General features: G+C 47.0%; 3 protein-coding genes across 4 annotated transcripts; 2 read left to right on the top strand and 1 right to left on the bottom strand.

Annotated features, from left to right (window-relative positions):
* Nucleotides 1-28,523: 28,523 nt before the first annotated feature.
* LOC141042983 (uncharacterized) lies at nt 28,524-29,315 on the bottom strand. The gene has a single exon (XM_073511898.1). The coding sequence runs from the start codon at nt 29,313-29,315 to the stop codon at nt 28,524-28,526; it is 792 nt and encodes a 263-aa protein (XP_073367999.1).
* An 18,922-nt stretch (nt 29,316-48,237) lies between these two features.
* LOC109735278 (GDSL esterase/lipase At4g10955-like) lies at nt 48,238-50,205 on the top strand. Of its 2 annotated transcripts, XM_020294480.3 has the most exons (3): nt 48,238-48,468; nt 48,766-48,873; nt 49,048-50,205. In XM_020294480.3, the coding sequence occupies exons 2-3, from the start codon at nt 48,803-48,805 to the stop codon at nt 50,021-50,023; spliced, it is 1,047 nt and encodes a 348-aa protein (XP_020150069.1). In that variant the 5' UTR covers nt 48,238-48,468; nt 48,766-48,802; the 3' UTR covers nt 50,024-50,205. The 2 variants fall into 2 exon arrangements, with proteins under 2 accessions (XP_020150069.1, XP_045090373.1); XM_045234438.2 differs by lacking the exon at nt 48,238-48,468 and having other exon boundaries at nt 48,483-48,873.
* A 583-nt stretch (nt 50,206-50,788) lies between these two features.
* LOC109735274 (uncharacterized) lies at nt 50,789-62,576 on the top strand. Its single transcript, XM_020294477.2, has 5 exons — nt 50,789-50,824; nt 50,931-51,077; nt 51,757-51,947; nt 52,047-52,131; nt 62,508-62,576. Exons 1-5 carry the CDS (start codon nt 50,789-50,791, stop codon nt 62,574-62,576), a joined length of 528 nt encoding a protein of 175 aa, XP_020150066.2.
* Nucleotides 62,577-72,089: the final 9,513 nt, after the last annotated feature.

Genomic DNA, 72,089 nt, shown 5'->3' with positions numbered 1-72,089 from the left:
TCAAGACTATTTTCTGGCGCCGTTGCCGGGGAGCATAGCTCTATTCTTTGTGTTACTTGGTATTTATATCTGCTGGTCACTATGAAGAACTTGAAAGACGAGAAAACTAAAATTTATCCCTCAACTACGAGGGGAGGTAAGGAACTGCCATCTAGCTTTGCACTTGATTCACCTTCTGTTTTGAGTAAGCTTGCGACACCTAAACCTGCTTCTGCTATTAATTCTGATATGTCGCATGTTATTGATGATGCCACTTCTGCTATGCATGATACTTATGATGAAACTACCTCTATTCTTGATACTATTGTGCCACTTGGTGAATTTCTTGATGAACAACTTGCTAGGGCTAGAGAGAATGAAATTATTGAACATGATAATATTGATGAAAGTGATGATGAAGATTCTCCCCCCTAGATATGAATTGCCTGTTGTGCCTGAGGGCTATGTTATGGATGAAGAAACTGCTAGAGACTTTCTTGCTTGCAATGATAGAAGTGATCTTAAGAAATTATTAGCTAAGCTGAAACAAAAATCTCTGAATGCTAGAATGAAATATGATCCTGCTTATGCTACTTCACCTATCTTTGTTACTGATAAGGATTATGAATTCTCTGTCGACCCTGATATAATTACTTTGGTTGAATCTGATCCTTTCTATGGCTATGAATCTGAAACTGTTGTGGCACATCTTACTAAATTAAATGATATAGCCACCCTGTTCACTAATGATGAGAAAACTCGCTACTATTATATCCTTAAAATATTCCCGTTCTCATTAAAGGGTGAATCTAAGATATGGTTTAATTCTCTTGATCCTGGTTGTGTGCGTAGTCCCCAGGATATGATTTATTACTTCTCTGCTAAATATTTCCCTGCTCATAAGAAACAAGCTGCTTTAGGGGAAATATAATTTTGTGCAAAATGAAGAAGAGAGTCTCCCACAAGCTTGGGGGAGGCTTCTCCAATTACTTAATGCTTTGCCTGATCATCCTCTTAAGAAAAATAAAATACTTGATATCTTTTATAATGGACTAACCGATGCTTCCAGAGACCACGTGGATAGTTGTGCTGGTTGTGTTTTCAGGGAAAGAACAGTTGATCAAGCTGAATTGCTATTGAATAATATGTTGACTAATGAAAATAATTGGACACTTCCTGAACCAACTCCGAAGAAAAGGGGTGTTCTATTTCTCAGTCTTGAAGATATGCAAGAGGCAAAGAAATCTATGAAAGAAAAAGGTATAAAAGCTGAAGATGTTAAGAATTTACCTCCTGTTGAAGAAATACATGGTCTTAATTTACCGCCTGTTGAAAAAATACATGGTTTTAATCCATCACCTATTGAAGAGATACATGGTCTTGATAACCCGACACAGGTAGTAAAGGTAAATTCTCTCTATAGATTTGATGAAGGTGATATTCCTCGTTATAAGTCTGCTAGCCAATGCTTAGATGAGTTTGATAATTTTATTGTCAAACAAGAAAACTTCAATGCTTATGTTGGTAGACAATTGAAACACAATTCTTATATGATTGAACACTTGAGTGATTATATGTCTAGAGTTAAAGGTGAACTTAAAATCATTAGTAAACATGCTTCTATGGTTACCACTCAAGTAGAACAAGTACTTAAGGCTCAGAATGATTTGCTCAATGAATTGAATAGTAAGAATAATGACTTTGCTGTTAGAGTTGCAGCTAGAGGTGGTAAAGTGACTCAGGAACCTTTGTATCCTGAGGGCCACCCTAAGAGAATTGAGCAGGATTCTCAGAGAAATAATTTAGATGCACCTAGTCCTTCTAAAAAGAAGAAAAAGAAAAATGATAGGACTTTGCATGCTTCTAGTGAACCTATTGTTGACACAGCTAAGAATCCCAATGATATTTCTATTTCTGATGCTGAAACACAATCTGGTAATGAACATGAACCTAGTGATAATGTTAATGATGATGTTCATGTTGATGCTCAACCTAGCAATGACAACGATGTAGAAATTGAACCTGCTGTTGATCTTGATAACCCACGATCAAAGAATCAACGTTATGATAAGAGAGACTTTGTTGCTAGGAAGCATGGTAAAGAAAGAGAGCCATGGGTTCAGAAACCCATGCCTTTTCCTCCTAAACCATCCAAGAAAAAGGATGAGGATTTTGAGCGCTTTGCTGAAATGATTAGACCTATCTTCTTGCGTATGCGTTTAACTGATATGCTCAAAATGAATCCTTATGCTAAGTATATGAAAGATATTGTTACTAATAAGAGAAAGATACCGGAAGCTGAAATTTCCACCATGCTTGCTAATTATACTTTCAAGGGTGGAATACCAAAGAAACTTGGAGATCCAGGAGTACCCACTATACCATGCTCCATTAAAGAAACTATGTTAGAACTAATTTATGTGATCTTGGAGCCGGTGTTAGTGTTATGCCTCTCTCTTTATATCGTAAACTTGATTTGAATAAGTTGACACCTACTGAAATATCTTTGCAAATGGCCGATAAATCAACTGCTATACCTGTCGGTATTTGTGAGGATGTGCCTGTTGTGGTTGCAAACGTTACTATTTTAACGGACTTTGTTATTCTTGATATTCCTGAGGACGATAGTATGTCTATTATTCTTGGAAGACACCTTTTGAATACTGTAGGGGCTGTTATTGATTGCAACAAAGGCAATGTCACTTTTCATGTTAATGGTAATGAGCATACGATACACTTTCCGAGGAAACAACCTCAAGTTCATAGTATAAACTCTATTGGAAAAACTCCATCGATTATTTTTGGAGGTTTTGAATTTCCTCTACCTACTGTCAAGAAGAAATATGATATTCTTATTATTGGGGATGTGCATATCCCCGTTGAGGTAACTTAGTGTTATTCAAAATTTCTCCGGTTTCATGCGATTCAGAATGAGTTTGTTAACAAGACCTGATCAACCTTGTTAGTGGATTCCTTTTGATGAGCATGAGATGGATGAAGTTAGAAAGCACAACCTTCTGTACCCTCCTTTTACTTTCTGTTATTTAGGTTAAATAAAGCAAAAATAGTATTTTCTGTCAGTTTTTTGAATTATCCGTGCAATAAAAAAATACCCCGAAAATAAAAGTTCTCCAAATGCTCCGAAATTGAAATATGATTTTTTCTGGAATATTTGAGAATATCTGGCACTGAGAACACAGTAGGGGGAGCAAACACCTGGCCACGAGGGTCCAGGGCGCGCCCACCCCCTGGGCGCACTCCCCTGCCTCGTGGGCCCACGGTGGCTCCCCTCCACTTATTCCAGCCACCACACACTTCTTCTTCCTCCCAAAAAATCACCAACCAGCTCAAGCACGAGTTCTAGCTCATTTTGCTGCGATTTTTGATCTCCTAGCTCAAAGCACCTCTCACAAAAATGCTTTGGGGGATTGTTCCTTGGTATGTGACTCCTCCAATGGTCCAATTAGTTTTTGTTCTAGTGCTTTATTTATTGCAAATTTGTGCTGCCTAGGTGACCATATTCTTGAGCTTGCATGTCAAATCTATATGGTTCCAAGTAGTTCTAATGCGTGATATAGTCTCTAGGCACTTGTGGGAGTAGTTGCTATCAATTTTGTTGAGTTTGGTTCACTTTTATTTTGAGTTACTAAAATTTTCAGAATTTTTTCAGAGGAAGAAATATGTTTAGGAAAATGTACCAAGGTGGTCCTTCAAGGAAGCAAGGGCCCAGGCTCGCAATGCGCGATGCTGACGATGAACCACCGAGGGAAGCTCAAGTGCGGGCTTGTGAATGGCCTTTAGAGGACCTCATGGATCGAGCGGGAATCAAGGAATAATTTTACACATATGTGCGTAACACTGATCTTGAGAGCTTCGAGGCAGATAAGTGTCGTCAGCATTACTATCTCACTGATTCCTTTGTGAGGAGGTTTGAATTTTCATCATCGCGCAATTCTCAAACTGTCCTGTTTGATCTCTATGAAAATTCTTACACTATGGACTTAGAGGATTTTACCACTGCTTGCAAACTTCCACAATGGGGTAGTCCTAGTGAACCTCGCAAATATGAGTTTAGAGATTTTCTTGCTAGTATAACTGTGGGCGAGTCTAGAGATATAACACAAGCTACCATAGGGAGCATTCATTTTCCTGCTATACATTATTTTGCTCTCTTCATAGGTAGGTGCATAAATGGTAAGGATGAAGCATGTCACATGTGTGTCCCTGATCTCAGTGTTCTCAGGAGTGCTGTATTAGGAGATAAACATTATAATTTGGGAGCCATTGTTGCACGTAGGTTTCATAATAATAGATTTAATGGAGATTTCTTTGGTGGAATTTATGCAACCCGTTTAGCTAATTTTCTTGATATACCCATACATGAGTATGATGTTGAGTTGCCTCCTGCTTATTTAGATTATGAGGCTATGGTTCTTCATCGTTTTGTTGAGAGGAACGATCAGTTCCTCCAGTACCGGCTAATCTTTGACAGACGACGCACCTATCACGTCGCTCTCCCTTCTCCTACTTTCTTTCACTTTCAGGCAAAAGAGAGATATTTTATAACCAGAGAGGAGGCAGACGAGTATAAGAGGAGGACAGAGACAGCCCGCCTCCAAGCTGCAGCCCACGATGCAATAGCCGCTACATCTCAGTACGACCCCAATTACAACTTCGGATATCCGCCAGGCCAGCCATGGCAATAGACCAACTTAGGCCAAAAGCCTAAGCTTGGGGGAGTACGTATTTCTCACCGACATTACATTTATGTTCACACACTCATGCTAGTTGTCGGTGTTCATACTTTTTCACTGTAATATCCATGCTAGTTTATTTTCCTTTTTACGCTTTCTTCTTGTGTGTTTGAAAAACCTTAAGAAAAATAAAAAAAATAGTAGTAGCTTTTAGCTAGTTTACTTTTCTTGCTGTAGTAGTAATAATTAAAAGAAAACCCAAAAAGATTTCCCGTTCTTCTTTTGCTTGTTGGGAGCTTTCCCGTGTAAATAGTTTTATTTCTTTTCTTTTCTTTGGGGGTCGATAGGAGAAGACCATAATGAAAATGTTGAGGTGGCTCTTATATGCATTATTGTTGATTTAACCGAGAGCCCGTATTGCCTTGTCTTCTCCTGTTTATTGAATGCTTGCAGATTCCAGCTTAGTCCAATGCACGTGCACTATTATTATTATTCACATCGTTCGGTCGTGCAAGTGAAAGGCAATTATGACGATATGATGAATTGATTGAGATGAGAGAAGCTGGTATGAACTCGATCTCTCTTGTTTTTGTAAATATGATTAGTTCATCGTTCCTGATTCAGCCTATTATGAACAAACATGTTTGCAATGACAATTAAGAGATTATAGTTGCTTATGCTATTCTTAATTAGCTAGGAGTTTATAATGGTTTATCTTGCGTGCCAACATGCTATTAAAATGGTTGTGATGTGGTATGATGGGGTGGTATCCTCCTTTGAATGATTTAAGTGACTTGACTTGGCACATGTTCACACATGTAGTTGAAACAAAATCAACATAGCCTTCACGATATTTATGTTCATGGCGGATTATATCCTACTCATGCTTGCACTCAATGTTCATTAATTTTAATGCATGTTCATGACTGTTGTCGCTCTCTAGTTGGTCGCTTCCCAGTCTTTTGCTAGCCTTCACTTGTACTAAGCGGGAATACTGCTTGTGCATCCAATCCCTTAAACCCCAAAGTTATCCCATATGAGTCCATCATACCTTCCTATATGTGGTATCTACCTGCCGTTCCAAGTAAATTTGTATGTGCCAAACTCTAAACCTTCAAATGAAATTCTGTTTTGCATGCTCGAATAGCTCATGTATCAACTAGGGCTGTCTGTATCTTCCATGCTAGGCGGGTTATTCTCAAGAGGATTGGACTCCGCTCCTCACTCACGAGAGAATGGCTGGTCACCGGGATGCCCAGTCCCATTGCTTTATGCAAATCAAATCAAAATAATTGCAAACAAAACTCCCCCGGGACTGTTGTTAGTTGGAGGCACTCGTTGTTTCGAGCAAGCCATGGATTGATGCTTGTTGGTGGAGGGGGAGTATAAACTTTACCATTCTGTTTGGGAACCGCCTATAATTAATGTGTGTAGCATGGAAGATATCGCCGTCTCTCGGTTGTTATGTTAACAATGAAAGTATGCCGCTCAAAATATTATTCATCTCTATTGCAAAACCGAGCTCTGGCACCTCTACAAATCCCTGCTTCCCTCTGCGAAGGGCCTATCTATTTACTTTTATGTTGAGTCATCACCCTCTTATTAAAAAGCACCAGTTGGAGAGCACCGCTGTCATTTGCATCCATTACTATTAATTTATATTGAGTATGACTATGACTGGATCTCTTTTACCATGAATTACAATGTCTAGTCAGTCCTTGATCTTTAAAGGTGCTCTGCATTTATGTTTTGCGGTCTCAGAAAGGGCTAGCGAGATACCATCTTGTTATATCATATTATGATTGTTTTGAGAAAGTGTTGTCATCCGAGATTTATTATTATTGCTATCTAGTTGATTATGCCATTGACATGAGTAAACATGAGACCTAAGTGTTATTGTGAATATGGTTAGTCATTGTAACACCCTGGGAATCATGCTACAGTAACCCCCTGTGATTAAGCTAATCATGTTGCTAAACAGGGCTTGATCACATTTGAACCACACCCTTGTCAAACTCCTAGTTCAAACTTCAAATATAATCAAAGTGGAAAATAAAAGTTTTCAAAAATTCAAACAGAAATGTTCAGTGGGTTCTAAATAATACACTGGTAATTATGGTGGAGGAAACACATTTTTATAAAATGTCTAAATACTTTTAAATGAAATAAAACAGAAAAGGAAATAAACAAAAAAGAGAAAACAGAAAACAGAACAAAGAAAAAAAAAGGAACAAAAGCCCCCCCCACTGGACCTGGCCCAACTGGGCCACCCCAGGCCCAGCCGGCCGGCCCAACCCCCCTCACCTTATCCGCCTGCCCCCCCCACCGACAGCCTATTTGTAACACCCTGGGAATCATGCTACAGTAACCCCCTGTGATTAAGCTAATCATGTTGCTAAACAGGGCTTGATCACATTTGAACCACACCCTTGTCAAACTCCTAGTTCAAACTTCAAATATAATCAAAGTGGAAAATAAAAGTTTTCAAAAATTCAAACAGAAATGTTCAGTGGGTTCTAAATAATACACTGGTAATTATGGTGGAGGAAACACATTTTTATAAAATGTCTAAATACTTTTAAATGAAATAAAACAGAAAAGGAAATAAACAAAAAAGAGAAAACAGAAAACAGAACAAAGAAAAAAAAAAGGAACAAAAGCCCCCCCCACTGGACCTGGCCCAACTGGGCCACCCCAGGCCCAGCCGGCCGGCCCAACCCCCCTCACCTTATCCCCTGCCCCCCCCACTGACAGCCTCGCTTCCCCCCCCCGAAATATCTCACCCCCCGGTCTGGATCGAGGAGGAGACCGACGCCGTCGCGCTCGACCCCGCGCCCTCGCCTCGCCGGAGCGCTGCCTCGCCGGCCTGCCTCCTCCTCCTCGCCGGCCTGCGCCTCGACACCGCATCGCCGTCGCCCCCGTCTCCCCCTCGACCCCACTGCCGTGACCCTGCATCCCTCGGTGAGGCCACCGGCCTCCGTCGCCCGCCCCTCTCCTCTCGGTCACCGCCGCCCCGCTCGCGCTCCGGCGCGCCCAGACGCGCCCCGCCGCGCCTGTCCACGCACGCGCGCCCGCACGGCCTTCGCCCGCGCGCGCCCCGACCGCGCGCCCGCGTCGGCCACGCCCCGCCTGCCCCCCCCCTCGTCCTCGCGCACCCCGAGCTCCTCCGCCCGCACCGATGGTCCCCGCGTGCTCCTGGCACTCCCAGGACCCCGTAGAGCCCCACGCCTGGCCTTCCCGTGCCTCCCATCGCCGTGCCCGTGCAACCCCGAACTCCGGCCGCCGCTAAGCTCACCGCCGGTGCCGTTTCCGGCCATCTCCGGACGAACCACTACCACCATCCGGCGCGGATCGTCTTGGCCGTTCGAACGCGACCAAGCGCGCGTGAAACGGACCCCTGTGGCCGAAATCCGGCCACGGCCGAGGCTCGTCGCCGTGTACGGGCTCGCCGGAGTGCCCTCCCGCCGGCGTCCGACGTGGCACACCTGGGGGCCACCCCCTGGGTCACTGCCAGTGGGCCCCCTGGTCACCTGTTGACCAGTTGACCTGGTCAACTGGGCGGCCCCAGCCACTGACGTGCGGGCCCCGCCCCTTAAAATAAATAATTAAAATGATTTTATAATTAAAAGTAATTAGATTAACTAATTAGTCACTGACATGTGGGGCCCATCCCTCTAATTATACTGTTAGTTTAGTTTAACTAAATGTTAGACTAACAGAGGCTGACATGTGGGTCCCACTGGACCCACCTGTCTGGTTTGACTGGTCAGCCGACCAGTTGACCTGCTGACGTCAGCATTACCTCATGCTGACGTCATAATTCATTTTTCTGAATATAAATAATTCCAGAAATTCAAATAAACTTTGAAAATTCATATCTTTTAAACCGTAACTCGGTTGAAAATGTTTTCTATATGAAAGTTGCTCAGAACGACGAGACGAATCCGAATACGCAGTCCGTTCGTCCACCACACCTCCCTAACCTATCGAACTAGCAACTTTCCCCCTCCGGTCCGTCTGTCCGAAAACGTGAAACATCGGGAATACCTCCCGGGTGTTCCCCCCCTTCACCGGTACCACCTACTGTCGCGTTAGGACACCCCTAGCACCGCTCACTGTCATGTCATGCATCGTCATGCTTATGTTTGCTTTGTATTTACTGTTTCTTCCCCCTCTTCTCTCCGGTAGACTACGAGACCGACACTGCTGCTGCCCAGTTCGACTACGGAGTCGACGACCCCTCCTACTTGCCAGAGCAACCAGGCAAGCCCCCCCCCTTGATCACCAGATATCGCCTACTCTATTCTCTATACTGCTTGCATTAGAGTAGTTTAGCATGTTACTGCTTTTCGATATTCTATCCTGATGCATAGCCTATCCTTACTACTACTGTTGATACCTTTACCTGCAATCCTACATGCTTAGTATAGGATGCTAGATTTCCATCAGTGGCCCTACATTCTTGTCCGTCTGCTGTGCTATACTATCGGGCCGTGATCACCTGGGCGGTGATCACGGGTATATACTTATATACTACATACATGACACATGTGATGACTAAAGTCGGGTCGGCTCGTAGGAGTACCCGCAAGTGGATCTTTGTGGCGGAGCGACAGGGCAGGTTGAGACCGCCTAGGTGAGAGGTGGGCCTGGCCCTGGTCGGCGTTCGCGGATACTTAACACGCTTAACGAGATCTTGGTATTTGATCTGAGTCTGGCCATTTGGTCTATACGCACTAACCATCTACGCGGGAGTAGTTATGGGTATCCCGGCGTCGTAGTATCAGCCGAAGCCTTCTTGACGTCAGCGACTGAGTGGCGCGCGCCGGATTGGACTGGAACGCCACTAGGCTAGGTCTGCTTCCGGCCGCGTACGCAACGTGCAGGTGTGCATAGGGCGATGGGCCCAGACCCCTGCGCGCATAGGGTTAGACCGGCGTGCTGACCTCTCTGTTGTGCTTAGGTGGGGCTGCGACGTGTTGATCTTACGAGGCCGGGCATGACCTAGGAAAGTGTGTCCGGCCAATTGGGATCGAGCGTGTTGGGTTATGTGGTGCACCCCTGCAGGGAAGTTTATCTATTCGAATAGCCGTGTCCCTCGGTAAAAGGACGACCCGGAGTTGTACCTTGAGCTTATGACAACTAGAACTGGATACTGAGTAAAATACACCCTTCCAAGTGCCAGATACAACCCGGTGATCGCTCTCTAACAGGGCGACGAGGAGGGGATCGCCGGGTAGGATTATGCTATACGATGCTACTTGGAGGAATTCAATCTATTCTCTTCTACATGCTGCAAGATGGAGATGTCCAGAAGCGTAGTCTTCGACAGGACTAGCTATCCCCCTCTTAATCTGGCAATCTGCAGTTCAGTCCACTGATATGCCCCTTTACACATATACTCATGCATATGTAGTGTAGCTCCTTGCTTGCGAGTACTTTGGATGAGTACTCACGGTTGCTTTTCTCCCTCTTTTCCCCTTTCTATACCGGATTGTCGCAACCAGATGCTGGAGTTCAGGAGCCAGACGCCACCGTCGACGACGACTCCCACGGCACTGGAGGTGCCTACTACTACGTGCAGGCCGCTGACGACGACCAGGAGTAGTTAGGAGGTCCCAGGCAGGAGGCCTTGCCTTTTCGATCGTTGCTACTTTTGTGCTAGCCTTCTTAAGGCAAAACTTGTTTAACTTATGTCTGTACTCAGATATTGTTGCTTCCGCTGACTCGTCTATGATCGAGCACTTGTATTCGAGCCCTCGAGGCCCCTGGCTTGTATTATGATGCTTGTATGACTTATTTATGTTGTAGAGTTGTGTTGTGATATCTTCCCGTGAGTCCCTGATCTTGGTCGTACATATTTGCGTGCATGATTAGTGTACGGTCAAATCGGGGGCGTCACAAGTTGGTATCAGAGCCGACTGCCTGTAGGAACCCCCCTTCCACACTCCTTGGCCGAAGTCGAGTCTAGACATTGCAAAACTTTTACTAACATGGATGTGCGGCTTACGGGCCCACGTCGCCATTGGGTGGTACTAGGATCTTTTACTCCTCGACCTTTACTCTGGGACTCTGAACTCTCTTCTACTCGGGTTAAACGAATTTGCTAACTCTAACACTAGGATCCCGTGACCGCGTTCACCCCTAAGATGGATAAGCCATAGTTGTTTCTTAGAATAGTATTTTGAACAATTCACACACTGTCATTTGACTCCTTTGAAACGTCTTTGCTTTCAGATGGAAACCACGAGGCAGGTTGTTCGCCACACGATGGCCATTGGTGCCTCGGGATCACCTGCGGTGCTAGCTGAGATGATGACCTATCTGGGTTATCGCTGGCACCCTGAGTACACCGTCTACGAGGAGTACCAGGACTTTAACCAGGAGCAGTACCATGCCATCGTCCACCTCTACTCTCGGGAGTACGACTCCACTACTGTGCTGCACACCGCACATGGTGTTGGTGTGACCATCGATATGACTGTCCACGATGCAGCCTATGCTGCTCTGACACGTCTTCGTGGAGAGTATCGGGAGTTGGACACCTCCCCTTTCAGGCACATTGCTACCGCCTCTGATGTTGGTGCAGAGGGATACTATACTGCTGCCTACTCCACTGTCACCCGAGAGCCCTTCTACCATCAGCACCTGGTTCTGCATGCTGATGGGCTGGATCGAGCTAACCGAGCTCTTCGCCACGAGATGTACACCACCCGTCAGCACCTTTACCGTGCTCTGACGCTGCTGCACCCCTTTGTCCGGTCTGGACAGGTACCGCGTTCTGCGATCTACCCAGCCAGGACCGTGATGCCCCACGGTGTCGGTTGGCCAGAGGTGGGAGGCTACTCTCCCGCACTTGGTTCTCTTCTGCCACCTGAGCGTCGGACTCTACACCTGAGTATCCGCGGCCCCCAGTCTGCTGACGTGGAGGACTATCCGTTGCCTCACTACCAGCTGTCGGGCTACGATTACCTCCACAGTACCTCTTGGGACTGAGGTAGGCTTGATTGTAGTATTAGTTGCAGTCACCGCGAGCCTGTGTGCCGCCTATGATGTTTTAGTCTATGTACTGAACTCTGTGTACTGAACTCTATGCATGAACCCTTTTGTAAGCTATACCGACTACTATGTAGTAGCTATCGTGCTCCTTTCATTATGCATGTTTCATCATGGATGATTCTTGTCATTGCCAATTTTCTCAATGCTGAACTACCCCTGTTATATATTAGCAGGATGGTTAGACCAGGTGGTCGTGGTCGTGGTGGCGATGCCCCACCACCACCTGAGTACATGGCTGGTATGATCCAACAGTTTGAACTGAACCGCCAATTCATGGAAAATATGATGGCTCAGTTTCCTCGCCCCAATATGAACCAGCAGCCAGCCCAAGTGACTCTTCAAGATTTCATACGCCTCAACCCAACCATCTACCGCAGCTCAACTCAGCCTCTGGATGCTGATGACTGGCTCCGTGACATCACCTATGAGATGGAGTCTGCTGATGTAGCCCCTGCCAGCTATGTCACCTTTGCTTCCTTCTTCTTGAAGGGACCCGCAGCTCAATGGTGGGACAGCCACAGGCGTACTCTGCCAGCTGGAACAATCATCACATGGCCAGACTTCCAAGCTGCTTTCCGTGCCCGCTTCATTCCTCAAGGAGTCATGGACCGGAAGAAGCGTGAGTTCCGCAACCTCACCCAAGGCAACAAAACTGTCAAAGCTTATCAGCGGGAGTTTCTGGACTTGTCCCGCTATGCTGAAGAAGACATTGCAACTGATGCACGCAGACAGGAGAAGTTCCGTGATGGCCTTCAAGCTGACATCAAGCTTGCACTTCTAGTGCATGACTTTGCTGATTTCGCCACCTTGGTGAACAAGGCCATCAATGTCGAAACTGGTCTGCAGGAATACCAGAGCTCTAACAGGCGCAACCGTGACACGGGCTCATCTTCGGGCCCGCCCTCACAGAAGCGTAAGATATGGATCCCGAACAGCATGTATCGTCCAAATGCTTCTGCCCCAAAGCAGACCTATGCTGCACCTCGCCTGCCTACACCACCGTCCAGGCAGTCAAGGCTTCCAGCTCCACCATCCCAAGCTCCTGTTCCCACTCCGAATAATGGCTTGTGCTTCAGGTGTGGTCAGCCAGGGCACCGTGCTAAAGAATGCAACCAGAACCAGAATCAACTGGCCCTTCCAGCAACTGGCCGTGGTAACAATCAACCCCGCAACAACAATGCTAAGTCTTATGGTCGTGCTCATGCCAACCACGTTGATCTCAACGAAGCTCAAGACCAGCCTGCTACTGTGATGGGTACACTCCTCGTAAATTCAGTACCAGCATCCGTTTTATTTGATACAGGTGCATCGCATTCATTCATGTCAGAAGATTTTGCATACAAGCACGACGTTAAATGTGAGGAGATGAACACCTCTGTATTGGTCAAAACCCCCGTGGGACAGTGTCAAACCTCCTTGGTTGGCATCGATGTCCCCGTGGAAATCGAAGGGCTGGAATTCTATGCCTCTCCCATTATCCTGAAGTCGTCTAACATCGACCTCATTTTGGGTATGGATTGGTTGAAAGCGCATACTGCTTCTATAGTTTGCGCCACTAAAACCGTCCATCTGCTACACCCTTCAGATGAAATAGTTGCTTACCAAGCTAATCTGGTGCAAAATGCCGAGGCAAGGCTCTATGCATTGAATGCATTGAACGCTGCACCACTCGAGGGCATTGAAAATATTCCCGTCGTGCGTGAATTCCTCGACGTCTTCCCTGAAGAGCTTCCAGGGATTCCCCCTGCTAGAGCTGTCGAATTCATCATCGACTTGAAACCAGGCACCACTCCTATAGCCAAGCGACCCTACAAAATGCCGCCGCATGAACTCCTTGAGCTTAAGGAGGAAATCGACAAGTCTCTTCGCAAAGGATTCATTCGCCCAAGTTGCTCTCCTTGGGGAGCACCTTCTCTCTTTGTCAAGAAGAAGGATGGGACAAACCGGTTAGTTCAAGACTACCGTCCTATAAACCAAGCTACCATTCAGAATAAATACCCTCTTCCTCGGATCAATGATCTGTATGATCAACTGGCGGGTTCGTCAGTGTTCTCTAAGCTCGACTTGAGGTTGGGCTACCACCAGATCCGTGTTCGCAAAGAGGATATCCCAAAGACCGCCTTCGTGACTCGCTATGGTTCATACGAGTACACCGTCATGTCTTTCGGTTTAACCAATGCTCCAGCCACCTTCTCTCGTATGATGAACTACATATTCATGGATTACCTCGACAAGTTCGTCGTGGTTTATCTGGATGATATCCTGATATTTTCCAAGAACGAAGAAGAACATGCTGAACATCTTCGTCTTGTGCTGGAAAAGCTACGAGAACATCAACTATATGCCAAGTTCTCTAAATGTGAATTTTGGCTACCCGAAGTAACCTATCTCGGGCATGTCATCTCTAAGGATGGTATTGCCGTCAACCCCGAGCGAGTTCAGGCTATTCTTGATTGGACTCCTCCCAAGAACGTTAAGCAAGTCAGAAGTTTTCTCGGTCTCGCCAGCTATTGCCGTCGATTCGTCGAGAACTTCTCTAAGATCGCCAGGCCTCTGACTAACCTGTTGCATAAGGGCGTCAAGTTCCAATGGACAGACAAATGTCAGGAAAGTTTCCAAGCACTCAAAGACAAGTTGACTTCTGCTCCAGTTCTAGCTCCACCTGATACTAAGAAGGACTTTGTCATTTACTGCGACGCTTCCCGTCAAGGATTAGGCTGTGTCCTAATGCAAGACCGCAAAGTGATTGCTTATGCCTCTCGACAATTGCGCCCTCACGAAGAGAACTACCCAGTTCACGACCTCGAACTTGCTGCTGTCATTCATGCGCTGAAGCAGTGGCGACATTACCTTCTCGGTAATCGTTGCGAGATCTTCACTGACCACCAAAGTCTGAAGTATCTGTTTACTCAGCCAGATCTGAACCTCCGTCAACAGAGATGGATGGAGCTCGTTGCAGACTTTGACTTGGGTATTTCCTATACTCCAGGCAAGGCTAATGTAATGGCTGATGCCTTGAGCCGCAAGTCTTACTGCAACCACCTCCAAGTTCATAAAGTTCAGCCCTCACTTGTTGAAGAATTCAGGAAGCTGAACCTCCATATTGTTCCTCCGGGTGCACTCGCTCCCCCTCCTAAGGAGTTCCGCAAGATGAACCTCCGTGTTGTTCCCCAGGGTTCCCTCAATACCCTGATCGTCGAACCAGATCTCCTGGACTCCATCAAGAGAATACAGGGGTATGACTCTGAAGCCCACAAGATTAAGCGCTACCTCGCAGAAGGAAAGCCCTCATTCTTCACCATTTCTGAAGATGGCACCCTATACTTCAAGGGCCGCCTAGTGGTGCCATGTGCAGAGAAAAACCTGGATATGACACAGGAAGTTATGAAAGAAGCTCATGATACGCCTCTGTGTATCCATCCGGGTAGTACAAAGATGTACCAAGATATCCGTCAGAGATTCTGGTGGACTAATATGAAGCAAGACATTGCTCGTTATGTTGCTGAGTGTGACGTTTGCCGTCGCATCAAAGCAGAACATCAAAGGCCTGCTGGAACTCTGCAACCTATCTCTATTCCTGAATGGAAATGGGACCATGTTGAGATGGACTTCGTCACTGGATTTCCCAAATCGCAGAAAGGTAATGATGCTATTCTTGTCGTCATTGACCGGCTTTCCAAAGTTGCACATTTCCTGGCAGTCAAAGAAACGATCACTGCTAGCCAGTTGGCAACGCTCTATATGTCCAGGATTGTTTCACTCCATGGTATTCCATTGGTTATCAGTTCAGACCGTGGTAGCATATTCACTTCAAGATTCTGGGCAAGTTTCCAAGAAGCAATGGGAACTCATCTGTCATTTAGTACTGCGTTTCATCCTCAATCGCAAGGACAAGTTGAACGCGTCAATCAAATCCTCGAAGACATGCTTCGAGCTTGCGTTATTTCCTTCGGCAAGAAATGGGAGGAATCTCTCCCGTATGCTGAGTTCTCCTATAATAATAGCTATCAAGCTAGTCTGAAGATGGCCCCCTTCGAGGTGTTATATGGACGAAAGTGCCGAACCCCTCTGAACTGGTCAGAAACTGGGGAACGTCCACTCTTCGGTCCGGATATTATCCAAGATGCCGAAGAACAAGTCCGCATTATTCGCGAGAATCTCAAGACTGCTCAGTCACGTCAGAAGAGTCAGTATGACCGTCATCATAAAGACATGGTCTATCAACCTGGCGAAAAGGCTTATCTTCGAGTCACACCTATGAAGGGTGCTCACCGATTCGGGATCAAGGGCAAACTAGCTCCTCGCTATATTGGCCCATTCACTATTCTCGAAAGGCGTGGAAAAGTGGCATACCAACTGGAACTACCGCCGAACCTTTCTCAGGTTCACGATGTGTTCCATGTGTCACAGCTCCGCCGATGCTACAAGGATCCAATCCGAGCTGTGGATCATGAAGTGCTCGAATTGCAGCAAGACCTCTCCTATAAGGAGCATCCGGTCCGCATTCTCGACCAAGCTGAACGCCGCACACGTCAGAAGGCGATCAAGTTTCTCAAAGTCCAGTGGTCGCACCATTCTGAAGATGAGGCCACTTGGGAACGAGAGGATCGTCTGCGCGAAGAATACCCCGCACTGTTTCCTTCTACCTCCTAAATCTCGGGACGAGATTTCTTGTAGTGGAGGAGATTTGTAACACCCTGGGAATCATGCTACAGTAACCCCCTGTGATTAAGCTAATCATGTTGCTAAACAGGGCTTGATCACATTTGAACCACACCCTTGTCAAACTCCTAGTTCAAACTTCAAATATAATCAAAGTGGAAAATAAAAGTTTTCAAAAATTCAAACAGAAATGTTCAGTGGGTTCTAAATAATACACTGGTAATTATGGTGGAGGAAACACATTTTTATAAAATGTCTAAATACTTTTAAATGAAATAAAACAGAAAAGGAAATAAACAAAAAAGAGAAAACAGAAAACAGAACAAAGAAAAAAAGAGGAACAAAAGCCCCCCCCACTGGACCTGGCCCAACTGGGCCACCCCAGGCCCAGCCGGCCGGCCCAACCCCCCTCACCTTATCCCCTGCCCCCCCCACTGACAGCCTCGCTTCCCCCCCCGAAATATCTCACCCCCCGGTCTGGATCGAGGAGGAGACCGACGCCGTCGCGCTCGACCCCGCGCCCTCGCCTCGCCGGAGCGCTGCCTCGCCGGCCTGCCTCCTCCTCCTCGCCGGCCTGCGCCTCGACACCGCATCGCCGTCGCCCCCGTCTCCCCCTCGACCCCACTGCCGTGACCCTGCATCCCTCGGTGAGGCCACCGGCCTCCGTCGCCCGCCCCTCTCCTCTCGGTCACCGCCGCCCCGCTCGCGCTCCGGCGCGCCCAGACGCGCCCCGCCGCGCCTGTCCACGCACGCGCGCCCGCACGGCCTTCGCCCGCGCGCGCCCCGACCGCGCGCCCGCGTCGGCCACGCCCCGCCTGCCCCCCCCTCGTCCTCGCGCACCCCGAGCTCCTCCGCCCGCACCGATGGTCCCCGCGTGCTCCTGGCACTCCCAGGACCCCGTAGAGCCCCACGCCTGGCCTTCCCGTGCCTCCCATCGCCGTGCCCGTGCAACCCCGAACTCCGGCCGCCGCTAAGCTCACCGCCGGTGCCGTTTCCGGCCATCTCCGGACGAACCACTACCACCATCCGGCGCGGATCGTCTTGGCCGTTCGAACGCGACCAAGCGCGCGTGAAACGGACCCCTGTGGCCGAAATCCGACCACGACCGAGGCTCGTCGCCGTGTACGGGCTCGCCGGAGTGCCCTCCCGCCGGCGTCCGACGTGGCACACCTGGGGGCCACCCCCTGGGTCACTGCCAGTGGGCCCCCTGGTCACCTGTTGACCAGTTGACCTGGTCAACTGGGCTGACTGGGCGGCCCCAGCCACTGACGTGCGGGCCCCGCCCCTTAAAATAAATAATTAAAATGATTTTATAATTAAAAGTAATTAGATTAACTAATTAGTCACTGACATGTGGGGCCCATCCCTCTAATTATACTGTTAGTTTAGTTTAACTAAATGTTAGACTAACAGAGGCTGACATGTGGGTCCCACTGGACCCACCTGTCTGGTTTGACTGGTCAGCCGACCAGTTGACCTGCTGACGTCAGCATTACCTCATGCTGACGTCATAATTCATTTTTCTGAATATAAATAATTCCAGAAATTCAAATAAACTTTGAAAATTCATATCTTTTAAACCGTAACTCGGTTGAAAATGTTTTCTATATGAAAGTTGCTCAGAACGACGAGACGAATCCGAATACGCAGTCCGTTCGTCCACCACACCTCCCTAACCTATCGAACTAGCAACTTTCCCCCTCCGGTCCGTCTGTCCGAAAACGTGAAACATCGGGAATACCTCCCGGGTGTTCCCCCCCTTCACCGGTACCACCTACTGTCGCGTTAGGACACCCCTAGCACCGCTCACTGTCATGTCACGCATCGTCATGCTTATGTTTGCTTTGTATTTACTGTTTCTTCCCCCTCTTCTCTCCGGTAGACTACGAGACCGACACTGCTGCTGCCCAGTTCGACTACGGAGTCGACGACCCCTCCTACTTGCCAGAGCAACCAGGCAAGCCCCCCCCCTTGATCACCAGATATCGCCTACTCTATTCTCTATACTGCTTGCATTAGAGTAGTTTAGCATGTTACTGCTTTTCGATATTCTATCCTGATGCATAGCCTATCCTTACTACTACTGTTGATACCTTTACCTGCAATCCTACATGCTTAGTATAGGATGCTAGATTTCCATCAGTGGCCCTACATTCTTGTCCGTCTGCTGTGCTATACTATCGGGCCGTGATCACCTGGGCGGTGATCACGGGTATATACTTATATACTACATACATGACACATGTGATGACTAAAGTCGGGTCGGCTCGTAGGAGTACCCGCAAGTGGATCTTTGTGGCGGAGCGACAGGGCAGGTTGAGACCGCCTAGGTGAGAGGTGGGCCTGGCCCTGGTCGGCGTTCGCGGATACTTAACACGCTTAACGAGATCTTGGTATTTGATCTGAGTCTGGCCATTTGGTCTATACGCACTAACCATCTACGCGGGAGTAGTTATGGGTATCCCGGCGTCGTAGTATCAGCCGAAGCCTTCTTGACGTCAGCGACTGAGTGGCGCGCGCCGGATTGGACTGGAACGCCACTAGGCTAGGTCTGCTTCCGGCCGCGTACGCAACGTGCAGGTGTGCATAGGGCGATGGGCCCAGACCCCTGCGCGCATAGGGTTAGACCGGCGTGCTGACCTCTCTGTTGTGCTTAGGTGGGGCTGCGACGTGTTGATCTTACGAGGCTGGGCATGACCTAGGAAAGTGTGTCCGGCCAATTGGGATCGAGCGTGTTGGGTTATGTGGTGCACCCCTGCAGGGAAGTTTATCTATTCGAATAGCCGTGTCCCTCGGTAAAAGGAAGACCCGGAGTTGTACCTTGAGCTTATGACAACTAGAACTGGATACTGAGTAAAATACACCCTTCCAAGTGCCAGATACAACCCGGTGATCGCTCTCTAACAGGGCGACGAGGAGGGGATCGCCGGGTAGGATTATGCTATACGATGCTACTTGGAGGAATTCAATCTATTCTCTTCTACATGCTGCAAGATGGAGATGTCCAGAAGCGTAGTCTTCGACAGGACTAGCTATCCCCCTCTTAATCTGGCAATCTGCAGTTCAGTCCACTGATATGCCCCTTTACACATATACTCATGCATATGTAGTGTAGCTCCTTGCTTGCGAGTACTTTGGATGAGTACTCACGGTTGCTTTTCTCCCTCTTTTCCCCTTTCTATACCGGATTGTCGCAACCAGATGCTGGAGTTCAGGAGCCAGACGCCACCGTCGACGACGACTCCCACGGCACTGGAGGTGCCTACTACTACGTGCAGGCCGCTGACGACGACCAGGAGTAGTTAGGAGGTCCCAGGCAGGAGGCCTTGCCTTTTCGATCGTTGCTACTTTTGTGCTAGCCTTCTTAAGGCAAAACTTGTTTAACTTATGTCTGTACTCAGATATTGTTGCTTCCGCTGACTCGTCTATGATCGAGCACTTGTATTCGAGCCCTCGAGGCCCCTGGCTTGTATTATGATGCTTGTATGACTTATTTATGTTGTAGAGTTGTGTTGTGATATCTTCCCGTGAGTCCCTGATCTTGGTCGTACACATTTGCGTGCATGATTAGTGTACGGTCAAATCGGGGGCGTCACAGTCATAATATTTGCTGAAAACTTGAACGCTGGCTTTACATATTTACAACAACAAGAGCAAACAGAGTTTGTAAAAGTTTTTCTTTATCACTTTCAGTTTATCAACTGAATTACTTGAGGACAAGCAAAGGTTTAAGCTTGGGGGAGTTGATACGTCTCCGTCGTATCTACTTTTCCAAACACTTTTGCCCTTGTTTTGGACTCTAACTTGCATGATTTGAATGGAACTAACCCGGACTGACGCTGTTTTCAGCAGAATTGCCATGGTGTTATCTTTGTGCAGAAACAAAAGTTCTCGGAATGACCTGAAACTTCACGGAGATTATTTTTGGAAATAATAAAAAATACTGGCGAAAGAATCAAGGCCAGGGGGCCCACACCCTATCCACGAGGGTGGGAGGCGCGCCCCCTGCCTCGTGGGCCCCCTGGTGCTCCACCGACCTCAACTCCAACTCTATATATTCACGTTCGGGGAGAGAAAAATCAGAGAGAAAGATTCATCACATTTTACGATACGGAGCCGCCGCCAAGCCCTAAACTCTCTCGGGAGGGCTGATCCGGAGTCCGTTCGGGGCTCCGGAGAGGGGAATCCGTCACCGTCGTCATCATCAACCATCCTCCATCACCAATTTCATGATGCTCACCGCCGTGCGTGAGTAATTCCATCGTAGGCTTGCTGGACGGTGATGGGTTGGATGAGATTTATCATGTAATTGAGTTAGTTTTGTTAGGGTTTGATCCCTAGTATCCACTATGTTCCGAGATTGATGTTGCTATGACTTTGCTATGCTTAATGCTTGTCACTAGGGCCCGAGTGCCATGATTTCAGATCTGAACCTATTATGTTTTCATGAATATATGTGAGTTCTTGATCCTATCTTGCAAGTCTATAGTCACCTACTATGTGTTATGATCCGGCAACCCCGAAGTGACAATAATCGGGACCACTCCCGGTGATGACCATAGTTTGAGGAGTTCATGTATTCACTATGTGTTAATGCTTTGGTCCGGTACTCTATTAAAAGGAGGCCTTAATATCCCTTAGTTTCCGCTAGGACCCCACTGCCACGGGAGGGTAGGACAAAAGATGTCATGCAAGTTCTTTTCCATAAGCACGTATGACTATATTTGGAATACTTGCCTACATTACATTGATGAATTGGAGCTAGTTCTGTGTCACCCTATGTTATGACTGTTACATGATGAACCGCATCTGGCATAATTCTGCATCACCGATCCAATGCCTACGAGCTTTTCACATATTGTTCTTCGCTTATTTACTTTACCGTTGCCACTGTTACAATCACTACAAAACTATCACTGTTACTTTTATCAACGTTACCGTTACTTCCATACTACTGTGCTACTAAATACTTTGCTGCAGATATTAAGTTATCCAGGTGTGGTTGAATTGACAACTCAACTACTAATACTTGAGAATATTATTTGGCTCCCCTTGTGTCGAATCAATAATTTTGGGTTGAATACTCTACCCTCGAAAACCGTAGCGATCCCCTATACTTGTGGGTTATCATAAGCCAGATTTACACATGCAAAACAGTTAGGTTGACTTGACGAGCCTAGCATGTACAGACATGGCCTCGGAACACGAGAGACCGAAGGGTCGAACATGAGTCGTATAGTAGATACGATTAACATGGAGATGTTCACCGTTGATGACTAGTCCGTCTCACGTGATGATCGGACACGGCCTAGTCGATTCAGATCATGTATCACTTAGATGACTAGAGGGATGTCTATCTGAGTGAGAGTTCATTAATTAATTTGATTAGATGAACTTAATTGTCATGAACTTAGTCTAAATATCTTTACAATATGTCTTGTAGATCAAATGGCCCACGCTAATGTTGCCCTCAACTTCAACGCGTTCCTAGAGAAAACCAAGATGAAAGACGATGGTAGCAACTATACGGACTGGGTCCGTAACTTGAGGATCATCCTCATAGCTGCCAAGAAAGCATATGTCCTTGATGCACCGCTAGGTGAAGCACCTGTTTTCCCAGCAACTCAAGACGTTATGAACGCCTGGCAGTCGCGTAGTGATGATTACACCCTGGTTCAGTGCGGCATGCTTTACAGCTTAGAATCGGGGCTCCAAAAGCGTTTTGAGCAGCACGGAGCATATGAGATGTTCCAAGAGCTGAAATGGTTTTCCAAGCTCATGCCAGAGTCAAGAGATATGAAGTCTCCGACAAGTTCTACAGTTGTAAGATGGAGGAGAATAGTTCTGTCAGCGAGCACATACTCAAAATGTTTGGGTTGCACAACCGCTTGTCTCAGCTGGGAGTTAGTCTCCCGGATGACCCGGTCATTGACAGAATCCTTCAGTCGCTTCCACCTAGCTACAAGAGCTTTGTGATGAATTTCAATATGCAGGGGATGGAGAAAACCATTCCTGAGGTATATTCAATGCTGAAATCAGCGGAGGTGGAGATCAAAAAGGAACATCAAGTGTTGATGGTGAATAAAACCACTAGTTTCAAGAAAGGCAAGGGTAAGAAGAACTTCAAGAAGGATGGCAAGGGAGTTGCCGCGCCCGGTAAGTCAGTTGCCGGGAAGAAGCCAAAGCATGGACCCAAGCCTGAGACTGAGTGCTTTTATTGCAAGGGAAACGGTCACTGGAAGCGGAACTGCCCCAAGTACTTAGCGGATAAGAAGGCCGGCAATACCAAAGGTATATATGATATACATGTTATTGATGTGTACCTTACCAGCACTCGTAGTAGCTCCTGGGTATTTGATACCGGTGCGGTTGCTCATATTTGTAACTCAAAACAGGAGCTGCGGAATAAGCGGAGACTGGCGAAGGATGAGGTGACGATGCGCGTCGGGAATGGTTCCAAGGTCGATGTGATCGCTGTCGGCACGCTACCTCTACATTTACCTACGGGATTAGTTTTAAACCTCAATAATTGTTATTTAGTGCCAGCTTTGAGCATGAACATTGTATCTGGATCTCGCTTAATGCGAGATGGCTACTCATTTAAATCTGAGAATAATGGTTGTTCTATCTATATGAGAGATATGTTTTATGGTCATGCCCCGCTGGTTATTCTTATTGAATCTCGAACGTGATGTTACACATATTCATAGTGTGAATGCCAAAAGATGTAAGGTTGATAATGATAGTCCCACATACTTGTGGCACTGCCGCCTTGGTCACATTGGTGTCAAACGCATGAAGAAACTCCATGCAGATGGACTTTTGGAGTCTCTTGATTATGAATCATTTGACACGTGCGAACCATGCCTCATGGGAAAAATGACCAAGACTCCGTTCTCCGGAACAATGGAGCGAGCAACCAACTTATTGGAAATCATACATACTGATGTGTGCGGTCCAATGAGCGTTGAGGCTCGCGGTGGTTATCGTTATGTTCCCACCCTCACTGATGACTTAAGTAGATATGGGTGTGTCTACTTAATGAAACACAAGTCTGAGACCTTTGAAAAGTTCAAGGAATTTCAGAGTGAGGTTGAGAATCAACGTGACAGGAAAATAAAGTTCTTACGATCAGATCGTGGAGGGGAATATTTGAGTCACGAATTTGGCACACACTTAAGGAAATGTGGAATTGTTTCAAAACTCACGCCGCCTGGAACACCTCAGCGTAATGGTGTGTCCGAACGTCGTAATCGCACTCTATTGGATATGGTGCGATCTATGATGTCTCTTACCGATCTACCGCTATCATTTTTGGGTTATGCTTTAGAGACCGCCGCATTCACTTTAAATAGAGCTCCGTTGAAATCTATTGAGACGACACCGTATGAATTATGGTTTGGAAAGAAACCTAAGCTGTCATTTCTGAAAGTTTGGGGATGTGATTCTTATGTCAAGAAACTTCAACCTGAAAAGCTTGAACCCAAGTCGGAAAAATGCGTCTTCATAGGATACCCTAAGGAAACTATTGGGTATACCTTCTACCTCAGATCTGAAGGAAAGGTCTTTGTTTCCAAGAATGGATCCTTTCTGGAGAAAGAGTTTCTCTCAAAAGAAGTAAGTGGGAGGAAAGTAGAACTTGATGAGGTATTACCTTTTTAACCGGAGAGTAGCGCAGCTCAGGAAGATGTTTCTGTGGTGCCTACACTAACTAGAGAGGAAGTTAATGATGATGATCATGAAACTTTGGATAAAGTTGCTACTGAACTTCGTAGGTCCACAAGGACACGTTCTGCACCAGAGTGATACGGCAACCCTGTCCTGGAAATCATGTTGTTAGACAATGGTGAACCTTTGAACTATGAAGAAGCGATGGCGGGCCCGGATTCCAACAAATGGCTTGAAGCCATGAAATCCGAGATAGGATCCATGTATGAAAATGAAGTATGGACTTTGACAGACTTGCCCGATGATCGGCAAGCCATAGAGAATAAATGGATCTTTAAGAAGAAGACAGACGCGGATGGTAATGTGACCATCTATAAGGCTCGGCTTGTCGCTAAGGGTTATCGACAAGTTCAAGGGGTTGACTACGATGAGACCTTCTCACCCGTAGCGAAGCTGAAGTCCGTCCGAATCATGTTAGCAATTGCCGCATTCTATGATTATGAGATATGGCAAATGGACGTCAAAACGGCATTCCTTAATGGTTTCCTTAAGGAAGAATTGTATATGATGCAGCCGGAAGGTTTTGTCGATCCTAAGAATGCTGACAAGGTATGCAAGCTCCAGCGCTCAATCTATGGGTGGTGCAACCATCTCGGAGTTGGAACATTCGCTTTGATGAGATGATCAAAGCGTTTGGGTTTACCCAGACCTATGGAGAAGCCTGTGTTTACAAGAAAGTGAGTGGGAGCTCTGTAGCATTTCTCATATTATATGTGGATGACATACTATTGATGGGAAATGATATAGAATTCTTGGAAAGCATAAAGGCCTACTTGAATAAGTGTTTTTCAATGAAGGACCTTGGAGAAGCTGCTTACATATTAGGCATCAAGATCTACAGAGATAGATCGAGACGCCTCATTGGTCTTTCACAAAGCACATACCTTGACAAGATATTGAAGAAGTTCAATATGGATTAGTCCAAGAAGGGGTTCTTGCATGTATTGCAAGGTGTGAGATTGAGCACGGCTCAATGCTCGACCACGGCAGAAGATAGAGAAAAGATGAGTGTCATCCCCTATGCCTCGGCCATAGGGTCTATTATGTATGCCATGCTGTGTACCAGACCTGATGTGAACCTTGCCGTAAGTTTGGTAGGAAGGTACCAAAGTAATCCCGGCATGGAACACTAGACAGCGGTCAAGAATATCCTGAAGTACCTAAAAAGGACTAAGGATATGTTTCTCGTTTATGGAGGTGACGAAGAGCTCGTCGTAAAGGGTTACGTCGATGCTAGCTTCGACACAGATCTGGATGACTCCAAGTCGCAAACCGGATATGTGTATATTTTGAATGGTGGGGCAGTCAACTGGTGTACTTGCAAGCAAAGCGTCGTGGCGGAATCTACATGTGAAGCGGAGTATATAGCAGCCTCGGAGGTAGCACAGGAAGCAGTCTGGATGAAGGAGTTCATCACCGACCTAGGAATTATTCCCAATGCGTCGGGCCCAATGACACTCTTCTGTGACAACACTGGAGCTATTGCCCTTGCCAAGGATCCCAGGTTTCACAGGAAGACCAGGCATATCAAGCGTCGCTTCAACTCCATTCGTGAATATATTCAAGATGGAGACATAGATATTTGTAAAGTGCATACGGATCTGAATGTCGCAGATCCGTTGACTAAACCTCTTCCACGAGCAAAACATGATCAACACCAGAACTCTATGGGTGTTCGATTCATCACAATGTAACAAGATTATTGACTCTAGTGCAAGTGGGAGACTGTTGGAAATATGCCCTAGAGGCAATAATAAAGTGGTTATTATTATATTTCCTTGTTCATGATAATTGTCTATTGTTCATGCTATAATTGTGTTATCCGGAAATCGTAATACATGTGTGAATACATAGACCACAACATGTCCCTAGTGAGCCTCTAGTTGACTAGCTCGTTGATCAATAGATGGTTATGGTTTCCTGACCATGGATATTGGATGTCGTTGATAACGGGATCACATCATTAGCAGAATGATGTGATGGACAAGACCCAATCCTAAGCATAGCACAAGATCGTGTAGTTCGTCTGCTAAAGCTTTTTCTAATGTCAAGTATCATTCCTTAGACCATGAGATTGTGCAACTCCCGGATACCGTAGGAATGCTTTGGGTGTGCCAAACGTCACAACGTAACTGGGTGGCTATAAAGGCACACTACGGGTATCTCTGAAAGTGTCTATTGGGTTGGCACGAATCGAGACTGGGATTTGTCACTCCGTGTGACGAAGAGGTATCTCTGGGCCCACTTGGTACGACATCATCATAATGAGCTCAATGTGACCAAGGAGTTGACCACGGGATGATGTGTTACGAACGAGTAAAGAGACTTGCCGGTAACGAGATTGAACAAGGTATAGGGATACCGACGATCGAATCTCGGGCAAGTATCATACCGGTAGACAAAGGGAATTGTGTACGGGATTGATTGAACCCCCGACATCGTGGTTCATCCGATGATATCATCATGGAACATGTGGGAGCCAACATGGGTATCCAGATCCCGCTGTTGGTTATTGGCCGGAGAAGTGTCTCGGTCATGTCTACATGGTTCCCGAACCTGTAGGGTCTACACACTTAAGGTTCGGTGACGCTAGAGTTGTTATGGGAAATAGTATGTGGTTACCGAATGTCGTTCGGAGTCCCGGATGAGATCCCGGACATCACGAGGAGTTCCGGAATGGTCCGGAGGTGAAGAGTTATATATGGGAAGTCATCATACGGTCACCGGGAGTATTCGGGGGTTTGCCGGTATTGTACCGAGACCACCGAAGGGGTTCCGGGGGATCCACCTGCCCCAGAGGGCCCTATGGGCTGTATGTGGAAGGGAACCAGCCCCTAAGTGGGCTAGGTGCCATCCCCCCTAGGGCCCATGCGCCTAGGGTTGGGGGGAACCCTAAGGGGGGCGTCCCCCTTGGCTTGGGGGGCAAGCCCCCTCCCCTTGGCCGCCGCCCCCCTCTAGATCTCATCTAGAGGGGCCGGCCCCCTTCCCCCTTCGCCCTATAAATAGAGGGGAGGAGGGAGGGCAGCGGCACCTCATCCAAGGCGTAGCCCTCCCCCTCTCCAACACCCCCTCCTCCTCCGTTGAGCTTGGCGAAGCCCTGCCGGAGAACTACAAGCTCCACCAGCACTCCGTCGTGCTGCCGGAGCTCTTCCCCAACTTCTCCTTCCCCCTTGCTGGATCAAGAAGGAGGAGATGTCCCCGTGCTGCACGTGTGTTGAATGCGGAGGCGCCGTTGTTCGGCGCTTAGATCAGAATCAACCGCGATCTGAAACGCTGCGAGTACGACTCCTTGAGTTTGGGTACTTGCACACCGCAACCTAACCCCACAAAGAACTCTCACGAAGACCATGGGTTAATACACAAAGCGTAACTGACAATGCTTACCATACCATGGGATCGCTTGATCCCTCTCGGTACATCTTCTACGCTTTGTGTGTTGATCAACTTGATTCACTCTTTGACTTTGTCTTGATTAACCTCTCACAAGACCAATCTTTAGGTAATTCCTTGAATAGCACCTTGGTCGACACAAACTCTCCTTGAAACCAACACATGTATTCCAAGAAAAGCCTATGGACAAAACCTTCAAATATAACTCAAGGCAACCATTAGTCCATAGAGATTGTCATCAATTACCAAAACCAAACATGGGGCCACCGCATGTTCTTTCACCCGTGCTGCACGTGTGTTGAACGCGGAGGCGCCGTTGTTCGACGCTTAGATCGGAATCAACCGCGATCTGAATCGCTGCGAGTACGACTCCTTCATCCGCGTTCTTGTAACACTTCCGCATCGCGATCTTCAAGGGTATGAAGATGCACTCCCCTCTCTCTCGTTGCTAGTCTCTCCATAGATTGATCTTGGTGATGCGTAGAAATTTTTTGATTTCTGCAACGATCCCCAACACTGTTTGCTTTGACTCTCCTTGTTTTCATATAGTGAAGACACTCGTAAGCAGTTATAAAATTATCCGTGATCAGACGTCCAGGCACAAAGGCCGACTGCTCTTCAGAAATTACCTCGGGGAGAATGATCTTCAGCCTGTTTGCTAAGAACTTAGATGCAATCTTGTAGATCACATTGCAAAGGCTTATAGGCCGAAATTGTCCTAGAATTTTCGGACTAGCGATCTTGGGAATAAGAACGATGAACGTACGGTTGATATCCTCCGGTGAGTCCTCTCCATTGAGCAGCCTAATTATCATGTCGGTTACCTCTTCTCCACAAAGCTCCCAATCCTCTGAAAAAAGTGTGCAGGAAAACCATCGGGCCCTGGAGCTTTGGTCGGGAACATTTGAAAGAGTGCTTCTTTTACTTCCTCCTTCGTATACTGGGCGTTTAGCTTAGCATTCATACCTGCATCAACCCTGACTGGTATGTGTGACAGTACTTCTTCAATTCCTATGCAGCCCTCGGATGTGTATAGATTCTTGTATCGTTTATCATCTCAGCCAACTCCCCTGGATCCGGAGCCATAGTACCATCAGGTTTTTGGAGCTGGCTAATTGTGTTCTTGGCTCTCCGACCACTTGCCTTCCTCTGAAAATACTGCGTGTTGCGATCGCCTACAGAGAGCCAGTTTATTCGAGACCGCTGCCTCATCATGATCTCCTCGCGGAAGGACAACTCCATGATCTGATCCTGCACTTTCTTCTCTTCCTCCCCCGGCCCCACTCTATGGGGATCCGCTCGCAACTCTGCTAGTTGGTGGCGCAACTTTCTCAGTTCTTGTCGTACAGACCCGAACGTCACCCGCCCCCAGCGTTTCAGCGATGAACCCACAGAGGACAATTTTGAAGCTAGCTCTGCCACTGTGGTCGCCGGTTGTTTTTGGTTCCATACCTGCTGCACCGTTGCACCGAAAGTACTGTCAGTTTCCCACATACATTCATAACAGAAAGGCTTCTTCAGAGCAACTCTCAAGTTATTTGCTTCCAACTCATTCAAGAGTAGAATGGGGCTGTGGTCGGACTTAGCCGCCGTAAGGTGTTCAACAGTGGCAAAAGGAAACATAGCTGACCAACTAGCCGTAGCTAGGGCACGGTCAAGTCGAACTCTGCAGTACTCCCCCCCAGCAACTCTCTTCTCAAACGTCCAGTCTAGGCCTTTGTAGCCCAGATCAGCTAGTTCACACACGTCCACAACTTCCCTGAATCCTTCTATTTGTGCACTGTCCCTCTCATTTGGTCCCATCTGCTCTTCCTATTGCAGTATCTCGTTAAAGTCTCCCATGCAGACCCACGGTAGATCATTTTCTCCACACAAGATTTTCATGGTATCCCACGTTTTATACCTCATGCTCCTGTTCGCTGCACCATAGAAAACAGATAACCTCCACGCTTCCTTGCCCGGTTCTTTAACCATCGAGTCAATATGATACTGAGAATAAGTTTTTATTTCAAGATCTACATTATTTCTCCAAAATAAACAAAGACCTCCACTTCTACCTCTACTATCAACTCCAAATCTACCAGCAAAACCTAAACTACCCGCCAATCCCTCCACATGATACTTTGCGAGTTGTGTCTCCACTATGCAAAGCACCGCAGGCGCGCAAGCCTCCACTAGATCGCAGAGCTCCTTCACCGTCGCAGGATCGCCAATCCCGCGACAGTTCCAACATAGTATCCTCATTGGATCCGGTGGTCCTGCTCGGAGGAGGCCGCCCCATTAGTTGTTTCCATATCCTCACTCCCCCTACTCCATCCTGTCTCCTCCTCTTCACTTCGGTACATTTCCAGGCGTGCTAGAGACCGCTTGTGATGCGTCCCCTCCTCCCTGTTCCAGCATAAGAACCGCCCTGCCACCCTGCCGGCAAGATTTGGCACAGGCTGGCCTTGAACGTTTACTGTACCATCAGCCAGGATGAGTCTCTTGCGCGCATTTGGATTCTCAGCCGAGTCCATATTCATTGGGACCTGTCTTGGGTCAGCCGTTGCCTCCTCCCTGACGTCGTCCCTTCCCCCTCTTCCCTGCCTACCGCCTCTGGTTCCTCTACCTCCCACTCTTCCACCTCTACCACGCCCATCCATACCTCCTCTTCCTCCTGCTGCATAAGCCGGTGGCTCAGGGGTCCAAAGCAGCCATTCACCCCACTCACAATCATGAGGATCATGGATTCCATCCCCGCATTCCTCCACGGTGTGCCCCATTAAACCACAAAAGTAACAGAAATTTAGGAGCTTGTCATAGTACACTGGGTACTTCTTCCTCCCTTTTAGAGTGATTGGCACAAACCTGACGAGGGGTATATCGACATCCACATAAACCCTAACTCGCAAAGTGCTTGCCGGGTTAATCTTACCCTCATTCAAAATTACTGTGAAGGGTGGTTCTCCAACCTTAGCAGCCATCTTCTCCGCTAATTCTCTCTTAGTTGTTAGGCCGTCCGGCAGCCCTTTTACTCGCGCCCACAGCGGCACCTTATTCAGCTTGTACTCTGCCACATCAGTAAAGCCATCATACTCCTGAATGACCACAGGAGCATAACGAAAGATCCATGGACCCCCCCTCCATGATGCGCTTCCAATCACCGAGGCAATGGCATTGGAATAAGAAGAGATTTGGCCCGTTGACATTGAAAGTCACACCCTGAGCTGCAGCCCAAGTGTTTCTCATTTGCCTCAACAACGCAGCATGGCTAAACGGCTTGGTGGTGTGGACTCGGAAAAGCCCTAGCCACCGCATGTCTCCAATCAGATCTTCTACTTCTCCTGACAGGTCCAGATCATCCTCCTCTTCGCCATGAAGTTGCATCCCCGCAAATTGATCCTCCAGATTCGGTTCTGGGCCATAGAAGTCCCAATCTCCGTCCTCGCCTGCATTGTCCCCTGCTTCATGCCTTCCGCTCCCCCTCCATATGCTCCTAAAGGCACCTGCGTCTCCTCCCCTGCCTCCGATCTTCCATCGTCCCTCATCTGTCCCTTCCCCGCTAGATCGCCTCCTTCATGCTCCTCTCCCTCTCCGTTTGTGACCACCGATGGTGGTAATTCCGCCATGCAAGGAGGCCTCGGCGACGTACTCATGTTGGTGACTCCCGATCGCCAGAGAACTCCGGCCACCAGAGAGGATTCATGTGGACTCCGCCGTCGCCGCCGGAGGAAAAGTGGAAACCTAGATCGCCTCTAGGGGAAAGTCTTTCGTTTTGCCCCCCGTGCGGCGGCTCCTTGTATGTGGCCAGCTCTGCCTGTTTGTGCTGCAGATGGGCCCTGCTCTGGGCGCGGGCGGGCCTGCAGCCATTGTGCAAGGTGGTGACGTGGATTTGGGGGTCCTCGGTGCTGCTCCAGTCCTGGAGGGTCTAGACGTGCATACTCCACTGTCCATGGCCTGCCAGCGTCCTTCTGGTTGCGGCTCCAGCCCGGGTACTATGAAAGTTGCGCCCTTTTCCGGCTTTCTTAGGGCATGAGTTATGGAGGCATCACCTCCCTAGTGCCTCAGCTCTCCAACTATGCAAAAAACAATAAGACCACCGCATGCGAATTTTTCTAGCCAATGGAGGCTGCACCTAGAGGACCCCATATCAACACGCATTTTCTGCCAATCACACTTCTCTCTCTTCTACCTTTCCCCTCTAGCCCCACAGCTTTCTCAATGGACCACGATCTCTCACCTCCAAGAACCCGTCTCTTGCAGAAGCAACACTGACACCTGCGAGGCACCCGCTTTAGCACCAAGCTGGCATCCGAACCTAGCTGGACCATGGGGTAGTAGGTCTGGGGCGACGCGTTGTACATGCCCTAGCTCGCCGGCGTCTTGACGTCTTCGGTCTCATCGGTCCAGATCTGTGTATCTCTGGATCTTGACTCGTCGATGTTGCCGGCTGTCGTCGCATCCTGTGTGTTGGTCCTCTACGCCCGGTCGTTGCCTCCTCAGCCCTGACCGTCAACCCTTGCCTCGCCCCTCCTTTATCAGACAGATTCAATGCTCACGCACCCGGCGGTGCCCGTTGCCAACCCCTCGGCTGCGGGCGTACCTTCCCGTCTGGATGTTGTGGTTCCATCTCGCGACATGTTCCTCGTCTTCGGATCCTGTCCTGACGGTTTTTGAGATTGTTTGGACATAGGCGAGGGCGAAATCTCTGCTCGGCTTGTTGATGCTGGCAGTGACTGACACCTGTGGGTGTCGTGCCCTTCTGGGAGGCGCTGCCACGGCCTTTCATCGTGCCCCTCTTCGAGCACCGGTGGAAACACCAGACCTGATTCCTCAGATCGGACGGCGGTGATGTTACGTCGTCATTTCCCTTCATGAAGGCGTCATCTTGGTTGCTCATGGCGTACCCAGTGATGGTTTTCGAGACTTGGACATTGTTTCGATTTGGGTTGTTTCTCTTGGTCGGGTAGTTTTGCGCCGTGTTGTAGCTTGTGTTTTGGGCCGAGCATCCCACGTCTCTCTCCTCCGAGCATCATGCTTTCACCATCTTTCATTGTGTCATGTGTTGTACCCCGTGTTCTCATTTCAACCTCTACTATCAATGAGAAGATACGCAAACTTTGCGTATTCGTGAAAGAAAAATTATGTGGCCAGCCCCTTTGAAGGAATTAGGAGCTTAATAGTTCATACTACTGTATAACCTACCATCTAAGCTTTAAAGCATTCAAAGTTGTAAATCCTCATGATTTTACAGTAAGGAATATGTTTCAACAAGGAGAAGAAAGGAAAGGAAAACAGTAATAGGAACAGAGATGACAAATTGACAAGGATGAGAGGGGAAAATGGGAGAGCCAAGACGTGTTCTCCATCACCCACGGCCTACATATCACAAATGCCCAAACGACGTGCAAGAGACGGCCAAAGGAGTTGCGGATGAATTTCTTAACTCACTCTAGTTTCTTTCTAAAAACAACTCCTGTTGAAAACAACAAACTTAATTTCCTTTCCTTCTCTACATTAACATTGCAAGTGTCATACTCAATAGTATTTATTAGGACAGTGGTGTCCCCAGCCCACCAGGTTCAAGTCCTGGCGCTCGCATTTATCCTATATTTATTTCAAGATTTCCAGTGATGCGCGTTCGGTGAGAGAAGATGTTCCCGTCGACTACGAGACGCCTCAGGTGGCTTCGTAAAATCTCAAAATGATATGCCGGCTCAGTCTCTTGGAGGTGCTCATAGGGGTAGGGCGTGCGTTTGTGCGTTCATAGAGGTGAGTGTATGAGCGTTTGTGTCTGTACTGCGTTGAAAAAAAAGTAACCACATTTAGATTATTTGGAGTGACACCAAATTTACACAAGGAAGACGTCAAACTTGTTATCGAGGGATGACAGAAAAAACATTAAATCCATTAAGCATCGAGAGAATGGCGGCCAACCAGCTATGCCACGTGGGGCAAGCTGGTTGGCTCTGGGGAGTAAGCTTTTGAAATATATATTGTTTTAGATGGAGGTGAGGAATTTTTTTCGATTTTTCCTTCTTCTATGGTGGTGAGAAACCAACGCTTGCTGGTAGGCTGCCTTGGTAATTTTTTACTTTTTCCTTTTTACTTGTTTTTTAGATGGAAGTGAGGCTTTATTTTCTGAGATATTTTCTTAGATGAAGGCGAAGACACATGTATTTTTTTAATAAAAACATGCGCAAAGATTCCTCCCAAGCGGCGCCATAGGGTAGCGCCCCAACTACTAGTACTATACAATGAGTTATTTCTTAGTGCTATCTCTAGCAATTAGTGTATCTTTTTTATTAAAAGGAACAATAAACCTCCCCTTCTCTGCATCATTAAATGCACACATCTATATTTTATTAAAGTCGACGCAAGGCAACAATGCCAAAGTCATCAACAATCAAAGTACAAGACATAGACAACTGTGACAGAAACATTATAAGATATGAAGAAGACACCTACGACTAAGTCGACTTCTTCTAGAGGAACGCCTTCAAAAAGAGACAATACCCACACACCGCTGTTGCCACGTCTGGTCGAAGATAGCTAGGACAATGATTTGCATCATGAATGACAAGACCAACCAATCAAGGATTTGGACCTCGAGCAACATGGAGACTACGTCTTCAACGATGTAACGTTGCAAGTTCGTCACTGCTTAGTCCGACAAATGAAGGACATAACAAGATATTTCATCATAGGTATGAAAAGCGGTGTTCCAAACACCACCCCACAGACGGACCTTCCGAAAGCTGCACAAGTCAGTACTTCACGTAGAACCACCGTGGTGTCCATTGGAAGAGGCCACATGCCTCTCCTAACATGCAACGCAACCATGCACCAAAGAAGCACATGTCCCGTAGAGCCACTTAGTCGACCGCCTCCTAGAAGGAGTATCCTGCCACCACCGGTGATGACGAGAGAAGGTAGTGGCACTAGCGGATGGGTGGGACGTCTTCCCGCCTATCACTGCCACGACCGTCAAGCAGCCACCAAACTTGTGTCGTGGATCTGGCTGCTTGCACCGAAGTTCGAGTCATCCATGCACATGAAATCCATCTTCTTACGTGTTGAATCACGATGCGCACACGACACGTGACAACCAATGCACAACTGTCGAGCTCACAATCTAGCACATGCTCCCTTTTCAAGCCGGATTGATCCATCTGCAGGGCGGCACCCACCCTCGTCACTACAATCTGCAATGGGGGTCGTCACATTGGCTAGGGAAGTTCTCCTCTACTAGCCAGATTCAGGCAAGGACGCCACAATTGGCCACCACCGGCCACCGTGCTGCCCATGCAGTGCTTCCATCGCTGAAGCCGCCTGGATTCGCCGCCATGGAGTCCCAGCCTCGACATACTCGTTTGTCGTCTAGAGCCGAAGCTATAGTCAAGGTGTACGGAGTCTTACGGTCTAGCCGTTGATCGCCGCATTCACTGAGAATTCAATTTCACCGGGTCCATGTCGGAGACAGCGGGGTAGTCGTTACACCATTCGTGCAGGTCGCTACTTGTGCAATAAGGAATTTCACTACCTTAGGATAGTTAGAGTTACTGTCGCGTTTACATGAGCTTCCATTCAAATCTTGTCACACTTCTCCTTTCGACCTTCCAGCACTGGGTAGGTGTCAGACTCTATACATCGTGTTTCCGCTAAGCAGAGCCGGCATGGCGTGCTTGCCAGAGGACACTCCCCCTCCGAGTGAGGAAATGAACCCACCACCACCACCTGTTGTACAAGCTTTGCCCACCAGCCTCGCCCAATGGAAACAAGGAGAGAGATGAGGAAGGAGATGGGGACGACGTGGCTAGGGTTTCTCCCGAGCCACTAGAGCGAGGCGGGCGGCCGTAGTCTGGGAGATGTTTCTGTTAGTGTATACACATAACATACCTCTCTAATTAAAATTTAGTACGAGCAACTCCAGCAGAGTCACCATATAGGCCCGGTTGGTGTAATAATCGTCATTATGGCAATTTTGGCCGAAAAGTCCACTCTGGGAGAGTTGCCATACGACCCTCAGCCGTCATAATTTTTGGAGGGCGCTCCAAATCCAGCCCATGAGCCTCCATATTTGAAGGTTGAGAGAGGTGATACAGTGTGCCCTCCCAAACAAATATTGGCGCTGAAGGAAATATGCCCTAGAGGCAATAATAAAGTTGTTATTTTATATTTCCTTATTCATGATAAAGGTTTATTACTCATGCTAGAATTGTATCGATCGGAAACTTAAATACATGTGTGAATACATAAACAAATACCATGTCCCTAGTAAGCCTCTACTAGACTAGTTCGTTGATCAAAGATGGTTAAGGTTTCCTAACCATAGACATGTGTTTTCATTTGATAACGGGATCACATCATTAGGATAATGATGTGATGGACAAGAAAAATACGTTAGCCTAGCATTATGATCGTTCAGTTTTATTGCTATTGCTTTCTTCATGTCAAATACATATTTCTTCGACTATGAGATTATGCAACTCCCGGATACCAGAGGAATACCCTGTGCGCTATATCAAACGTCACAACGTAACTGGGTGATCATAAAGATGCTCTACAGGTATCTCCGAAGGTGTTTGTTGAGTTCTCATAGATCGAGATTAGGATTTGTCACTCCGAGTATCGGAGAGATATCTCTGGGCCCTCCCGGTAATACACATCATAATCTTGCGAGCAAAAGACTAAGGAGTTAGTCACGAGGTGATGCATTACGGAACGAGTAAAGAGACTTGCCGGTAACGAGATTGAACTAGGTATGAAGATACCGACGATCGAATCTCGGGCAAGTAACATACCGACAAACAAAGGGAATAACGTATGTTGTCATAATGGTTCGACCGACAAAGATTTTCGTAGAATATGTAGGAGCCAATATGGGCATCTAGATTCCGCTATTGGTTATTGACCGGAGAGGTGCTCGGTCATGTCTACATAGTGCTCGAACCCGTAGGGTCCGCACGCTTAACGTTCGATGACGATATTGTATTATATGAGTTATGTGATTTGGTGACCGAATGTTGATCGGAGTCCCGGATGAGATCACGGACATGACGAGGAGTCTCTAAATGGTCGAGAGGTAAAGATTGATATATAGGACGATAGTGTTCAGACACCGAAAGTGTTCCGGAGGGTACTGGATACATATCGGGTCACCCGAAGGGGTTCCGGGCACCCCCGGCAAAATATATGGGCCTAATGGGCCAAGAGGGGAAACACACCAGCCACCAGGGGCTGGTGCGCCCCACAAATGGGCCGGAGCAAAGGAGAAGGAAAGAGGGGAAGGGAGAAGGAAAGGGGAGGGATTTGGCCTCCCCCTTCCTCCCTCCTCCCTCCTCTTTCCTTCCCCCTCCGGCAGATAAGGAAGGGGGGGGGGTGTTGGAAATATGCCCTAGAGGCAATAATAAAATGGTTATTATTATATTTCCTTGTTCATAATAATTGTCTATTGTTCATGCTATAATTGTATTGACCGGAAACCGTAATACATGTGTGAATACATAGACCACAACATGTCCCTAGTAAGCCTCTAGTTGACTAGCTCGTTGATCAATAGATGGTCATGGTTTCCTGGCCATGGACATTGGATGTCATTGATAACGGGATCACATCATTGGGAGAATGACGTGATGGACAAGACCCAATCCTAATCATAGCACAAGATCGTGTAGTTCGTTTGCTAGAGCTTTTCTAATGTCAAGTATCGTTTCCTTAGACCATGAGATTGTGCAACTCCCAGATACCGTAGGAATGCTTTGGGTGTATCAAACGCCACAACGTAACTGGGTGACTATAAAGGTGCACTACAGGTATCTCCGAAAGTGTCTGTTGGGTTGGCATGAATCGAGACTGGGATTTGTCACTCCGTGTGACGAAGAGGTATCTCTGGGCCCACTCGGTAATGCATCATCATAATGAGCTCAATGTGACTAATGAGTTAGTCACGGGATCATGCGTTACGGAACGAGTAAAGAGACTTGCCGGTAACAAGATTGAACAAGGTATAGGGATACCGACGATCGAATCTCGGGCAAGTAACATACCGATGGACAAAGGGAATTGTATACGGGATTGATTGAATCCCCGACATCGTGGTTCATCCGATGAGATCATCGTGGAACATGTGGGAGCCAATATGGGTATCCAGATCCCGCTATTGGTTATTGGCCGGAGAGGTGTCTCGGTCATGTCTGCATGGTTCCCGAACCCATAGGGTCTACACACTTAAGGTTCGGTGACGCTAGAGTTGTTATGGGAAATAGTATGTGGTTACCGAAGGTTGTTCGGAGTCCCGGATGAGATCCCGGAAGTGACGAGGAACTCCGGAATGGTCCGGAGGTGAAGATCGATATATTGGACAAAGGGTATTGGTGTCCGGAATTGTTCCGGGGGTACCGGGTGACGACCAGCGTGTCCGAAAGGGGTTTCGGAGGCCCCGGCAAGCGTTGGGGGGCCTTATGGGCCAAGGGGAGGGGGCAGATCAGCCCACTAAGGGGCTGTGCGCCCCTCCCACCCCATCTCACGTAACGTGGAGAGGTGGGGGTGCCTCCCCTAGGGCAGCCACCCCTCCCGGCTTGGGGGGCAAGTTTCCTAGGGGTGGGGGCGCCCAAACCCATCTAGGGTTTCCCTGTGGCCGCCGCCCCTCCCCTAGGGAAACCCTAGGGCGCCTCCTCCTCCCCCCTTTCCCCTATATATAGTGAGGGAGAGAGAGGGCAGCCGTACACCTTCCCCTGGCGCAGCCCTCCCCCTCTCCAACTCCTCCTCCTCCGTAGTGCTTAGCGAAGCCCTGCCGGAGAACCACGAGCTCCACCACCACCACGCCATCGTGCTGTCGGAGTTCTCCCTCAACTTCTCCTCTCCCCTTGCTATATCAAGAAGGAGGAGACGTCCCCGGGCTGTACGTGTGTTGAACGCGGAGGTGCCGTCCGTTCGGCACTTGGATCGAATCTTCCGCGATTTGAATCACCGCGAGTACGACTCCATCAATCGCGTTCTTGTAATGCTCCCGCTTAGCGATATTCAAGGGTATGAAGATGCACTCCTTCTCTCCGTTGCTAGCATCTCCTAGATTGATCTTGGTGACACGTAGGAAAATTTTGAATTATTACTACCCCCAACAGGGGGCGCCGGCCATAGGAAGGCCCCAAGTAGGATTCGGCCTACTTGGGCGCCTCCTTGGCTGCCTACCCTCTCCCTCTCACCTATATATATATGTGGGGGGGGGGGGGCGCCCCTAGCACACACAGACAATTGCCTAGCCGTGTGCGGCACCCCCCTCCATCATTTACACCCCCGGTCATATTTTCGTAGTGCTTAGGCGAATCCCTGCGGAGATCACTTCACCATCACCGTCATCATGCCGTTGTGCTGATGGAACTCATCTACTACCTCGACGTCTTGCTGGATCAAGAAGGCGAGGGACGCCACTGAGCTGAACGTGTGCAGAACGCGGAGGTGTCGTACGTTCGGTACTCGATCAGTTGGATCGCAAAGAAAGTTTGACTACATCAACCGCGTTGTGAAACGCTTCCACTTACGGTCTACAGGGTACGTAGACACACTCTCCCCCTTGTTGCTATGCATCTCCATGGATATATCATTGCGTGTGCGTAGATTTTTTTTTCCATGCAACGATTCCCAACTGTGGCATCATGAGCCAGGTCTATGCGTAGATGATATGCACGAGTAGAACACAAAGAGTTGTGGGCGGTGATAGTCATACTGCTTACCACCAACGTCTTATTTTGATTCGTCGGCATTGTGGGATGAAGCGGCCTGGACCAACCTTATATGTCCACGTACATGAGGCCGGTTCCACCGACTGACATGCAACTAGTTTTGCATAAAGGTGGCTAGCGGGTGTCTATTTCTCCTACTTTAGTTGAATCAAATTTGACAGCGGCCGGTCCCTTAAGAAGGTTAAAACAACAAACTTGATAATTCACCATTGTGGTTTTTGCCGTAGGTAAGAACGGTTCTTGCTAGAAACCCATAGCAGCCACGTAAAACTTGCAACAACAAAGTAGATGACGTCTAACTTGTTTTTGCAGGGTATGTTGTGATGTGATATGGTTAAGACATGATGTGATATACGTTATTGTATGAGATGATCATGTTTTATAAGTTATCGGCAACCGACAGGAGCCTTATGGTTGTCTCTTTATTGTATGAAATGCAAACGCCATGTAATTGCTTTACTTTATCGCTATGCATTAGCAATAATTGTAGAAGCGATAGTTGGCAAGACGACCACGATGCAACGATGGAGATCAAGGTGTCGAGCCGGTGACGATGGATATCATGACGATGCTTTGGAGATGGAGATCAAAAGCACGAGATGATGATGGCCATATCATGTCACATATTTTGATTGCATGTGATGTTTATCTTTTATGCATCTTATTTTGCTTAGAACGACGATAGCATTATAAGATGATCCCTTCACTAAATTTCAAGATATAATTGTTCTCCCCGAGTATGCACCGTTGCGAAAGTTTGTCGTTTCGAGACACCACGTAATGATCGGGTGTGATAGACTCTATGTTCACATACAACGGGTGTAAGACAGTTTTGCACATGCAGAATACTTGGATTAAACTTGACGAGCCTAGCATGTACAGACATGGTCTTGGAACACTGGAGACTGAAAGATCAAACATGAGTCATATAGTAGATATGATCAACATAGAGATGTTCACCATTGATGACTACCCCATCTCACATGATGATTGGACATGGGTTAGTTGATTTGGATCACGTATCACTTAGATAACTTGAGGGATGTTTATTTACGTGGGAGTTCATTAGTAATTTGATTAATTTAACTTAATTTATCATGAACTTAGTCCTGATAGTATTTGCAAATCTATGTTGTAGATCAATAGCTCGCGATGTAGCTCCCCTATTTTTTTGATATGTTCCTAGAGAAAAATAAGTTGAAAGATGATAGTAGCAATGATGCAGATTGGGTCCATGATCTGAGGATTATCCTCATTGCTGCACAAAATAATTATGTCCTTGATGCACCGCTAGGTGACAGACCTATTGCAGGAGCAGATGCAGACGTTATGAATGTTTGGCAAGCTCGGTATGATGACTACTTGATAGTTTATTGCGCCATGCTTTAGGGCTTAGAACTGAGACTTCAAAAACGTTTTGAATGCCACAGAGCATATGAGATGTTCCAAGAGCTGAAATTGGTATTTCAGATTCATGCCCATGTCGAGAGGTATAAGACCTCTGACAAGTGCTCTGCCTACAAGATGGAGGAGAATAGCTCAGCCAGTGAGCATATGCTCAGAATGTCTGGGTACTACAATCGCTTGAATCAAGTGGGAGTTAATCTTCCAGATAAGATAGTGATTGAAAAGAGTTCTCTAGTCACTATCACCAAGCTACTAGAACTTTGTGATGAACTATAATGTGCAAGGGATGACGAAAACGATTCACGAGCTCTTCACGATGCTGAAATCGGCGAAGGTAGAAATGAAGAAAGAGCATCAAGTGTTGATGGTTAACAAGACCACTAGTTTCAAGAAAAAGGACAAAGGAAAAAAGAAAGGGAACTTAAAAAAGAATGGGAAACAAGTTGCCACTCCCGTGAAGAAGCCCAAAGCTGGACCTAAGCCTGAAACTGAGTGCTTCCACTTCAAAGGGAATGGTCACTAGAAGCGGAACTGCCCCAAATACTTGGAGGATAAGAAGGATGGCAAAGTGAACGAAAGTATATTTGATATACATGTTGTTGCTGTGTACCTTACTAGTGTTCATAGTAGCCCCTGGGTATTTGATACTAGTTCAGTTGCTAAGATTAGTAACTCGAAATAGGAGTTGCAGAATAAACAAAGACTAGTTAAGAGCAAGGTGACGATGTGTGTTGGAATTCATTCCAAGGTTGATATGATCACTATCACACACTCCCTCTACCTTCGGGATTAGGGTTGAACCTAAATAAATGTTATTTGGTGTTTGCATTGAGCATGAATATGATTAGATCATGTTTATTGCAATATAGTTCTTCATTTAAGTCAGAGAATAATTGTTGTTCTGTTTACATGAATAAAACCTTCTATGATCATACACCCAATGTAAATGGTTTATTAAATCTCAATCGTAGTGATGCACAAATTCATAATAATGATGCCAAAAGATGCAAAGTTGATAATGATAGTGCAACATATTTGTGGCACTGCCGTTTAGGTCATATTGGTGTAAAGCGCATGAAGAAACTCCATGTAGATGGGCTTTTGGAATCACTTGATTATGAATCATTTGATGCTTGCGAACCATGCCTCATGGGAAAGATGACTAAAACTTCGTTTTCTGGAACAATGGAGCGAGCTAATGACTCATTGGAAATAATACATACCGATGTATGCGGTCCGATGAGTGTTGAAGCACGAGGCGGGTATCGTTATTTTCTGACCTTCACAGATGATTTGAGTAGGTATGGGTATATCTACTTAATGAAACACAAATCTGAATCATTTGAAAAGTTCAAAGAATTACAGAGTGAAGTGGAGAATCATCATAACAAGAAAAATAAAGTTTCTACGATCTGATCATGGAGGCGAATATTTGAGTTACGAGTTTGGCCTTCATTTAAAACAATGTGGAATAGTTTCACAACTCATGCCAGCTGGAACACCACAGCGTAATGGTGTGTCCGAACGTCGTAACCGTACTTTATTAGATATGGTGCGATCTATGATCTCTCTTACCGATTTACCACTATCATTTTGGAGTTATGCATTAGAGACAACTGCATTCACGTTAAATAGGGCACCGTCTAAATCCGTTGAGATGACACCGTATGAAGTGTGGTTTGGCAAGAAACCTAAGCTGTCATTTCTTAAAGTTTGGGGATGTGATGCTTATGTCAAAAGGCTTCAGCCATATACGCTCGAACCCAAATCGGAGAAGTGTGTCTTCATAGGATACCCTAAAGAAACTATTGGGTACACCTTCTACCACAGATCCAAAGGCAAGATCTTTGTTGCTAAATAGAGAAGGAGTTTCTCTTGATAAGGTAATTGTACCTTCTCTAGAATTGGAAAGTAGCACATCACAGAAAACCATTCTCGTGATGCCTACACCAACTAGAGAGGAAGCTAATGATGATGATCATAAAAATTCAGATCAAGTTACTACTGAACTTCGTAGGTCGACCAAAGCACGATCCACACCAGAGTGGTATGGTAATCCTGTCTTGGAAGTCATGTTGTTAGACCATGGCGAACCTACGAATTATGAAGAAGCTATGATGAGCCCAGATTCCAACAGATGGCTTGAGGCCATGAAATCTGAGATAAGATCCATGTACGAGAACAAAGTGTGGACTTTGGTGGACTTGCTCGATGATCGGCAAGCCATAGAAAATAAACGGATCTTCAAGAAGAAGACTGAAGCTGATAGTAATGTTACTGTCTACGAAGCCCGACCTGTCGCAAAAGGTTTTCGACAAGTTCAAGGGGTTGACTACGATGAGACTTTCTCACCCGTAGCGATGCTTAAGTCTGTCCAAATCATGTTAGCAATTGCCGCATTTTATGAAATCTGGCAAATGGACGTCAAACCTACATTCGTTAACAGATTTCTTAAAGAACAGTTGTATATGATGCAACCAGAAGGTTTTTGTCGATCCTAAAGGTGCTGACAAAGTGTGCAAGCTCCAGCGATCCATCTATGGACTGGTGCAAGCATCTCAGAGTTGGAATATACGCTTTGATGAGATGATCAAAGCATATAGTTTTATACAGACTTACGGTGAAGCCTGTATTTACATGAAAGTGAGTGGGAGGTCTGTAGCATTTCTGATATAATATGTGGATGACATATTTTTGATTGGAAATGATATAGAATTTCTGGATAGCATAAAAGGATACTTGAATAAGAATTTTTCAATGAAAGACCTCACTTAAGCTACTTACATATTGGGCGTCAAGATCTATAGGGATAGATCGAGACGCTTAATGGGACTTTCCCAAAGCACATACCTCAGCAAAAAGCTTTGAAGAAGTTCAAAATAGATCAGCCAAAGAAAGGGTTCTTGCCTATGTTGCAAGGTGTGAAGTTGAGTAAGACTCAAAGCCCGACCACGACACAAGATAGAGAGAGAATGAAAGTCATTCCCTATTCCTCAGCCATAGGTTCTATAAAGTATGCCATGCTGTGTACCAGACCTGTTGTGTGCCTTGCCATGAGTCTGGCAAGGGGATGCAATAGTGATCTAGGAGTGGATCACTAGACAGCGGCCAAAATTATCCTTAGAGGACTAAGGAAATGTTTCTCGGTTATGGAGGTGATAAAGGGTCATCGTAAAGGGTTACGATCATGCAAGCTTTAACACTAATCTAGACGACTCTGAGTCTCAATCTGGATACATATTTAAAGTGGGAGCAATTAGCTAGAGTAGCACCAAGCAAAGCATTAGACATAGAAATTTGCAAATATACATATGAATCTGAATGTGACAGACTCATTGACTAAACTTCTCTCACAAGCAAAACATGATCACACCTTAGTACTCTTTGGGTGTTAATCACATGACGATGTGAACTAGATTATTGACTCTAGTAAACCCTTTGGGTGTTGGTCACATGGCGATGTGAATTATGGGTTTAATCACATGACGATGTGAACTATTGGTGTTAAATCACATGGCGATGTGAACTAGATTATTGACTCTAGTGTAAGTGGGAGACTAAAGGAAATATGCCCTAGAGGCAATAATAAAGTTGTTATTTTATGTTTCCTTATTCATGATAAAGGTTTATTATTCATGCTAGAATTTTATTGACCGGAAACTTAAATACATGTGTGAATACATAAACAAATACCGTGTCCCTAGTAAGCCTCTACTAGACTAGCTCGTTGATCAAAGATGGTTAAGGTTTCCTAACCATAGACATGTGTTATCATTTGATAACTGGGTCACATCATTAGGAGAATGATGTGATGGACAAGACCCATCCGTTAGCCTAGCATTACGATCGTTCAGTTTTATTGCTATTGCTTTCTTCATGTCAAATACATATTTCTTCGACTATGAGATTATGCAACTCCCGGATACCAGAGGAATACCTTGTGTGCTATCAAACATCACAACGTAACTGGGTGATCATAAAGATGCTCTACAGGTATCTCCGCAGGTGTTTGTTGAGTTGGCATCGATCGAGATTAGGATTTGTCACTCCGAGTATCGGAGAGGTATCTCTGGGCCCTCTCGGTAATACACATCATAAGCTTGCAAGCAAACGACTAAGGAGTTAGTCATGAGGTGATGTATTACGGAACGAGTAAAGAGACTTGCCAGTAACGATATTGAACTAGGTATGAAGATATCGATGATCGAATCTCGGGCAAGTAACATACCGACTGACAAGGGAATAACGTATGTTGTCATAACGGTTCGACCGATAAAGATCTTCGTAGAATATGTAGGAGCCAATATGGGCATCCAGGTTCCGCTATTTGTTATTTACCGGAGAGGTGTCTCGGTCATGTCTACATAGTTCTCGAACCTGTAGGGTCCGCACGCTTAATGTTCGACGATGATATTGTATTATATGAGTTATGTGATTTGGTGACCGAATGTTGTTCAGAGTCCAAGATGATATCACGGACATGACGAGGAGTCTCGAAATGGTCGAGAGGTAAAGATTGATATATAGGACGATAGTATTCAGACACCGAAAGTGTTCCGGAGGGTACCGGGTACATATCGGGGGAAGGGGTTCCGGGTACCCCCGGCAAAAGATATGGGCCTAATGGGCCAAGAGGGGAAACACACCAGCCACCGGCCTGGTGCGCCTCCCATATGGGCCAAACCAAAGGAGAAGGAGAGAGGGGAAGGGAGAAGGAAAGGGGAGGGATTCGGCCTCCCCCTTCCTTCCCTCCTCCCTCCTCTTTCCTTCCCCCTCCGGCAGATAAGGAAGGGGAGCGCCGGCCATAGGAAGGCCCCAAGTAGGATTCGGCCTACTTGGGCGCCTCCTTGGCTGCCTCCCCTCTCCCTCTCACCTATATATATATGTGGGGGTGGGGGGTGGGGCGCCCCTAGCACACACAGACAATTTCCTAGCCGTGTGCGGCGCCCCCCTCCACCGTTTACACCCCCGGTCATATTTCCGTAGTGCTTAGGCGAAGCCCTGTGGAGATCACTTCATCATCACCGTCACCATGCCGTCGTTCTGACGGAACTCATCTACTACCTAAACGTCTTGCTGGATCAAGAAGACGAGGGACATCACCGAGCTGAACGTGTGCATAACGTGGAGGTGCCGTACGTTCGGTACTCGATTGGTTGGATCGCGAAGAAAGTTTGACTACATCAACCGCGTTGTGAAACGCTTCTGCCTACGGTCTATGAAGGTACGTAGACACACTCTCCCCCTCGTTGCTATGCATCTCCATGGATAGATCATTGCGCGTGCGTAGATTTTTTTTTGTTTTCCATGCAACGATTCCCAACAGGCGCCACAAAAATTTCAAGGTGTGCGCTCCCTTGAGCCACCACCACATCCGACTGTTGCCTTAGCTTTATGCCACCTCCAAATATTGGACCGCCGTGATTTGGCCCGTGCCACCTCCATTGAGCCGTTCTCATACCTCCCATGTTTCGCCGCAGTCCCACGCCTTCTTCCTGTCGTCCGACCGTGCCACCCCTTCGGCCACGCGACCTCAAGGTTCTCGATGACTTGCCCGGAGGTACATTTCCCTTCCCATTCCTCGAAAATTTAAATTAGTACGACTCATAGTTTCGTGCAGAGGATCCACTTTATGTGTAGATGGATCCGGTGGTGGAGCTAATGTTTTCTTGATGATTCATCGTTAAATTCGAGCTATGAGTCCAAGAGTGAAATCATGGACGTTGAAGAAGACGAGGTGGTATTTGTTGGTTGCTGAGTGGATAACATCAACCAAAACAAAGAGGAAGCGCCGGGATCACAGGTTGATTGTGCGACATTTCACCCCGAGTAGATTTGCTTGCCATGAGCCTCTAATGCTTGACTACTTTGTGTCGGTTTCCACCTTCCCACGCACGTGTTCCGCCGACACTTCCACATGAACAAACGGTTGTTCCGTTGAATTGCCGATGACATGCACGCCAGTGAACCTCTCTTCTAACAACAGACAGATGTTGTCGGTATCCTGGGTTTTCCCCTTTTAAGAAAGTGATCGCGAGACTTATGAGGTTTGCATATGGCTCTCCTACATATTCATGTGATTCACTCTCTGAGTGGCCGAAGATACAATCATCAAGTGCATGAAAGTGTTGCGGAAATTGTTGTGCAGGTTTATGTATCACAAATATTTGCAAACACCCAATGCCGAGGACACGACCTGGATTCTAGTTATGCATGAAGAAATAGGCCGCCCTAGGATACTAGGGACTGTTGATTGCATGCAGTGGAAGTTAAAGAATTGCCTTGCAGCTTGGCACGGCCAATTCACCGGGCATTGCAATGATTGAACCATAATTTCAGAAAGTGTTGCCTTTGAAATTCTGTTGATCTGGTGGCATTGCTACATTGGGTTGCCTGGATTTCACAGTGACATCAATGTCTTGCAGATCTCATCTGGTTGCAACGCTAGCTATTGATACTTCTCTACTTTGCAACTTCACAATGAATTACCATTAGTATGTCCAAGTGTACTATCTAGCCGGCGGCATCTATCCATCATGGTCAACATTTGTGAAGATAATTTATAATCCTAGAGCAGGAGAAATAAGCATTTTGTCAAGGCGCAAGAAGCTCAATGGAAGACATTGCGAGGGCATTTGGAGTGTCGCGATCAATGTTTTCAATTGTCCCGGGGCCTACTCGTTTCTGGAACGAGGATGTCTTGGCAAATATCATGACATCTCGTGTGATCCTACACAACATGATCATAAAGGATGAGAGGGATATTCTAGGCTCCATTGAGTATGAAGATATTGGCACAATCATCAGGCCTCGTAGGCACACAAGCTGCATTCAAGCATTTCTTGGTAGAAGATTGAAGACCGAGCCTACCATCATCAGCTGTTGAGCATCATTGGTAGCTGCTGGTAGAAAATGTGTTTAAATTACTTTAATTTTTTTCTACTTGAACAATTTATTTGATCGGATTATTTGTTGCATTTGGATTAATGGTTTGTAATAATATGTTGCATTATTCTCATTATTTGATCTAAATTATTGCAAATAGGCTAGAAACAAAATATGACCCAATGGTAGGTGGGTCCTACTTGCAGGGAAAATATGAAGACCACATTATGGCGAGCGTCTGTTTGCGCACACCCTCTGCAACCTCCAAAATATAATGAACCACACTTTATATGCGTTACGTAGGCTGTCAATACGGTGTGTGTGCTAGAGTTGCTCTTAAAGAACATATGAGTTGAGTAAGAGACATCAAGTGTTAAGAGATCATCCCTTCTCTTAGTTAAGAGAATGCATACCCTTTTCTGATTTTTCAATTCTCCAAGTCAGCATTTATCGCCTTTTTTCGGCACTATATCTCCCTGTTTTATAAAGTAAGCATTTAAAGAGGCAATCCAAACTTGCATCCAATCATTTAAAGAGGATGTGCAAATCTGCATTTAAGGAGGCACTCCTAAATTGGCATCCAAGCATTACCCAGCCGGTGTATCATCGAAAGAAGATGCATATCAAGTAATATTGCGCAAATCTGCATCCGGGAAGTGGTGTGCGTCTTGTTATTTAAGCCACTTGTGGTGCGCCCAGCTGTACAAGATGGAAGACTTCGTGCTCCTAACCTCAAAGTCTTCTCTTTCGCCTCTTCAAGCACCATTTCTTAACTCCTCCAGCCCTTGGTCAGCCCGAATAATTTTTTTGCCAATCAGTTAGATGCTCTGGCTTGTTGCCCAAACAAGAGCATGAATCCCATTCAGAGTCCAGAGAGAGCAACGAGGGAGAGGATGCCGCCGCGCCGAGCATGATATGATATTGAAGAAGAAATTTCTCTGGTAATCTTCTGCCTCCCTTTTCCGGATTCATGATTCACACTCTCATATCACGGGTGCAGTGTTGATCATGAGTTCTTGTGGAATGTGGGTTTATGGGATCGAGTGACTTCATTTTGCGTTCTGAATAAATCTGAAAATGTACCTTGGGATGCTTTGCTTATATTTTCCTCTGAACTTGTCCACTGCCCATATTCCAAGAGTATCATGGTTGGAGACCTGAATTGTCTTTGACAGTTATATCTTTGTAAGATTGATGTTGTCTCACGTTTAGTATGCACATTTCATTTTCGTGTACAGAGCAACCTTCTGGCTAATCTGATCCACTGGGGCAAAGATGGGCAAAGTGCCATCACAGAAGGACCTCTTTGAGGTTTCAGGTCCTACCTATTTGACATACGTTAATTGGTAAGTTTTTGACAATTTTCATCGTTGAAATCAACTAGGAATAATAACGGCATCATGATTTTGCTATGGTTTACTATGAGCAAAAGATTCCGGGAACAGAAGAAAAGAGGAGCCTGCATTGGCAAATGCCGCTGATCTGATCACCTTTGCCATTTGATGATTTGCTCCGATCAGGAACTGCCCACACCACCAGCGATCGGCCATGGCGAGCCTCGTGCAAGGCGTGTACGTCCTGGAGCGTGACCGGCAACGGAACCGCCAGGGCCCCGACGCCCGCGCGCCGGCGTGGTGGAAGTTCTTCAACTTCGAGCTGCGGCAGGCGCTCGTGGACGCCGCCGACTCCTCCATCTTCGGCGCGGTGTACGCGTTCCAGCCGCCGTACCACCTCATCGACCCAGCGGCGGCCGCCAGCGCGCCGCACTACGTCGTCGCCTTCCGAGGGACCGTCACCAAGAAGGCCTCGGCGTCCAGGGACCTCGAGCTCGACCTCCTGCTCGTCCGGAGCGGCATCGAGCACACCTCCCGCTTCCGCATCGCGATGCAGACCATCCACGACGTCGTGGTTGCCGCCGGGGCGGGGCACGGCCGCGTCTGGCTGGCCGGCCACTCGCTGGGGTCCGCCATCTCAACCCTCGCCGGAAAGACCATGGCCCGGGCGGGCGTCGTCCTCACCACATTCCTCTTCAACGCGCCGTTCCTGTCGGCGCCGGTGGAGAGGATCCCGCACAAGAAGGTGAAGCAGGGCATCCGCATCGCCAAGAGCTTCGTCACGGCCGGGGTGGTCACCGTCCTGCACAAGAGCGGCGGCAGCAGCGACGAAGCCTTCGCGGCGCTGGCGCGGTGGGTGCCGAACTTGCTGGTGAACCCGGCGGACCCCATCAGCGCGGAGTACGTGGGGTACTTCGACCACCGCAAGAAGATGGAGGACATCGGCGCGGGCGCCGTCGGGAGGCTGGCCACGAGGCACTCGGTCAAGGACCTGCTTCTGGGCATCGGCAAGCCGGAGGGCTGCGAGCCGCTGCACCTGTTCCCTTCGGCCGTCCTGACGGTGAACCGCGGCCCGTCGCCGGACTTCAAGTCGGCCCACGGGATCCACCAGTGGTGGCGGCCGGACTTGGCCCTGGAGTGCAGGGCCTATTCCTACGCTTGATCGGCTGGAATATAAGGCAAACCTCCTTTGGATCCTGGTTCTAGAAACTGAAACTCGAAAATGATTTGTGTTGGCTGGAGAGCCTGAAACTGTCAACGCAGAAGAGAAGACAAGATTTATACTAATTTTGAACTTTTGATTCAAGGCATGCCCAGTAGCATACTTTGAGCAGAGATCATAAACCTTGGGGCTTGGGCATCTCCTGCCTGGATGCATAGTCGACATTTCCTCATGATCCAGCAACATCAGGGGTCCAACAAGTACAACCTCAAAGCAGAGCTCACTGTGCTGACATGACTGAACTTGGAGCCGACGGCGAACCAGTTCAGAAATAGATTCAGACTGCAGAATACTCATCTAACCCCTTTTAATCTGAGATAATTACACGATAGTACCACATTCGGGGCGGTGGTGGCGAATTGGTACAAAGTTTGGTAATTTTTACGTGTAGTACCAAGTTTGGGGCGAACCGTTGCAAATCGAGCTAAGCTTCGTATTTCTACGTATTGACGCTGGAACTGACCGCCCGGGCTCGCGCGTCAGCTGCCACGCTGGCGAATCGGCACCTGCCCGCTCGCTCGATTGGTGCAGTCCGGCTCGAATCGGACCGGCCCGTGCTCCACTCTCTCCCTCGTCGCTCGTGCCTCCCTCCTCGCTCCTCTCTCGCCGCCCTCGTCGCCGCCCGCAGCATTGCCGGACCGGACCGCCGCCGCCCGCCATGGTTTTCGAAGACGAAGCAGTGAGGAGACATCCAGCCTGCCGTGCATGCACTCGACCTCATCCACGGACGGGCTTAACCAGGTGAGTTTCCTTGAGCTAGGGTTAGGGTTTCAGATTTGGGGCTTTTTGATTTGGTTGATTTCGCTGGGTTTTGATTTGGGCATTTTGTTTGTATGAGCTTCTGCAGGTCCCTTTCAGCGTTGAAGATCCAGATTACCAGGGGCTTGAGCTGGATCTGATTTCCCCATGTGAGAAGCACGACATGGCATCTGAGAGGCTTGTTGCCTTTGAAGGAACAGACACAGGCAGGAGGTTTTTAGCATGTGCACAGCCGGTATGAATTGTAGGCTGATAGTGGGATATTGTATTTAGGTTGATATTGTCATATTATTGTTGGTTTGACAGTGGCATATTGAACATCAGTAGAAGGGCTGATTATTAGGGCATATTTAGGTTGGCAGTGGAATCTTTACTGTCATTTTGTTAGGGCTGATTATTCACTTTTGCAATAGCAGTAGCTTGTGTAGTTTAATGATGGTGGTACTGTTATTTTGCAGTGGCATTGTTCTTGCTATCATGTGAAATATTCAGTTTGGGATTTCTACAGGTTTTATGTTGCTGTTGTGGCATTTTTATGTAGTTGAATGACAATGCTACTGTTAATTATGTTGTTGTTACTTTTGCTCCTGTTTGGTAAAATATTGAGTGAACTGTTACTTATATGTTGGGATGCAACTGCTGTTATGTATCTAAATGCTACAAATATTCAGTTGAATGGATAGTATGTACTGCATATGCTTTGGCAGTTCACCAAGTTTGCAGTACGAGCTTGCTTTTGTTTTGTAGATGATTACCAAAATCTAGTTCAAATCTGTAGCTGAGTGGAATTTGGAATAAGTGATGCATTTGTTATTACCAATGTAGAAAGGAAAAATAGTGCTATTGCTCTTCTTCTTTATTTACCTGTGGTATGAACTGACTAGTTTTTTCTTCTCTTTTTGCTATTTTTGCAGGAAGGGGAGAATTGTGGGTTTGTTGAATGGGTTGATCATCAGTGGCCCCCAACAATGCAGAATGCATTGTTGAAGCTGTGGGCAATGGTTGAAGATAGCAAGAGTGCTAGGATGAATGATAATCTTGAAAGTGCTTTAACTATTCACCATCTGACAGAAGAGAAGAACAACCCGGAGGCCAACTATGACAAGTTAGTCCAAGATGTGCATGAGCTTATGAACTTCTAGGAGGAGAGGGTGGTGGATTTCAGATATCTGCAGTCTAACATTACATATCAGTAGCAATGCAGAAGTGAACTGGTGGCTGATATGAAGGCAGAGATGGCAAAGAAAGATGCAGAGTCGAAGAAGCTTAATCAGAAGTATCAACTGCTGGTGAACCTGACAGGAGCTCAAGCACTACAGGAATCAGCTACTTTGTCGTCTGCCATGGCAGACGGCAAAGGCAAGGATGGCGGACGGCAAAAGGCTCCGGCAAAGTAGGCTACGGTAAAGAGCTTCTTTGCCGTCTGCTTTCTGAAGCGGACGGCAAAGGGGCCTTTGCCATCAGCGGCGGACGGCAAAGAAAGCCGACGGCAATGAATTCGCTGTTAGTCCGTTAGGCGTCTAACGGCAGCCTTTGCCGTCCGCCGCTGATGGCAAAGAGAATCAAGCCTTTGCCGTCTACCACTGTAGGCAAACTGACCAAATGGGTCAGCTGCCAGGAAGCACAGGTGGTTGCCACGTGGCTTCTTTGCCGTCCGCGGCAGACGGCAAAGAGCCCGTTGCCGTCGGTGGCAGACGGCAAAGAGCCCGTTGCCGTCGGTGGCAGATGGCAAAGAGCCTGCATTGCCTCTTTTTTCTGTTTTTTCTTATACCCAACCATTTTCACAGCAAATAGATGATACATATATATTTTTCACATGGCAAGTTCACAGCAAACATATGAGATATCCAACACATATAATTTCATCATACATGCATAGTTCCATCAACCATACATAGCAAGTTCCACATACATGCATCCAACCATACATATTACGATAGTGTCATCCTACCATACATGCATAGTTCATCGATACAAAAGAAACATAGTTCATCCAAACAAGCACTCCATCTATAAAAGCACAAATGGAAAAGAAGCACTCCATCCATGCAAGCTTCCGTGAATTAAATCAAATCTGCAAAATGATAAACAAGATGTTAGAAAAAGAAGAAGAAAAAGAAGAAGAAGAAGACTATAAGAAGTAAGCATACTTAAGTAAAATGGAGCTAACCTAGAAGAAAATGAAGAAGAAGAAGACTAGAAGAATACTAGAAGAAGACTAGAAGAATACTAGAAGAAGAAGAAGAAGACTATAATTAAGCTTATTATGTAAACTTGGTCATTTTGTGCTAACATAAGTAATTTTGGAGTTAACCTATAGGAAACTAAGCATATTAGAGATAACTTAGCATATTAGAGCCAACTTAGGTAAAATGGAGCCAACCTAGCTAATTATGCCATCTTTATGTGAACTAAGCATATTAGAGCTAACTTATGTCATTTTGGAGAAGAGAAGAAGAAGACTATAATTAAGCTTATTATGTAAACTTGGTCATGTGCTAACATAAGTAATTTTGGAGCTAACCTATAGGAAACTAAGCATAGTAGAGATAACTTAGCATATTAGAGCCAACTTAGGTAAAATGGAGCCAACCTAGCTAATTATGCCATCTTTGAGTGAACTAAGCATATTAGAGCTAACTTATAGCTAACTTATGTCATTTTGGAGAAGAAGAAGAAGAAGAAGAAAAGGAAGAAGAAGAAGAATATATGACATTTATGAGCTAATTTAGGTGAAATTGATCGTTTGTGAGCTAACCTAGGTGAAATTGATCGTTTATGGGCTAATCTAGGTAAAATGGGTCATTTTAGAGCTAACTTGGGTAAAATGCATCATTTTGGAGCTAACCTAGGTAAGATGGGTCATTTTGAAGCTAACATAGGTAAAATGGGTCATTTTAGAGCTAACATAGGTAAAATGGTTCATTTTGGAGCCAATCTAGGTAAAATGGGTCATTTTAGAGCTAACTTGGGTAAAATTGATCATTTATGAGCTAACTAGGTAAAATGGGTCATTTTAGAGCTAACTTGGGTAAAATGGATTGTTTATGAGCTAACTAAGCTAATTATGCTAAGTCTAGGTCATTGTGGTAAGCATATTGGAGGAAATAAGGCTAAGTCTAGGTCTTTATGCATTTGTTAAGCAAAACACTAGAGAAACTTACCATGATCATGGAGGTGTAGGAGCGGGCAGGCTCGTGCCGGTAGCTGGAGAAGGATCGTGCGATGCTTGTCTGGAGTTACGCTGCACCAAAGATCATTTCCAATGTCTCGTTAGCATGATGACACTCAAATGTTAAGACTAGCAAGTAATGTCCATTCAAATTAAACTCACCGTGGTCCCAGGAGCAATCACTGGCATCGGCGGAGCGCTCTGACCGGTCTTCTCGCACACAGACTGCACATTTGGTTTTGACGACTCAGTCATACTAGTTAGTAATGAGACAAACACTACATGAATGTTTTGGCTAATCTGCAGAAGAAACTTACCACAAGGAGCTCGTACATGGCCCTTGCCTGCATGTCATTCCGTGCCCTCTCCCTCCTCCAACATCTTTGTCGTCCTCTCCTCCAACTCCCGCTGCCTCTCCGCCGCCTCCGCCAGAAGATTCTCCGTTCTATCTCTCACTCTGTATAGCAGCCTGCAACACCACTCCTCGTTACCATTTGTAATCATTGATGGAAGCACACACAATGTAATGGAGAAAGATAGCTGAGTACGTATAACTAACCTTGATGGCGAGTTGGACTAGCCGTTCACGAGGCCTTATCTCAGGAGCGGAGCTCGACTGGCGCGCCTTGATCTCCGGGAGAGTGTTAGGACAACGGATAAGTCCATCTCCAATGGCTATGGAGCCATGGGACCTCCCGCCACCAGATATCATCACCAGCTCTGGATCAATGGGACCCTGGCTCGGGTTAAAGTCCTCCCCTTTCCTCGCCTTCCCCTCATCTCTATAGTTCACGAGCTTGTCGTGGGAGGAGATGTTGGTGAAGTTGTTTGCATCATCGAGGTCAGACGGAGAGAATGCCTTGACTTTCTTGAAAGAGGCAGTGCGGGCCATGGCATACAGGTCGTTCACCTCTGGCACCTTATCCGCCTTATTGTAGCGTGCCTGAAAGAGAGAAACAAAGTAAATTAGCAATTAAAGGGCTCAAGCTAGCATGATGAATGAATTGCATGAATCATGAAGCAAACCACATACCCAGTTCCGCCCGAACTGATATAAGTTGGAGCTGCCTTGATGGTGTGGCACACCTTCCATTTGGGCACGTTTGTCCTTGGCCGCGTTGTGGACGGCTAGCCATTCTTTTGAACACCACTCATTGACCAACACCTCCCAACAATCCATCCGATCCGCACACCATCTCGGAGGCGCCTAAGTTAGCAAATAGAAACTTGAGCGCTACGGCTATGAATTACTAAATGAAGGAAGCAGGTACAAGGCCTTAAGAATTACATTCATGTACTGCTCCTTACTTAGGAACTTATCGCGGCACGCCGGCTTGGGTTTCTTGATACCAGGCAAGGCGTAGTAGTCTCGAACAGCCTGCACCCGAGCCTCGTGCCGTAAGTTCTGTAGTAGGCGCTTGCAGACGTTCTCGATAACATTTGCCGCCTCCTCCTCGTATCCCTCCTCACACCTGTAGAATGTCTGCAATCAAATGAGACAATATTGATTAGTACAATTAATAACTAGCTAGTTGAAGATTTTTAAATGTGTAAAAGAGAAATTACCCAGAACTCTGATCACCACGTCTGCCCTCGTGTCGCACAAGACACCGTCGATAATCTCACCCGACGGGGCCGGGGCAGCCAAGTAGTGCTCCCAGCTCAATCCAAGCTCTGGAAGCCGACCCTCACCAGGCAACGTGACAAACCCCGGGAAGTTTTGCCGGCAAAGCACTCCAAGGACGGAGTTGGGCCGGCGGACACTATGATGGTGGTCCCAACCCCTACAGCATGACAAGGCCAACACATTAGATATTTGAAGAAATGTGAATGCAGAAGGTACAAAAAGATTAAATGCACTTACCTCTCCCCATCAGGGTAAATCAACCACCTCTGCTCGCGGGTCGCCGGCACGGACGGGAGCCGTGTACAACCACGTTGGTAGACGGTGCCCCCCTCCTCCTCAATATCAGTCGGCTCCCCGCCATCATCAGCATGGCCACTCGGCCCCTCAGGCTCATCCGGCCAGGTACCCCATCCAGACGTGTGCTCCTCCGGGGTCTCGTGGGCCGAAGGCCCGTCGACCCAAGGCTCGTGGGCCGAAGGCTCGTGGACCGGAGTCCGTGTAGCCTCCTCCTCGGACGAGTCCACCCTAGCAGTCACGTGCTCGGGTGAAATAGCTGGGGGTGGCGGCGAGGAAGGCGCCCTAGCAGTCACCCTACCTCCTCTCCCGCGACCACGTGCTCCTCTCTTCTTCCCTCCCTTACCTCGTCCCCTGCTGGGCACCGCTGTCGACGAAGAAGGGCCCGGCGGTGTCGCCATACTGTCCAGCAATGCTCGGCGGAGAGTTGCGTGTGGAATGGAAGACCTCCCACCATGCGCCGACGAAGAAGGGGCCTCGGAGCGCTCCCGACCAGCGCCCACCATCTTTCAACACCTGCCATGACAAAGAGTAAACAAAATTAGTACAACAAAAAAAATACCGACATGAATAATAATATATGATGTTTTTCATAACAAAATCAAAAAATATATATGATGTTTAAATATACCCGATCAACACAACTATATATGATGTTTCTCATAACAAAATCGAAAAATATATGATGTCAGGGTGTCGGGGGTCGGGGTCGGGGTGTCGTGCCGGGGTGTCGGGGTGGCGTGTCGGGGTCGGGGTGCCGTGTCGGGGTCGGGGGTGCTGTTTCGGGGTCTGGGTGTCGGGGGTCGGTGTGTCGTGTCGGTGTCGGGGTGCCGTGTCGGGGTGCTATTTCGGGGTCGGGGTGTCGTGTCGGGGTCGGGGTCGGGGTGTGGTGTCAGGGTCGGGGTGTCGGGGTCAGGGGGTCGGGGTGTCGGGGTGTGGTGTCGGGGTCAGGGGGTCGGGGTGTCGGGGTCAGGGGGTCACGGGGTCGGGGTGTTTCCTTCTCTCCTTCTTCTTCTTTCCTTCTCTTCTTCTTCTTCTTCTTCTTCTTCTTCTTCTTCTTCTTCTTCTTCTTCTTCTTCTTCTTCTTTCCTTTCTTCTTTTTCTTTTTTCCTTCTCTTCTTCTTCTTCTTCTTCTTCTTCTTCTTCTTCTTTTATTTCTTCCTTATTTTCCTTTTTCCTCTTCTTCTCATCTTCTCCTCTTTTTCTTCTTCTTCTTCTCCTCCTCCTCTTCTTCTTCTTCTTCTTCTTCTTCTTCTTCCCCCTTCTACATATTCTTCTTTTCTTCTTCTTCTTCTTCTTTTTTCATCTTTTTTCTACTTCTTATAATTATATAACTAATTAACTAAAACCCATGCACTAGTCTAACAATTAAACAGCAAAAAAGAAAAAAAAGAAAAAAACTCACCGGAGATGGCGTTGGCCGGGGCTTCGCAGCGGCAGGGTGGCGGTGGCGACGGGGGCCGCAGGGCTTCAGGGCGGTGGCGGCGGGGCGCTGGGCAGGTGGTGGGGGCGGCGGGGCGCCGCAGCGGTGGGTTGTTCGGGCGGTGGGGCGGCGGGGCCCCGCGGCTGTGGGCCGTTCGGGCGGCGGGGCGACGAGGCAAGGGGGCGACGGGGCGGCGGGGCGACGGGGCAAGGGGGCAGCGGCGGGTGGTGGGGCAAGGGAGGCGGCGGGTGGTCGGGGCGACGGAGCGAGGGGCGATGGGTGGGCGGGTGGCGGGGCAAGGGGCAGTGGCGGGTGCTGGGCGGGGGCGGCGGGTGGGCGGCTGGCGGGGCAAGGGGGCGGCGGCGGGTGGCGGTGGTTGTCGGGGAGGAGACAGAAACAGAGAGATGGAGGGGCGGGGTGGGGCTCGGCCGTTAGTTAGGTTAGCTCTTTGCCGCCCGCCCCACCTTTGCCGTCCACTTTTTTTCTCTTTGCCGTCTACTGGCAGACGGCAAAGAAGGGGGCCCGTTAAGTTTTTTATGATCAGCTCGTTAGCAGGGGCCACCTCTCTCTTTGCCGTCTGTCAGCTGACGGCAAAGAATTGGCTGATGGCAAAGACCTTCTTTGCCATCAGCCAGTTCGTTGCCGTCCGTTTTCCTGAAGCGGACGGCAAAGACCTTCTTTGCCGTCAGCCAGCAGACGGCAAAGAACTGGCAGACGACAAATAAGCTAATTCCAGTAGTGAAGCAACAGTCATCCAGAATTTGAAGTTGAAGAATATGACAGAAAAGCAATTGCTTAGATTATTATGTTATATAGTGACTCAATATTCTCTGCCATGATTGGTAGACTAAAAGTTATGATTTCTCATGCACTAGGTTTTATATTAGATGATTATGTTAGCATTGGAAGACTATTTGATGGTTATGTTAGCACTGGAATATTAGATGGTTATGTTATATAATGCATTGGAAGCCTATGTTTAGGTGGTTCCGTCGACCCCTAGCCACCATAAACCCTAAAGCCTAGGTTTAGGTGGTTCCGTCGACCCCTATCCACCATGAACCATAATGCCTAGGTCTAGGTGGTTCCGTCGACCCCGAGCCACCGTAAACCCTAATGCCTAGGTTTAGGTGGTTCCGTCGACCCCTAGCCACCGTAAACCCTAATGGTTAGGTTTAGGTGGTTCCGTTGACCCCTAGCCACCATAAACCCTAATGGTTAGTTTCAGGTGGTTCCGTCGACCCCGAGCCACCATAAACCCTAATGCCTAGGTTTAGGTGGTTCCGTGGACCCCTAGCCACCATGAACCATAATGCCTAGGTTTAGGTGGTTCCATTGACCCCTAGCCACCATAAACCCTAATGGTTTGTTTTAGGTGGTTCCGTCAACCATAGCCACCATAAACCCTAATGGTTAGGTTTAGGTGGTTCCGTCGACCCCTAGCCACCATGAACCATAATGCCTAGGTTTAGGTGGTTCCGTCGACCCCGAGCCACCGCAAACCCTAATGCCTAGGTTTAGGTGGTTTCATCGACTCCTAGCCATCGTAAACCCTAATGGTTAGGTGATAACCCACAAGTATAGGGGATCAATTGTAGCCTCTTTCGATAAGTAAGAGTGTCGAACCCAACGAGGTGCTAAAGGTAGAACAAATATTCCCTCAAGTTCTATCGACCACCGATACAACTCTACGCACGCTTGACGTTCGCTTTACCTAGAACAAGTATGAAACTAGAAGTACTTTCTAGGTGTGATAGGATATGTTTGCAAGATAGTAAAGATCACGTAAATAAAATCTAGGGGCTGTTTAGATAAAGACACAACTAAGTTAGTTTTAGTAGAGAGATTTTGTCAACAAGAAAGTTATTTATCCCTAGGCAATCGATAACAAGTACCGGTAATCATTCTTGTAATTTTATATGAGGGAGAGGCATGAGCTAACATACTTTCTCTACTTGGATCATATGCACTTATGATTGGAACTTTAGCAAGCATCCACAACTACTAAACATCATTAAGGTTGTGAAACCCAACCATAGCATTAAGTATCAAGTCCTCTTTACTCCCATACGCCATAACCCACTTATCCGCGTTTGGGCTGCTGTCATCCCCCGCAACACTGACAATAAGTAAACCATGAACATATTGCAACACCCTACATCGGGGGCCCCTCACGCTTGCGCAAGAATGGAGGGCACCGTAGGACAGCACCTTAAATAAAATATACAATCATACCAACCAAGATCACGATTAACCCATAGGACAAAACAGATCTAATCAAACATCATAGGATAGCCAAATATCATTGGGAAATAATATATGGAGTTGAGCACCATGTTTAAGTAGAGATTACAACGAGGAGAAGGGGTGTTACACCGCTGCATAGAGGGGGAGAGAGTTGGTGTTGACGGTAGCAAGATTGTTGATGTAGATCGCCGTCCCGATCATTGCCCCGACGGCACTCCAGCGCCACAGGAAGCGAGGGGGAGAGAGCCCCCCTCCTTCTTCTTCTTCTTCCTTGGCCTCCCCCCTAGATGGGAGGAGAGTTCCCCCTCTGGTCCTTGGTTTCCATGGCGGCGGAGGGGCGGGAGCCCCTCCGAGATGGGATCTCCCTCTCTGTTCTCTTCTGTTTCGCGTTCTCTAGATCTGGCCGAAAACCGTTTCTTATATTCTCGGAGATCCGTAACTCCGATTGCGCTGAGATTTTAACATGATTTTTTTCCGGATATGAGCTTCCTTGCGCCCGAAGTAGAGCCCCAACCGACGTACGAGGTGGGACCAACCCACCACGCCACGTCTGGCTCCTCTGGCGCGCCCTAGTGGGTTGTGCCCAGCACGGGCCTCCATTTGCGGTGATTCCAACTCCCAAAAATCACATATATTCCAAAATAATTCTCCGTGAAATTTTATTGCATTTGGACTTCGTTTGATATGGATACCTTGCGATACAAAAACATGCAGAAAACAGGAACTGGCACTTGGTACTGGATTAATAGGTTAGTCCAATAAATCATATAAAAAGTTGCCAAAAGTATGTAAAACTTGTATAATATTGGCATGAAACAATAAAAAATTATAGATACGACGGAGATGTATCAACATCCCCAAGCTTAATTCCTGCTCGTCCTCGAGCAGGTAAATGGTAAAAAAGATAACTTTTGACGTGGAATGCTACCTAGCATAAACTTGATCATATATCTAATCATGGCATGAATATTAAGACATAAGTTATTCAAAGCAATAGTCTATAATTTGATAAAAAGACATCAATACTCAGGCACCCCAACAAACAATCATGTCTTTCAAAATATCAACGCTAAAGAAAGTTATCCCTACAAAATCATATAGTCTTGTCATGCTCTGTGTCGGGGATATACCCCGCGGTATAACCCAGCCGGAATTATAACCCGGTTGGGACTTGGTAAACCGGCAGAGAGTTAAGATAGATGGTTAAGGCAGATGGTAAACCGGCAGACAGTTAAACCAGGTGGTAAACTGGCAGATAGTCATAACCCGGTAGACAGTCATAACCCGGCAGACAGTCATAACCCGGCAGACAGTCATAACCCAGCAGACAGAGTCGCCTAGGGTTAACAAGCCCGAGACGTTAAGAAGCCCAAGATGTTAAGAAGCCCATGAAGAGAAGTCAAAATAGTTTAAGTCTTAATCCGAGTTGGACTCTACATGTAACCCGCCCCTTCAACTTATATAAGGAGGGGCAGGGCACCCCAAGAGGGGGAGGAATAATCTGAGGGTTAGACATAACTAGGAGAGCCGGTTTACGGCGACTCCCTCGTGATGATAATGAGACCTAGCCACAAACAGCATGTAGGGTTGTTACCAGATGATGTTTCCCGGGGCCCGAAGCTGTCTAAACCCTTGTCTTGTGTTGCGTTTCTCGATTCTGCTCAACCCCTCTCAAGCTACCACATAGATGCGTTGGCCTCACGACTAAGTCCTCACACTAGGACATCTGCCGTGACAATTCTACGATAGTTGGCGCCCACCGTGGGGCCCGCGCACGGTGGTGTTGAGTTCTTGGAGGGATCTCTTCAGGGATCGAGAAGCTTGTGGTTGATCAGATGAAGAAGAATTGAAGAAAAGTTAAGGTTGCGTTGCGCGCTGTGGCATACACTTTGATCCGGCGGTTTGAAGCGAGATCAATTTTTGGAGCGCGTTCTTGAGACGATGGATTTGATCCGTACCTACAACTTGCATTCGAATCAGAAGGATTTACCAATTCGTATGTGTGGCAATGCGTGCACATGAGGAAAAAACGCACCAGCACGCTGTTCAAAACTTGGAAGGATTGACTGAAAGCTGCGGTTGTTCCACGCATCAAGGAAACAGGAAGCAATCTACTCCACGCATCAAGGCTCAAGGGGTATTAAGAAAATACAAAAAATATATATGGAGGGAGACCACGACCTGGAAGACACGGAGGTGGATAGGTAGACCAGGACACGGACGTGGAGAGGAGATGGAGTCGGACCATGCCGTCACAGGTCTCCGCCCTGTCGCCGTGGCCGGGCTCGAGCCACCAAGCTGTCCCTCCTGTCTCTGCCGCTGCGACCAGCCACCGCGGCACATCGAGCCGCTTCCTCCGCCGTCCCGTGCTGAGTTGCCTTCGCGGCGCTTGCTTTGCCTCTGCTTGTCTCCACGGCTGCACGTTAACTCGGCCGGTCGCCGCTGCCTCAAGTCAACATCGCCGCTCTAAACCGTTTCGGCTATTCGCAGACCTGCGCCGGTCACTTCTATTGCTCCCGCGTCATTTCACTTTCGAGCTGCTGTTTCTTGTGATCTGCCATTTCTTCTACAGGCAGCCACAATCAGGAGCTTCGCAGACGTTCACTCACCTGAGGAATTGCAAAAGAAAATAGAAAGTGCCTGATGCGCCGTCTCCACTCCGGGCCGCCGCCTACGGACGCCTCTGAGCCATCGCCTCCGTGGTTCGCTGGCCACAACCGCTCTCTTAAAATGGCCTCGCCTCTGCCTTCGAGCCAACGACCATCTGCAAGTCTCGCTTCGGCCGCCAGTGCGCCTCCGCTGTCCGAGCTGCCAGTCGCGCATCGCGTGTGATGTTTTACCTCGCCAGGGATGCAGGACGGGAATAGCGACTCTGACTCGTTACCGGGTTGCCATGCCGCAGAGAAGCCCCGGCCTCGCCTCGGCGTCTGTTGCTCGCCTCGCGGCTGCTGTTAAACCGCCGCTCCCTTGAGTTGCCTTTCCCGGCTGTTTCTAATCCGCCGTCACGGCCTCGTCTTCAAGACCGCCCGGCCGGTCTGTCATGTTGCAACCATCCGGGTCGCCTCTGATCCACTATCACGCCTAAACCGCCGTCTCCGCTCGGTCTCGGATTGAGTCACCATCACGGCATTGAGTCGCCATCATTGCTACAAGTCATCTGCGGGCCGCCCTGCGCTAAGTCGCCGGTCTCCTAGCCAAGCCGCTTTACTGCTCAGAGCCCCGCCTCTGCTTTAAACCACCCTCCCTCCATGCTGCGCGCTCGCGCTGAACCGGCCACGGCCGCGCCTCTCCAACCCGCCGCTGCCGTGGCCCCAGTGCAGTCTTGACCCGCCGGTGCCTCGTTGACCACCTACCATCGCGCTGGCCATCTCCACCTCCGCTGACTCGCCCCGATGGCCTAGCTTCGCGTACAGTTTCAAAGTCGTCGTCTTGGTCGCCGAGCGCCCCGGCTTATGCTCCATGCCGCCGACGCCCATAGCTTTGGCCACCTGTTGCCTTAAACTGCCATGGCCTCGTCCTCGAGCCGCCGGACTCCTCCTTGAGCTGCAATCCGCTGGTGTCTGCCGCCGGTTTGAACTGGCCCTGGCATCGCCGCCACCACATTGAGCCGCGGCCGCGGGGTCTTGTGAGCCACCCATTGATTAACCGTGAGCCGCCAGTGGCTTCGATCCAACCCACCACGCCTCATCCCGGGTCAGCCCGCCTCTGCTGCTGTGGTTGCGGGCGCATCCACGACCAGCCGGCCGCTTCGGCTCGCCTCTGCTTCTACAAACTACAGGGCCGCCTTCCTACCGTCACCGTTGAGCTGCCGCCATGATCACCTCTGCCTCAAACTGCTTCTGCCGTGCGTCGCTGCTGCGCCAAGTCACCAAAAATCAGGTCCTGAGGTTGCAAGTGAAAGCTTAAGTCACCAAGGTGTCTGCTTGTACTTTTGGTCTCACGTCGTCACATAAGGCAACACCCAAGTGCTGCTCCTGGTGGTCTACGCAAAGAGACAGTGCCAGGTGAAATATGTCAGTTCCAACGCCGCTGCCTGAAAGCGCGACCAGCGAAACTGCATGTGTTGCCACATCAAGATATCAGATCATGCCAATATAACAGGGGAGCATGCCCTCAAGCACAAAGGGCAAAAGTGATTCACGGTCCATGTTAAGATGGCAGAATAAATTCATCGGAGACTGGAGTATGCGAGAATGAGGGACACGACCCATTTAAAAAAAATGGATGTGTGGTTATCTGTTTGGACGTGAAGACCATCATTTGGTAAAATTGCTATGCAATCACTTCGTCCAAAAAATAAATCAGGTCATATCCATCTAAAGTCTATTTTATTAGCACATATTGTTTTTTTATCAAAGAACAATTACTTTGATTTATATATTTTCATGTGCAGGACAAATTTTCTACTGCAAAGGTGACCGTCATATCACGCAGCTGTTGAATGACTCATACCGGTTTATATCGCGGTCAAATATGGAGAATCTCAAGACAACTCCTCGAGTCATCTTAAGACTCGGGGTTACAATGACATGACTGAGTAAATGACTGACAGTTTAAAGCAAGTCAAGAACTCTAGGACGTTGAAGGGAAAGACAACCCGGTCCAGAGGCTGTTGTTATATTGATGAAAATTTAAAAGGCCGTCAGAAAATTTCCGGCTCAAAATGAAGATTCCGGTTCAAAATCCGGTTCAAGAGAAATATGTCTCCCACAGCTTTGAAGCTATGAATATCCGGTTTAACATCTAGTTCAAGAAGAATTCATCTCTCGCAAGTTCGAGTTTCTCAGAAAAAGTAAAGGTTGCCAAAGAGAACTTGCTGCCATGATGCGCGGTTCAAACATGGGTATCCTGCCCTATGGGCTTATCTTATTATGGTCACATGGGGGCTTCCTGCTCATTGAGCAAAGTTATGATTACCCTTTCATCTGGCGTATACGCCATGCTTAGGAAACACTTGGGTGCTTGCTACCCAGGTTAAAGGGACCGAAGAGAGTCTGCTACAAAAGCACAACTCAAACATAGGTGCCCATTGAGCATAGCTCAGAAATATTGCTTGGGGGCTCTTTTGTTCTAAAGAACAAGAGTTCCTATAACCTTTGTGATAGGCTTAAAAGCTAGGCTTGTAAGCCAGATGTATTCACCTAAAACCCCGGGTTATCCTGCCTGTATGCCAGATGCTTCTCCATCAGGTAATCCTGATTGACCCGACGAACTCTTAACAGTCAATCTTCTCAACAAGACCCTGAACTTGTTAAGGTTAAAACGCCGGTTTGTCATGTGAGGGCATGGCTTACAGATAGCAAGGAGAAGCTCAGGCTGATAAAGCCGCCTTCCTTGAAACTTGGATAAATCGGCCTGTGATGCACGATGCTACTCTGACCCCGCGTACTCCTGATAAGTCTATCTTTAAATAAGAACTGAACTTATCTGGGTTAAAATGTCGATTGGATAATGTGAGTGCCGGCTCACGGAAAGCGCGTACCTTCCAGTGGCTAATGCTAGTTTCATTGAAGAAGATATTTTTGCTTGGCGGCCTATGAAAGCCTTGGATTTTTCTGTTGATTTGATTTGAACGTCTTTTTGCGATTTTTCTCTTGTGACATAGTAATACATGGTTGAAAACCAATAAGACTTATAATGCCTTATGAGTCATATATGAAATTAAGCGGTGTTCATTAACCCGACCTGGCTTTTGACTATAAGTCGCCAGTATGAGATAAGATAATATCCGGTGTTTATTAACCCGGCCTGGCTTTCGACTATAAGTCGCTAGTATGTATTTGGATTGCGCCATTGGAATTATGCGCTTATAAATCATTGGGTATATTATTCAAATCTTTAATAGCCAACATGGCTGGATTTTTATTATGGTTATCAATAACCAGTATTATGATGGAGGTTTTCAAAGTCGCTTCAGCGCAATGGCTATTATCTTATCAATGGATATGATTTATTCTACAATGGAAGGAATAGTCCCGAGTCGCTGCAGGCTTACGACCTGGCACTTGGGGGCTACATTATTCAAGTTGAGATTACATCAAATATACAAGTCCCATGTCATTGCCAGCATGCACCATGGCAGTTGGGGGCTAATGCAAAGTCATTTTTACTAGCCTTACTGAAGACCCGACTCATCGCATCATAATGAGCCGACCCTTGGGGGCTACCAATTGCTCCTGTCAACAATTCAAGGTACACAAGTCTTAATCCATTATGTTGAAGGGTCCACTGCTCAGTTGGTAAAGCACAAAGCTCTTAACCTTGTGGACGTGGGTTCAAGCCTCATGATGGGGGTTACATCATATGATGTTCTTTTCCAAGAAGTATATATAAAGTCCCAGCTCAATATTATCTTACTGAGCCGGCCCTTGGGGGCTACACGTTGCTGTTCAAATCTACATGATCATATTTATAAAGTCCCTGCTCATTATTGCATAATGACCCGTCCCTTGGGGGCAACACTGGTTGAAGTTTTTATGAGCATAAGGCAATTACAAGTCCCAGGTTGCTGCAAGCATGACAACCTGGCACTTGGGGGCTACATATGTGGAATACTCAGTTCTGACTAGTGATTGAGATGAACAACATGGATTTCTTCAAAGTGGTAATATTTATATTGAAGCAAGTCTTAAGTCATCATTTTGCTCTACTCAAGACTTGGGGGCTACAGGTAATATGGATATAAGGGAGAGAAATCTTCAAAATTCTCAGTTTTGACCCGGTGTCGGCAACAATTATGACTCGGCATCATCTGTTTATAACCCGGGAACTTTGGCAATGATAAACCGGCAAGTTTTACATCTTCAAGCCGGCTGAAGAATCAGATGAGTATTTCAAAGACCAATATTTTTTAAGCATCGGGAGCTGAGTCAAATGAATTATTCTTCACAATTTTTCTCTGTGAGAAACCAACGTCAACAAATTGATTATGAAGCTGGCCTGCTAAACCCGGATTTTCTAGAAGAAGGAAATGATAAGGAATTAAGGATGATCAGGTGCCGGTTTACAAGAATATTTAACCCGGAGCACAACCTATCAAATTTGTTATTTTGCAGGATCAGTTTAACATGAATGAATCCAAATTAAACTACGGGCTAATGTCGTGGATATACCCCGTGGTATAACCCGGTCGGAATTATAAACCGATTGGGATTTGGTAAACCGGCAGAGAGTTAAGACAGATGGTTAAGGCAGACAGTTAAGACAGATGGTAAACTGGCAGGTGGTAAACCGGCAGACAGTTAAACTAGGTGGTAAACCGGCAGACAGTCATAACCCGATAGACAGTCATAACTCGGCAGACAGTCATAACCTGGCAGACAGTCCTAACCCAGCAGACAGTCATAACCCGACAGACAGTCATAACCCAGCAGACAGAGTCGCCTGGGGTTAACAAGCCCGAGACGTTAAGAAGCCCAAGATGTTAAGAAGCCCATGAAGAGAAGTCAAAATAGTTTAAGTCTTAAGTTGGACTCTACATGTAACCCACCCCTTCAACTTATATAAGGAGGGGCAGGGCACCCCAAGAGGGGGAGGAATAATCTGAGGGTTAGACATAACTAGGAGAGCCGGTTTACGGCGACTCCCTCGTGATGATAATGAGACCTAGCCACAAACAGCATGTAGGGTTGTTAGCGGCCGGATGATGTTTCCCGGGGCCCGAAGCTGTCTAAACCCTTGTCTTGTGTTGTGTTTCTCGATTCCGCGCGACCCCTCTCAAGCTACCACATAGATGCGTTGGCCTCACGACTAAGTCCTCACACTAGGACATCTACCGTGACAATTATACGACACTCTGTCTTCTTAACACAAAGTATTTATCATGCACAACCCCGATGACAAGCCGAGCAATTGGTTCATACTTTTTTGATGCGCTTCCGCTTTTTCAACCCTCACGCAATACATGAGCGCAAGCCATGGCTATAGCACTACGGGTGGAATAGAGTATGATGATAGGATAAATATAAAGAAGACAAAAAGTAAGAAAGTCTCACACCGACGCGGCTAACCAACGGGCTATGGAGATGCCCATCAATCGATATCAATGTGAGGAGTAGGGATTGCCATGAAACAGATGCACTAAGAGCTATAAGTGTATGAAAGCTCAATATGAAAACTAAGTGGGTGTGCATCTAATCCTATAATGAAAAATTCCCACTAGTATATGAAAGTGACAACATAGGAGACTCTTCATATGGAAAACATGGTGCTACTTTGAAGCACAAGTGTGGCAAAGGATACTAACAATGCCCCTTCTCTTTTTTTTATTTATTTATTTTCTTTTTCTTTTTCTCTTTCTTTTTTTTCTTTTTCTCTCATTGTCCGGAGTCTAATCCCGACTTGTGGGGGAATCGTAGTCTCCATCATCCTTTCCTCACTGGGCACTTCTCTAAAAATGAATAATGATGATCATCACACTTCTATTTACTTATAACTCAAAAGAAATAAAAATTACAACTCGATACCTATGACAAAATATGACTCTATATGAATGCCTCTGGCATGTACCAGGAGGTGCAATGATCTAGCGTAACATGTATGAAAAATGGTGAACGGTGGCTGAGCCACAACTACTATGTCAGCTATATGATCATGCAAAGCAATATAACAATGAATGCTCAAGTAATCAAACGGAAGTGGTGGAAGTTGCATGGCAATATATCTCGGTATGGCCATGGAAAAGCCATAATAGGTAGGTATGGTGGCAGTTTTGAGGAAGATATAATAAGGCTTATGTGTGATAGAGCGTATCATATCACGGGGTTTGGATGCACCTGCGAAGTTTGCACCACGTCTTGATGTGAGAAAGGGCAATGCACGATACCGTAGAGGCTAGCAAATTGCGGAAAGGTAAGAGTGCGTATAATCCATGGACTCACATTACTCATAAAGAACTCATATACCTATTGCAAAAGTTTATTTTCCCTCAAAGCAAAGTACTACTACGCATGCCCCTAGGGGGATAGATTGGTAGGAAAAGACCATCGCTCGTCCCCGACCGCCACTCATAAGGAGGACAATCAATAATAAATCATGCTCCAACTTCATAGCATAACGAAAGACTATACGTGCATGCTTCGGGAATCACAAACCTTAACACCAATATTCCTACTAAACAAAACCATTTACTAGTACCTCCCACATATTACCATCTCTATATCGCAAAACTATTGCAAGGAATCAAACATATCATATTCAGTGATCCATAATTTTTATGTAGGATTTTATGACTAACCTTGCAATTGACCAATTCCTTTTGACTCTTTAAATAGATATAAGTGAAGCATCAGAGTTTAATTCGTTCTACAAAAGACCACACTCTAATAAATATAAGTGAAGCAAAAGAGCATTCTTCAAACAACGGTTTTCTATGTGAAGAGAAATAGGCAATCCAAACTTCAAATGATATAAGTGAAGCACATGAAGCATTCTATAAATCATACTCAAAAGATTTAAGTGAAGTGCAATGAGCATTCTATAAATCAACCATGGACTATATCATACCAGCATGTTGCATAAAAGAAAAGTGAAAACTAAATGCAAAAGACGCTCCAAGATTTGCACATATCATGTGAACGAAACAAATCCGAAAACATACCGATACTTGTTGAAGAAAGATGGGATGCCTTCCGGGGCATCCCCAAGCTTAGACGCTTGAGTCTTATTGAATATTTACTTGGGGTGCCTTGGTCATCCCCAAGCTTGAGCTCTTGCCTCTCCTCCTTCTCCTCACATCAGGACCTCCTCGATCTTCGAACACTTAATCCACACAAAACTTAACCGAACTTTTAGTGGCGGGGTTAGTGAATATGGCAATGAAATACCATAATGTACTATTGTAACATTATTGTATAATTATAAACAAACATTACCCACTGTATGCTATCACAATTCTATGGCCCCAAGTCAAGGAGGCTTCAACAAGAATTCAAACATACGCAAATAATGAAGCTATAACAGCAATCTGTGCAAACAGGACAGTCTGTAAAGATTCTAACATCCACCATACTTTTGTAACTTTAAAAATTCTGAAAAACATTAGGAAAAATAAAAAATTTATATATAAAGACAGTGCAAAAAGTTTAAGAACCTTTTGACGTTCCAGTAAAAAATGTAAAATCACGCACTACAGCCAAAGTTTCTGTTTTGCACTGCACAAACCAACAAGCAATCTAATCATCCTAAAGGCAAAGCTTGGCACATTATTTTTATAATACAATGGAATTGTACAAGGGGATAATTATTTTTGTGAGAATACTCAACAGAAATAAATGAATCTCTAAAACTTCGAGTTGTCTCCTTGGCAGCGCTTTCTTTAAAGCCATTAAGCTAGGCATAAAGTGCTCAAGTAATGAATCCACCCGGATCCCAAGGTATATCAAAGCCAAATTGAATCAACAATGATTTATCATTTAGTAGTGAGCACAAAGCAACATATATCATGCAATGACGAAGCCTAACTCTCTTCCTATGCATCAGCATGTCATACAAGAACAATTCATGCACATCAAGTAAAGGCCAATACATAGCATAAGTTGTTTCTTGCAATTTTATTGTGTTGGAAACATAAAGAGGCGGAGATGTAGTTCCTCTCTAATAATAATTGCAAGTACGAGCAGCAAGCACATGCATATTATATTCATTAAAATCATCATGTGCAAAGGTAAAAGGCAACCCTTCAATATAATCCTTATTAAGTGCAAACTTCTCTGATATAGTGTAGTTGGGAGAATTCAAAAAGATAATAGGACTATCATGTGTGGGTGCAATAGCAACAATTTCATTCTTATCATAAGGAACTATAGCAAGTTCATCTCCATAAGCATAATTCATATTGGCATCATGGCCACAAGAATAGCAAGCATGTGACGCCCCCGATTCAATCGTACACTAATCATACACGCAAACATGTACGATCAAGATCAGGGACTCACGGGAAGATATCACAACACAACTCTAAAAAGTAAAATAAGTCATACAAGCCAGGGGCCTCGAGGGATCGAATACAAGTGCTCGATCATAGACGAGTCAGCGGAAGCAACGATATCTGAGTACAGAAATAAGTTAAACAAGTTTTCCTTAAGAAGGCTAGCACAAACTGGGATACAGATCAAAAGAGGCGCATGCCTCCTGCCTGGGATCCTCCTAAACTACTCTTGGTCGTCGTCAGCGGCCTGCACGTAGTAGTAGGCACCTCCGGTGTAGTAGGAGTCATCGTCGACGATGGCGTCTGGCTCCTGGGCTCCAGCATCTGGTTGCGACAACCAGGTAGAATGGAAAGGGGGAAAAGAGGGAGAAAAGCAACCGTGAGTACTCATCCAAAGTACTCGCAAGCAAGGATCTACACTACATATGCATGGGTATCTGTGTAAAGGGGCAATATCGGTGGACTGAACTGCAGAATGCCAGAATAAGAGGGGGATAGCTAGTCCTGCCGAAGACTACGCTTCTGGGAGCCCCCATCTTGCAGCATGTAGAAGAGAGTAGATGGCAAGTTCACCAAGTATCATCGCATAGCATAATCCTACCTGGCGATCCTCTCCTCGTCGCCCTGTTAGAGAGGGATCACCGGGTTGTATCTGGCACTTGGAATGGTTTGTTTTATTAAGTATCCGGTTCTAGTTGTCATAAGGTCAAGGTACAACTCCAAGTCGTCCTGTTACCGAAGATCACGGCTATTCGAATAGATAAACTTCCCTGCAGGGGTGCACCACATTACCCGACACGCTTGATCCCCTTTGGCCGGACACACTTTCTTGGGTCATGCCCGGCCTCGGAAGATCAACATGTCGTAGCCCCACCTAGGCACAACAGAGAGGTCAGCACGCCGGTCTAAATCCTATGCGCGTAGGGGTCTGGGCCCATCGCCCATTGCACACCTGCATGTTGCGTGGGTGGCCGGAAGCAGACCTAGCCTCCCTAATACAAGAGCAGGCGTTCCAGTCCAATCCGGCGCGCGCCGCTCAGTCGCTGACGTCACGAAGGCTTCGGCTGATACCACGACGCCGGTGGCCCATATCTTGTCCCGCGTGGTGGTTAGTGCGTATAAGGTCAACGACCCAACTCAGATCAAATACCGAGATCTCGTTAAGCGTGTTATTATGAATAGTGTAAGTGGGTCCTGCATGTCATTGTCTTTAGTTTTAATAAAATGGTAATTAACCAGGGTGGTCCCACATGTCATTTACACTATACCTAACCACTACTTAGCCTAACTACTAATTAGCTAACCTACCTAAACAGGACCGGCCTCATCCACACACATATGCACACACACAGCGCGCTCACACACACAACTACACACACATCACGCACACACACTGGCGCACACGGCCATGGCCAGCCGCAAGCAGCAGCGCCCTGGCAAGGAGTAGTAGGGCTGGAGCAGCGGCTGAGCACCAGCAAAAGCAGCGGCGGCCAGCTTGAGCACCAGCAGTACATCAGGCAGAGTAGCGCAGCTAGTGGCTAAGCATTTGCACGGGAG

The sequence above is a fragment of the Aegilops tauschii genome, chromosome 3 (assembly GCF_002575655.3).
Source record: "Aegilops tauschii subsp. strangulata cultivar AL8/78 chromosome 3, Aet v6.0, whole genome shotgun sequence".
NCBI lineage: Eukaryota > Viridiplantae > Streptophyta > Magnoliopsida > Poales > Poaceae > Aegilops > Aegilops tauschii.
This window is presented reverse-complemented; position numbering and strand designations above follow the sequence as displayed.

Bases quoted from the DNA above. Each gene is read 5' to 3' on its own strand.
- LOC141042983 (XM_073511898.1), bottom strand. From the start codon at position 29,315: ATGGGACCAAATGAGAGGGACAGTGCACAAATAGAAGGATTCAGGGAA.
- LOC109735274 (XM_020294477.2), top strand. From the start codon at position 50,789: ATGCACTCGACCTCATCCACGGACGGGCTTAACCAG. The intron at 51,078-51,756 runs GTATGAATTGTA...CTATTTTTGCAG, and splicing joins TTTTAGCATGTGCACAGCCG to GAAGGGGAGAATTGTGGGTT. The intron at 52,132-62,507 runs GTGAACCTGACA...GCCATGCCGCAG, and splicing joins ATCAGAAGTATCAACTGCTG to AGAAGCCCCGGCCTCGCCTC.
- LOC109735278 (XM_020294480.3), top strand. From the start codon at position 48,803: ATGGGCAAAGTGCCATCACAGAAGGACCTCTTTGAGGTTTCAGGTCCT. The intron at 48,874-49,047 runs GTAAGTTTTTGA...TGCTCCGATCAG, and splicing joins TATTTGACATACGTTAATTG to GAACTGCCCACACCACCAGC.